General features: G+C 37.3%; 3 protein-coding genes across 4 annotated transcripts; all 3 read left to right on the top strand.

Annotated features, from left to right (window-relative positions):
* Positions 1–12,367: 12,367 nt before the first annotated feature.
* Positions 12,368–14,374, top strand: LOC103435410 (uncharacterized). The gene is made up of 2 exons (XM_008373802.4): positions 12,368–13,018; positions 13,682–14,374. The coding sequence occupies exons 1-2, from the start codon at positions 12,794–12,796 to the stop codon at positions 14,204–14,206; spliced, it is 750 nt and encodes a 249-aa protein (XP_008372024.2). The 5' UTR covers positions 12,368–12,793; the 3' UTR covers positions 14,207–14,374.
* Positions 14,375–27,189: 12,815 nt separating this feature from the next.
* Positions 27,190–41,172, top strand: LOC103419850 (nucleolar complex-associated protein 3). Of its 2 annotated transcripts, none has more exons than XM_029102790.2 (13): positions 27,190–27,469; positions 27,929–28,101; positions 28,214–28,404; positions 29,363–29,571; positions 30,056–30,158; positions 30,450–30,613; positions 31,282–31,420; positions 31,825–31,998; positions 32,092–32,225; positions 39,110–39,427; positions 39,871–40,010; positions 40,091–40,188; positions 40,506–41,172. In XM_029102790.2, the coding sequence occupies exons 1-13, from the start codon at positions 27,303–27,305 to the stop codon at positions 40,998–41,000; spliced, it is 2,505 nt and encodes an 834-aa protein (XP_028958623.1). In that variant the 5' UTR covers positions 27,190–27,302; the 3' UTR covers positions 41,001–41,172. The 2 variants fall into 2 exon arrangements, with proteins under 2 accessions (XP_028958623.1, XP_028958624.1); XM_029102791.2 differs by having other exon boundaries at positions 27,208–27,469; positions 28,217–28,404.
* A 309-nt stretch (positions 41,173–41,481) lies between these two features.
* LOC103435411 (sedoheptulose-1,7-bisphosphatase, chloroplastic-like) lies at positions 41,482–44,533 on the top strand. The gene is made up of 8 exons (XM_008373803.4): positions 41,482–41,937; positions 42,232–42,351; positions 42,540–42,725; positions 42,973–43,054; positions 43,182–43,403; positions 43,614–43,714; positions 43,814–43,885; positions 44,116–44,533. Exons 1-8 carry the CDS (start codon positions 41,818–41,820, stop codon positions 44,395–44,397), a joined length of 1,185 nt encoding a protein of 394 aa, XP_008372025.2. The 5' UTR covers positions 41,482–41,817; the 3' UTR covers positions 44,398–44,533.
* The last annotated feature ends 15,349 nt before the right edge of the window (positions 44,534–59,882 follow it).

Raw genomic sequence — 59,882 nt, 5'->3', positions numbered from 1 at the left:
TCTATATCTTTGCTGCCCAACACAGTTATTTCTCACCCACCATTTTGTGGGCAACCATTTTTTTTATTATGGCTTGATGGAGCCTCCCACGAAGCGCGAATTGTCCCCCTCGTAAAGTTTTCCCTTGATTTGGAGCTAAATTGGCGGGTTGGGTTGGTTTTTTTTCTTGTTGGTGACTCGGATCCACCTCCTATGGCTTCGTTTCTATGGTGGAGTTACTCTTCTTGACCAATTTGTGGTGGCGCCACCTTACCTGGACAGATCTGTGACGACTATGCCGTGCTTGGCTTGTTGTAGCTGTCGATCTCTCTAGAATCGGTTAAGTTGCAGGTGCTTTTGACTAGGAATCCTTTTTAGATGATTTAATCACTGGTTTCGTTCTCTAATTAGTGTAGGTTTAGTGTCTTCATGCTTGTACGACGTCTAGCAGGTGATGTCTCACCTAGCGAATGATAAGGCCTTGTTTACGAGTGATGGCTTTGTGTTGTCTTGCTCATTGGTGACGACATTGCATGGGCCTAGTATAGGTCTGTTATGCATGTCGTATTTGTAGCAGATATGTGTTGGTTTTGCTTGTGCTAGCATCGATAGTTCTTGTCCTTGTAGTAGCCATTTAGAGGATCATCCTTTAATGTTTATTTGTGCAAATTATCTCTAGTTCAACGTACTGATCATTGGAGAAATGTATCAACGTGACAACCTTTGTAACTATTCTTGTTTATCCATGAAATATCTCTGTCGCTTCTTGTAAAAAAATGTAAAAGGGAGTTCTACTCTAATGCATTCGAGTAGTCGCTTGATTATATCTCAATTTCACATTTAGAACAAAACCCTAACTCCTAAAGGCACAAATACATTGATAAAAAAATGCATATTTTTGACGAATAGAGAACATGAAATAGACTGTTTGGAGGTTTCGCATGAGCTTTGTATTCATATTGTTTTCATTTTTCACGAATTTCAACGACGGTTTTATGCTTGATGAAACCCTAAATTCCGATACAAGTTGTTTGTAAATCTATACTAAAAAAGTGAGTATATTTCGACAGGTCTCTAACGAAAAGGTAAAGATATTTTGGTGGATACATGCTGAAAACTTGCACCATTTCATTCAAAAGGTGTCTACTAAAAGAAATGTGGGTGTATAAGGGACATTTTTATTTTATTTTATTGGGTAGGTTAACCTATGCACCTGTATTATTTTTTGCTTATTTTTTTTTATGATGATGTCTTGTTGGAATTTTCTTTCATTTTAGTTGGGTTTCCAGAATCATGACCAAGCAATAGTTTTGAAAAACCATATTCAATCATAACCCTTTTTTTTATTTATAAAAACCACTATATCATTATATTAAAGTGCACTTAACTAAACCTCAACAAGTCATCAAATTGCACAAATCATCACCACTAATTGCTCGTTTAATCAACCAAAGCTGCTCATAGCTCCAATTCCTAGCCTACTTAAGAGTAATTTAACTGTAGAAACTAATATTGCAACTTAGTATTATGATCTAGTGGTATACCTTTTCACTTGTAAGTGAAAGATCTTAGGTTCGATTCTTGCCAAGGCGAATTTGACCAACAATATTGCTAGCTCATTGTAAGGCTAAGTCTACCCCCTCTCCCTTAGTGTAGATAATATCGCTTGTTTTAAAAATTATAAAAAAGAAAAAAAAGAAAAAAAATTTAAAGAAAAACTGTAGAAGCAAATATTTGAAGATGGCCCAATAAAAGCCATAACCTAATCCAAATTTGGGGGTGCAAGTACATTACCTAATCCAACAAAATCTGGAGCCACCGGGTTGCCCAAATTTTCCAGATGGCCCAATAAAAGCCCAAAATTGTAGGCTGGATTAGTTGTCAAACCCAAAGGCCTTCCATTCCTAATTTCGATTCTATAAACAAACTACAATTTGGTCATTCACTTTTCTTTTTTTTTTTTTTTTTGCTTTATTATTTTGTTTTCGTTGAGAAATTGTATTTTTCACAATTTAATTGCAGCATTGAAATTCATATTTAATACTTGTACCTTCCTTCGCCTAAATACATAGACCAAGATAAATGCGCTCCTTTTTATTTATTTTTCTTTTCTTTTAGGTTATAAATATTTTCCTCAAAAATACGAAACTCAAGTATTTAATTCAATCGTCTACCTTCTATCTTTATGCACGCAATGCTCATTACTACAGTATGGTTTCTTTCTTTATTGTCACATTTCATGTCCATTCAAAGTTTGACAATCTATATGAAGAGCTAATAAGTTTAAGTATTTGATTTTGACAAACCATACGATATTTTCGAGGACTTACAGTGTTACAACAAAACTAATCATATATAGGTATCGAACTCACCACAATATATCAATTATCAGTTAACCTAACCTAGTCAGATTTAACCCTTGACAGGTAGAATGCCAAGTCCAATACGCCAAATACTTGCTTCGAATAATGCTTAACTTGTCAAATTAAAAATTAAAATGTTTCTAAAACTACCCAAAACTATCACCTATTTAAAATATATCGTAACTAAATGCAAAATTCATGCAAAATTAACTCCACAAGTGCCTACGTAACAACTAGCTCTCAAGAGTTTTTTAATTCACAAGACCATATATACCTTAGGGAATTGTTATTAGCACTCCAAAAATCTAATTTGACGCTCCAAACTTTCTATAATTAGAAAGAAAAATACACTTGTGATGAGTGTAGAATGAGATTTTTGAAGTGCTAATAACATTTTTCATACCTTAAAGTATCATAATTTAGGTACAACGATTCAAACTTCGATAGGGCAGTCACTCACACTGCACCAATCAGTTGACCTAACTCAAACCGTCAAAATTAAAGTGAAATTAACAATGACAATGTACTAAAATAGGAAATTGTTATTAGCATTTCAAATTTTTTATATTCAAAAATAAAAATACACTTATGAGAAGTGCACAATAAAATTTTTGAAGTGTCAATACCATTTTCCTTTAAATAAATTGAATATTAATTTAAAAAAACTATGTTTTAAATTTAAAAATATTTATTGCAACACATGAAAAATGCTAAGAAGACTCTCAAAATTAAGACTCTCAATAGACTCTCCGCCACCTTATCTTTTTAGCACAATTCTTATACCAACATTATAAAAGATTGTGCCAAAACGATAAAATGATAAAGAGTTCATAAAAATTCTCACTTTAAAGGAGTCTGCTCTTTATTTTATATTTTAGCTGATGCAACTCACGATAATTATTAATTAACGGCATTCAACTTCTCATGTAAAAGGGACAAAAAGGAAGTTATGCTCAATTAAAGAGGCCGATACATATCCACCGGTATTTCGTAGCATTCAATGTTATCATTACTTGCACGCCCTCCCCCGCTCTGTTCTTTGAATTTCTCCCCTAACTCATTAAATTAAAACAAAATGCATTAAATGGAACAGTCAATCTGTAGCTAATCGCACTTAACTCGTAATTAAGTTCCAAGCCTTGAAATTATCAACCAACTAATCTCTACAACTTAATTAACGTCGTCATTAACTACCGCAAAGCCCAAAACTTAGAAGCTTCGTGGCTCGTGCATACGTACGGCATAATAAATTTACTTTTTATTGTGAAAGAAGAAATAAAAGTTTTCTGGGGCAATCTTGTTTAGGGTTTTGGTAATCTCCGTCTTCACTTAAATCACAGTTAATTATCGATGTAGTAAAATAAACATAATCTGTAAACATTAATGAACGATTAAGATCTATATACGTCACTTCCACATTAATAAATAGTTGAGATTTGTCCGCATGCATGATGATTCTAATTAAACTTTCTCAACTTCTTTTTTTCTTTTGTTGATGCACTTCGTCCACCACTTCACATGCCATGCACAGTCAAAACTGATTATGAGGCAAGGATTGTGAGAATATCTCCCGTCACAAAGGGCTAAATGTAGCCCTTGACTAGTTTTAGCCCTCAAAATAATTATTTCAAAAATTACTTTAGGGTTAAATTTTTGGAAGTTTTAACGAAAAACCTACGGTACTGTTCACTTTAACAAAAAACCACATTTTTACACTAAAAAGTCAAATCTAGTACTATTCACTTTACCCTTTATTTTGTCCTTATCATTAAAACTCAAAGTTTTCAAGCTCTTTTCATTAGTTTTCCTTAAATTTTTTCATCTTCAAAAACCATACCAGACTATATTTTATTATCTTTTGGGGTCAAATTTAACCTGATTTCCTTTATCCCTTTACAGACCCACACCCACACAAGACAAGTTTCATTTTCTTTGTTCACAAATGATAGGATACTTACAAAACTACTACAATAAACCGTTAATTCATTCACAACAAACAATAATAGGTCACGATTTAGTATTAAACTCACTACAAATTTATATCGTCATATGAGTGAGTTAAATTTGAGACCATATCACCTCCAACAAACCCTTGAATGATATATTATTTTATTATATTTTATTGTTGTATATCAAGTTTGAAGGAGCTACATATCACCTCCAACAAACCTTTGAATGCGATATTATTTTATTATATTTTATTGTTGCATATCAAGTTTGAATTTTTGGGCTCCTTCACCAACTCAACAATTAAAATTCGGAGACATTGAGTCAAATGGTCATTGGCTCCAAGTGCAGTAATCTATAAATCCACGTAACATTTTAGAAAATATAAAATATGGCGGTTATGGTACGGCAGCTCAATCCAATGAGATAAATCTTCTACCTTTAAAATAAGGTAATGTTAGGAAGATTAAATTTACAACCTAAATAATGTGTCATCAATAGAAATAAACATATTTATCAACGTTTAAGTAATAAACCAATCATCAACTTCCATGTCCTTTAGTTTTCAAAATTTTGTCTAAAAATTTAGTCTCACTAGCATTACCCTTTAAAATAAGTGTGGCATTTTTGTTGCCTCAATAATTGTTTGACACATATTAAGTTTATAACAATGAAGGTAAGAAATGATAAGTTTAAAAACACGCATCAGTCAATAATAGGGGCCATAGAGAGGCCACATTCATTTTGAGTGCAAAAGATTTGATCTTCATCCAATAACCATATCAAAAACTGCTTTTTAAAAAGTTTTGGTTTCCTCGTACCCTTTCTATACCTAAAAAATCTGATTCAAAATTTTTTCCAAACAAACGGTAACCACGGACATCGAATGTCGCCGATAAAATTGTCATCCAGATAGATCATGAATCAAACTTTCAATTGATTAAAGTGAAAATTAAAACAAAGGGGGAGAATGCTGTTTATTGATCAAACTTTCAATTAATTAGTCCTTACTTACATCTTGGATGTGAGAGTCCCTTGGGTCAGGGTTGGAGAGTTAAGGTTTCTGAGTGGACAATCGGACGAACGTGTTTTGTGGTTGTCGGGGTTGTGCCATGGAGAGAGTTCTCAGGCTTTTTCGTTCTAAGTTCCAACTTACCGAGCAAGAGGGGTTGTTGGTGGTGATTAGTGATACGGCTACAGAACGGCTGTGGTGTTCCAAGTTTTTCCTGGTGGGAAAGGTATTATTGAGGAAGACGATTAATCCCAATGTAGTGATGGGGGTGTTCAAGGATTTGTGGATACCGAAGGCAGATGTGGAGGTTATGGCAATCGATGGTAACCGTATCATGTTTTGTTTTGGTAAGAAGGAGGAACTGAAGTGTGTGTTAAGCAACAACCCGTGGTACTTTGGCAAAACCCTTCTAGTTTTGGCTGATGTTAAAGGTTTGGAGGTGCCTGCGGATATTTCGCTACTAAAGCAAGAGTTTTGGGTACGTGTGCATGGGCTTCCACCATCCCTTATGTCTAGGCGAATGAAGGATGAGGGAACTTGGTGTGGCGTTGCAAAGATTTGTGATGGTGGATTGTGACAGAGAGAGTTCCTGTGTTGGACAGTTCATGCGCATAATGGCAAACCTTGATTTCTTTCAACCGCTGCGTATAGGAATGCAGGTGAGGCTACCTGCCTCAGAATGAGGTGATCTAATTGGTGTGCTACTCCAATACGAATGGCTGCTGACGTATTGCTTCTTGTGTGGTCGTATACACCACAATGAGGTGCACTGTTAGCACTACGTGGGAGATTTTCTGATCCCAAGGTACGTTGCATAATGCCTTGCATCAGGTACTAGATGCAGTGTCTCCAAGGGTCACGCATGAAATGAATGCTGACCTATTGAAACTGTACACGAAGGAAGAGATTAAAGTGGCATTGTTTCAAATGCATCCGTCGAAGGCACTGGGACCTAATGGTATGTCCTCACTTTTCTATCAACAATTTTTGCACATTGTTGGTCCATATATGGTGGAAGCATTGCGTTATTTTCTATATTCTGGTAGATTGTGTATGGAAGGCTTGTTGGTTTTAGTGCTAAAGGTAAACGAACCGCATGAAATGTTGCAACTTTGCCCCATAAGTTTGTGTAACGTCATTTACAAGATTGGAGCTAAGGTGCTAGTTAATCAGCTCAAAGAGATTCTGACGACTATCATCTTTCCTCACCAAAGTACTTTTGTGCCAGGTCGGTTGATTTCGGACAATTTGCTAGTGGTTGCCGAGATTGGACATTTCCTTTATAATAAACGCAAAAGGAAATATGGTTTTCTAGCTTTAAAGCTTGATCTCAGTAAAGCTTATGATCGAGTGGAGTGGGCGTTTATGGAGGTTATGATGGTTAAATTGGGGTTTGCCAGGGAATGGGTTAAGGTGATTATGACCTGTGTGACTTCAGTCTCTTATTCGTTTTTGATAAATGGTGAACCGATAGGTTATGTTATTCCATCGAGAGGTATACGGCAAAGGGACCCCATAACTTCATACTTATTTCTCCTATGTGTGGAGGGTCTTTTGGCACTTATTACAAAGCAGGAACGAAATGACAAGTTGAGTGGTATTCAGATTTGTGACGGGGCATCGAACATTCACCACTTACTTTTTGTAGACAATAGTTTTCTGTTTGGCAAGGCTAATATTGAGGAGTGTTATGTGGTTCAATGAAACTTAGATATTTATTCCCAAGCTTCGGGGCAGGTAGTGAATTTCTCTAAGAGCAGCGTGGCTTTTAGCGCCAATGTAGGGTTGTATGAACAACAAATGCTAGCAGGTTTTTTGGGAGTTCAGTTGGTGGAGAGGCATGAAAGGTATTTGGGCCTCCCTACGTTTGTGGGCAAAAATAAGAAGCAAACCTTTTCTTTTATTAAGGTGAGGGTGATTAAACGGCTCAGGGGTTGGAAATGGGAAGATCTTAAGTAGTGCGGGTAGAGAACTCTTCATTAAGGCAGTTGTTCAAATTCTTTTGGCTTATGCAATAAATTGTTTCTTGCTTCCAAAAACTTTTTGTGATAATCTACATCAGTTAATGGCTCGGTTTTGGTGAGGGTGTGATCTGAATGCCCGAAAAATACATTGGTGGTCTTGGGAGAAGTTATGTCAACCTAAAAAGGAGGGTAGTATGGGTTTCAAGGATTTATTTGCATTTAATTTGGCAGTTTTAGCGAAGCAATGGTGGCGTTTGGTCTATCAACCTGATTCTTTGGTTGCACAGTTCTTTAAAGCTTGGTATTATCCTTGGTCATCTTTCTTGGAGGCGTCCATTTCACATCCTGGCCTGGGGTGGACCACTTCTTAGGCCCGCTCCACCACAGTAACACGATATTGTCCGCTTTGGACCCCGATCACGCCCTCACGGTTTTATTTTTAGGAACTCACGAGCAACTTCCCAGTGGGTCACCCATCATGGGATTGCTCTTGCACGCTACTCGCTTAACTTCGGAGTTCCGGTGGAACCCGAAGCCAATGAGCTCCCAAAAAGCCTCGTGCTAGGTAGGGATGAGAATAAACATTTAAGGATCACTATCCTGGGCGATGTGGGATGTTACAATCCACCATTCTTAGGGGCCTGATGTCCTCGTCGGCACACTTTCGACCAGGGATTGGCTCTGATACCATTCTTCACATCCCGGCCCGGGGCGGACCACTTCCCGGGCCTGTTCCACTACTGTAACACGATATTGTCCGCTTTGGGCCTTGACCACGCCCTCACGGTTTTGTTTTTGGGAACTCACGAGCAACTTCCCAGTGGGTCACCCATCATGGGATTGCTCTCGCGCGCTACTCACTTAACTTCGGAGTTTCGATGGAACCCGAAGCCAATGAGCTCCCAAAAGGCCTCGTGCTAGGTAGGGATGAGAATATACATTTAAGGATCACTCCCCTGGGCGATGTGGGATGTTACAGTCCACCTCATCATATAGGTCATTCTGTTGGAGTAATATTATGAAGGCACGCGAGGTGGTGGTGGGAGGGTCCAGGTGGGTAGTTGGCAATGGCGAGTCAATTAACGTCTGGAAGGATAGATGGATCCGAAGATTGAATACTTTTAAGGTCTTATCAGTTGCTCCAAGCTCCCAAGAAAGTATGAAGGTGAAAGAGTTAATTGATCCAGTAACGTTGTCTTGGAGGTTCGATGTGTTGTCGGCTTTATTTTCAGAGGAAGATGTGAGTATGATGTGGTCCATGCCTATTAACTTTCGTTTGCCGGCGAACCGTCTGATTTGGCATTTTCACAACTAGGGTCTCTACACGGTTAAAAGGGGTTATAACGTTGCTCGAAAGTTTATGCAATCTCCCTCTCTTCATCATTCTAACTCAAATTCTGGTGGAAATTCATATACGAAGCTTTGGAAATTTGTTTGGAAGGCAAAAATACCTCTGAAGATGAAAGTCATTGTTTGGAAGGCTAGTCAAAGTATTATCCCTACTAAAGTAAATCTTGCTAAAAAAGGTGTTTCATTAAAGGTGGGGTGTGAGTTGTGTAACAGAGTTCCTGAAATAGAGGGTCATGTGCTCGGGGAGTGTAGCTTTGCACGAGCGATTTGCTTTACATCTTTTATTAGGCTGCGTTTAGTGAGCATACGGGACAATTCAATAAAGGAATGATTGGTCTCGTTGGTAGACCAACAAAAAGTTGACTTTGACATTTTTTGTATGCTTCTTTGGGCGGTGTGGCAGGAAAGAAATGCTAAGGTTTGCGAAGGAAAGTAAGGGCAGCCAATGGAGGTGGTTCAACATGTTCTTAATTGGCACCAGGCTTTCCAGATGGCCAACTCCAAGCCAAGGCTCCCTAAAAAGCCATTGCAAACTATATGGTTGTTACCTCAGGAGGGATGGGTGAAGATTAATGTGGATGGTGCTGTTGGAAATTATATATTATAATATGAAATATTGTAATATATAATTTTAATAATTGAATGAAAAATAGTGTTAACCAATTTCTTAGAAAGGTTATGTTGTTTAGGTGATATTCCCTTGATAAGTGATGTATACTTATAGATGAAAAGTTACATCTCTTTAATAAGTAGAAGTTGGATTCTATATAAACCCATGAAACCATTGGTATTAAATATAGAAAATTAGAGTTAATTTTTACTTTTGAGAAATAGGGTTCCCCACTTTGTTTCTCAAATGATTCGTGTGTCAAATTCCGAGTCGTGTCTTGAGGGTACGGAATATATAAAGTTCGCCAGAGTCCGAAGATTGAAGTGCTTTGACTTCGGATTATAGATTGTTGAATCCTGGGAGATTGACGCCTACCGAACTACAAGCACAAGAGTAGGGGCGAAATTCTATCTTTAGGACATTGCATTTATGCAAGCCTCAATCTCCAAGTTTGTCAGTTATTCTAACTTTCACTCTAGTTGTTTATATTAATCTCATATATAATTGATGTTGTGAATTTCTTTATTATTATTATTATTGGAATTATATTGTTATTTTTCATATTTTCTAATATTGCTCCAACAAGTGCTACATGGTTGGCGAATAATGTGGGTGGTGTGGGCGTGGTAATTCAGGACTAGAATGGGCGGTTTGTTGCGGCAAGGGCTTAGAGGAGAAAGGGGATTGGCTCAGTGCTACATATCAAGTTATTGGTAGTGATGGAGGGCCTTCGGCTTGCACAACACTTAGGGGTACATCAAGTTGTAGTAGAGAGCGATTCTACTGTCACATCCCGGCCCGAGGTCCACCACATCCCAGACCCGCTCCACCACTATAACACGATATTGTCTGCTTTGGGCCCCGACTACGCCCTTATGTTTTTGTTTCTGGGAACTCACACGAGAACTTCCCAGTGGGTCACCCATCATGGGATTGCTCACGCGCGCTATTCGCTTAACTTCGGAGTTCCGATGGAACCCGAAACCAGTGAGCTCCCAAAATGCCTCATGCTAGGTAGGGATGAAAATATACATATAAGAATCACTCCCCTGGGCGATGTGGGATCTTACATCTACTCATGCTCTAGCTAAGATCAATATGTACTCTAGTGATGTTTCGACGTTGGGGATGCTTGCAGAGGACGTTAGGTAGATTGTGGCTACACTCCATCCCACTCTGTTTGTGCATGTCCCTCAAACTTATAATGGGATAGCCTGTAGATTAGCTCAGTTTGCTATTTCAATTGGCAATGAGGTAGTTTGGTTTGAGGATCCTCCTGACCTTATTTAGGACCTCCTTATCCAAAATTTGATGTAACATCTATTGGAATATTAATATATCTTCATTTCTTCAAAAAAGAAGAAGAAAAGAATATAGCAATATATTCTCAGAGGAGGCACCGAATTTGACCATTGAATGTTGCCCTAAAGCAATTATAAAAGCCATTAAGTTTGGACGTTTACCCACACACCAAAAAGATGTTTACTATTTTTTGTTCCCTTATTTTGAGAACATCTTATACGACACAAATACATTGTCATGTGGTATTTTATGTTAATGAAAGAAAGACATACGACAAAAGCTTGCCCATATTTTTATTTTATTAAAACAAAATGTCATTGTAATGGTCTTGCTGAGCCATAGAAGTCATTCCCCTCTTCTTATCTGTATTTGAGTTTATTTTGCCCTTTTTGTATAGGCATATAAATATTGTCATGGTTTGGTCATCTCAAGGGCTTCCCATATTGATGTTGGCATCGAAAACTGCATGCTTCATCTTTAATACTTGTGCGACTTCTCCAACCAGAAGAATAGTAGTAATATAAACTTAAATGTCAGAATATAATAACAATATATATAGGGAATTGTCATTAGCACTTCAAAAATCTTTTTTTGCACTTCAAACTTTTTATAATTAGAAAGAAAAATACAATTGTGAGGAGTGTAGAATAAGATTTTTGAAGTGTTTATAATAATTCCCTATATATAATATGATATAAAAGTTATCAACTGTTATTAGCATTTGAGCGCCCATCAGATTTAATCCAATATGCCATCTTTGAAGTTTTTACCTTTTGTTAACGTTCTAATAAACCGCTATCGTTCCACAGTCGAAAAAAAAAATCAACAATACGTCAAATACATGCACAAACACAAATCTTAACAGGAATACAAAACACAAACTAACTGTTTTTTTTTTGTCAAACGATAAATTTTGTTAGATTAGGAGTTAGATTAACCACCGACGAAGTTTGAACCCACGCTATCATGTAAGGGCTCAGCACATTTCATTCACTGTGGTAAATGACCACTTGCAAACACAAACTAACCTTTGATCTAGTTGTATATTTATGTCTGTCAATATCAATTCATGGTTTCTTTGATTGGAAGTAAGCAAAAGCTCTATTAGATTAAGGCGGTATTAGGCTTGTGTCACATGAATGATGAGGATGACATATAGTTGCAATGAGATCGATATCTTATCGTGCCTAGCCAAATTGTGATCATTCAATTCAATCTTGTACTGTGAGTGCATTCTGAAAGTCTTACAAATATCATACCATTTACTTTGATCTATATAATTTCAACTGTTGCCAATTAATTCACGTGGTCAGAGCCAGACGAAAAGAAAGAACGAGGATCATCTTCAGATTTCTTTATGAGGATCTCGAAGATCCTCCAATTACATCCGTTCATCGTACATCATGCGCCAATTTTCGTCACGTACTATTTATATTTAATTTTAAATAAAAAAATTTACCATAATTTTTGATCCCATGATGTATGATGATCGGATATGATTGGAGGATTCCCGAAATCCTCATAAAGAGGATCCGGAGAGGATCTCATTTGAAAAGAAAGCTAAACACAAAGCAAAATGTAGACTTGTCTCTCGCAAATCACAGTTAACTTACAAAGGTTTTGATCGGATCTTTGTCACCCGATGAATGTCCTGGAAATTGCAAATAGCGTTGGCAACTTTAGGTCATAGAAACGCTTATCGAAGAAGCACCTATTTGATGCTTCATCATGCATCTTCTTTTTCAAAAAGCACTTTGCACGTCAAAGTGGTTTTTTTCAAGAACTTCCAAGGATGCATTAGAATTTCCTATAAAATTTTCAACGTGCTTTTAATAAAAGCAATTCTATCACGAATGCTTACGAAGAGAAATACTTCTTATTGAACCAATCTCAGACAAACCTTCAAAGATTTAGGTTTCCAAAAGCATTTAATGCTACCATAACTTTAGGTGCCTCCTTTTCTTGAATTCTCCTCCCACCCCTCCCACAACCTCATCAATTAATATCGCAAACATTAAATGAAGCAATTAATCAAATTCAATTAGATTTATTAGTACCTTAATTCAAATTCAAACTACTATTAATAATAGCTAATAAAATTAGCAATAAAAAAATAACATAAATGTATTTTCAATTTATTTTTAAATATTACATAACGGGCTATATTTACTACCAGATATAGTTGGGCTGTATATAATCCCAAAGACCCCCTTTCCTTCTCTCCCTCAGTTTAAAAAAAAAAAAAAGGCTCTGTGAATCCCCAGTAATGGCTGCTGAGGTGAGCTCTCTGTTTCGGGTTCTAAGTGGGTACAGTGACGATCAGCATCTGAGCGTTGGGAGTGGTTCTAGTGGTGAGAAATCAACTGCTCTGATTACAAGAGACTTGCTTGGTGGTAGTGGGTCGTCTCCTTCAACTCTTCCCAACGACTCCCAGGAACTGGACCTCGACTTACAGGTCCCCAATGGCTGGGAAAAGCGCTTGGACTTGAAGGTTGGTCGATTTTCTCATCTGGGTCATGTTTGTTTCCCGAGAATTAATCAAACAGTGTGTTCCATAATTTTTCCGGGAAAACTATTTTACATTACTTGGTGGATAAGGCTTGGGAGCTTGATTTTGATGTGGTTTTGTATTGTTGTGTTCTTGTTTTCGATCAGATTGCTTTGAATTCTGGTTTCATGACATTCAATTCTGTTTCTTTCACGAGTTTTAACTGATATTGTCTGTACGCGATAATGTGTTTTCTTTTGCTTAATTCATTGATTTATAAATGTCTGTTTGGTTGCTGAGAAAGTTGTAACTTTCTGCAATTTAACATTTTTTTTTTGTTCTTCCTTATAAAATTCAATACAACAGTATTTTCTCTTTTCATTATTGGCATATAATTTCCTCTGCAGTTGCACAGAGCCTTTTGGTGTTTAGTAAATTTACAATCTTTCCATAGTTTTAATGAATATTAAAGGGTGTAATTAATATCATGTATTTAATCAATTATTTTGATGATGTTCTTCAATGCTCTGCAAGTTCTAATCCCACTGTAAATTCTTTAAAAGCTATATCTTTATGTCAATAAATTGATTAATTGTAAATATTCAACTCACCTTTTTATTATTATTTATTTCTGTACTTAATATATATTATATTGATTGTTTGCAGTCAGGGAAAGTGTATCTTCAAAGGTGCAGTGCCCAAAATTCACATTCAATCTCATATCAAAACAACCAAACCAATCCAACAGTTCCAAAGATGCAAGATTTGAACTTCCCTCCATCGCCATCGTCGAAAATCCCACTAAATCTCTTTGATGATACCAGCTCTAACCTTGATTTGAAACTGGTTTCATCATCACCACCACCCTCATGCAGTAACCAGAGCCTGTGCACTTTGGACAAGGTAAAATCCGCCCTCGAACGAGCAGAGAAGGAACCGATCAAGAGGCGATCTTCGTCCATGTTGAAGTCATCTTCGCCAACTTACTCATCGTCGTCGTCATCCATCAAAGAAACTGAGGAGGCAGACAGTGAGGACAAGCAATACGCATCACCATTTGCAGCAGGGTGTCCTGGTTGCCTATCTTATGTGTTGATAATGAGAAATAACCCTAAATGTCCTAGGTGCAATTCGGTTGTTCCGCTGCCTACGGTGAAGAAACCTCGGATCGATCTCAACAGATCAAATTGAGAGGAAGAGAAGACTTGTTCATCATGCTTCATATGATTTTTGTATATGATATTCTACAACTAGTCTTTTTTCTCTGAAGAATTAGATCTGTTAGTTCCTATAGAAGAGTATATGTACATTCAAAAGGTTGGTTGCTTTTTCTAGCATAATTTTACTAGACTTCTATCAGTTTATGCCTTCATTAGTTTTTCCAAATTTTGATTTGCTTGTATATTTGACACACCTCGACCGGAGTCAAAGCGTGTTGGCCGACGACACCCAAAAAATGGAGGCGAGAGAGAGAGGTGACGGCCAATAATCCTCGACTCCGGTCAGTGTGTGTCAATATCATTGAAATTTTTTTTAGCAGACGATAAATAATTTACATTAAATTCATATAAACCACAAGAAAAAAGATTTGAAGTCGGGTGCAGAGAGTGAAGCAAACCAACCATTGGTCGTGTTTTTTGAATTTCATGTATTAGTTTGCTGAAGTTCCTTGAATCCTGGCCTAATTTTGTAAACAGGGCTAATATTAAATCCGTGATAAGGAACAAAAAGTTTTATGAAATTTGGTTTCTGTATTAATGTTGTTCCTTCTGGGGCAAGTTATTGGCAGCATGCTGCTACTATATATGCATGGCTGTTGGATCACAAAATGAGGAAGAGTTTTATATTTTGCATAAGGGAATTGTTATTGGCATTTCAAAATTCTCATTCTACACTTCAAACTTTCTATATTTAGAAAGAAAAATATATTGTGAGGAGTATAGAATGAGATTTTTGAAGTGACAATATCACTTCCCATTGCAAAATTGGCAGCAATTTTAATAGATTTTAGCATATCTTCTGTTAGCAAAGAAAAGCAAATTTACGTTGTTCATTAATTCGAGCGATATTCTAATATATTTAAATTGAGAGAAAATTTGAATTTCAAAGCAGAGAGTCGGGCACAGTGTTCTAACCAACTTGACTACGACTGCAAACAGATATCCGTTTTCATATGCCATGTTATCTAGGAAATGGATTCTAATTCAAGCATCAACCTAAAAATCTAAAACCTCATTCTGAATCGCCTACATTAGAAGATCAGTGCCATTACATAATGTCATAATCAGCTGCAGTAAATGCACTTTAATTTTAGAAGAATTAAAATCTGATTTAATGAACCTTTAGTGAGGTTGCTTTAACGTTGCCCACTGCCACAAGAAAAATACTAATTACTTCCGCCTACCCTAACTTTACAATTTTCTTTTTTAATTGAAAATGAGGGAGCTGGATCCCCTCTGGATCCATATATACTGAACCTGCTGAGCATGCAATTTAGACTGTTGAAATTTAATCCAACGGCTATAATTATTATAACTTTCAGAGGACCCTCTGTTTGTAGCTATTGAATCAAATTTCAACGGCCCGAATCACCTGCTCAGCAGACTCGGGTTTATTGGATCCGAAGGGAATCCAGTTTCAAAAATGAGTACCATATGGATTGATGAAAAAATGCCCACACGCAGTGCAACTTATATAAAATGGTTCATCAAAATTGTAACTTTACGATCTAGTAATACAATGTTATGTGTAGAAAAATTTCACATAACACTGTACCATTAAATTGGAATGTCATGATGATGATGAATATATTTCATGTTAGTTTTTCTCCCGTATGAAATGATACGGTGTATGTGTCGCCTCGGTAAAACTTTGTGGGGCTTTCAGTATAATCTATGAAAAAGAGTGCCACGCGCTAATATAGATAAATTAAACATTTACACCCATCATCAAGCAAAACATCGGCTATGAAATCTGCTGGTTCTTCATACTAAGTACATATATTCATACTGCAAAATGAGCACGTTGATTATTCTTTGTCAAATACTTGGAGAGTGGAGATTTGAACACAAACCTTCAAATGTAGAGATAAACGCTCATAATTATTTAAACTACAAGCATCTTACAATCAAGCTGATTTATTCATTATCATATTATCTTTGTGGGGGCAACTATGTGTATTTCATCAAAATAAAAGGCATAATTTGTGTTTTGTTTTCTTTTTCTTTCTAAATTGTAAGGAATGTAATGAGTTTTAAGGTTCCTTGTTGAGTTTGACATCATCACAATAAGTTCCCGGGCATTCCAACTAATTAAACACAACACCAAATTCCCAACCAAAATTTGAAGCTAAGGGTTTTGCACCACAATATTGAGAAATGTTTCAGTGTGTCGAGAACACGGTTTGCTACACCAAGTTACAAAGTGTTGTAATCTAATTGGTTGAAAATTTTCTTTCTTCAAGTTTCGAACCAATTGTATTATTACACTTAGTATACCATAATGTGTTCCCGACACTGAAAAATCCCTCCACAATATTAACACATGTTTTTGACCCTTTAATAGGAAGAACACCATCTTTTATTTATGTGAGATCCCATATTTTTATAATATTATTTGGAGATATTAGGGTGTATTGTAGATGTTTTCTACATTTCAACCATGTTAGCCGTTATGCATGTTGCAAGCTAAGTGATTTCATGCTTACAATTACATGACTAAGCTTTATTGCTTAGCCAAGTGGACAAGACAAAGAGGAGATGACTTTAGATTTGCTTACAAAGGACATGTGTGTATGTGACTCATGAAATTTAAGCAGCAGGTGGCCATTTGTGAGAAGACATGAGTGCTTAGTGAGCACTATACATAGTGACTATGTGAAGCTACATACGTGGACGTGTCTTTTGGTTATTCCATGCAATTGACACCTCATTGCCATTAGTATAAGAACTGGTCTTAAGTTTCTATATTTTATTAGTATTTTTACTTGGTTATTAAGTTTACTAACCGTCTCCTACTAGTATAAATAGGACAAGCTCATCGTCATTTCTCTTCAAAACCAAGATAAGCACTTGTATGAGAATAGGATGGCATGCAATGCTTGCATTAGTTTACGTAGAGATTGAAGTCTATATGCATACATAGATATAGTTATATAGAGTTTAGAATCGAAAAGAAATTGGAAGAAGTACATGGTGATCAAGGAGCTTGCTCAAGTACTTGAAGTCAAGCTATTTCAGTAGTGACATGGATTTTCGTTTTAGTTTTGGAATCGAGGTATTGGTGAGGAATATCGCTTCCTTGGTTTGGAGACCAGGTAGGAGGATCCTCACTTACCGTAGTTATGGAATTTTGTGAATGTATGTACATGTAAATATACGAATGCCTGTGAAAGCTACATAGATTTTGTTGTGATAGAACCATGAGGAAAAATGGTTTTGTTTTATATCATGATATGCATGTTGTTTTATGCTGCAAATTAAAGTGATGACTTGAGAGTGAAGGGAGCATAGCGACCATCTTGGGTTTCGATTCCCTAAACCTTCGAATGGGCTACTACAAATGGATTAGTACCACTACCTTTCTAGGAGAGGTACTAGGATATCTAAGGGTAGAGCATTAAAGGACACTCTTGCTACACCTTACCATAAGTATGTTCGTTCGTAGTTGGTCCAGGTAAGGGGTAGTTGGTCATTGGATTGCTCATTAGGCATGTAGCGATTTATTGGGATCCCTTTTTCTTTTAAAAAAGAAATTGTGTGAGCATACAATCTATTTTCAAAACTAAACAAAGCTTTTGTTGTGCATCAATCATCTTCCTATAGTATAAATAGTGTCGTATACTATTTTCAAACCTAGCTAGGGTGGATTCCCTGAGGGGGAGCGATGAGCGTTTGTGATACTCACCCCTATCTACTTTATTACAGGATCGGTGCACCTACGAATAGACGATTTGGACTAAAGTCGGGACAAGCGTTGTTGTTACTTGTCAACTTCTTAGTCACTCATTGACTTTCCACAGGTTTTTGGTTCGAACATATGCCTGATTCCCTTACTGTCTTGAAGGAATCTTGTGTAACCAAACCTAGCGCTTTGTACTTTCCAAATCGTACTAAAGAGTCGGTTTAGTATGATAATTACCTTAAACTCTTTGGTTTTGTTGTAGATTGTGAAGTTTTTTTCCTATGTAAAAATTTTATCCAAATTCAGTTGCCCTTTTACTCTTCGTTTTACCAAAATGATATCCACTTCCATACTGCTTAAAAATAAATTATTTTATTCCCCTCAAATAGCCTTACGTTCTATTAGGAATGTAGTGCTATAGTGTTGGATTTTAACACTATAGTACTGTGTTAATAATAGAGCGTGACACTGTTACGTGCCCATTTTTAAGGCGTGACAATTTATATTTATTTATTTATTTTATTGTTTTGAAAGCAGAGTAGCATTAGTTTCTCACCTACTATGGCGCCCCTTCTTAATTTGATGCTACTGATTTTAATCCAGAAAGGAAATAATGGCAGAGAAAACTATTCCCAAAATAAATTAAGGGAAAGAGACTCAAGATGTACAAATTCAGGTTAGACCTATACTTGCCCATGCTAGCATTCATGCCCTATTAAATACACACCCTCCTCTTCCTGACTGTCCTCTCTAGCTTCTTATATTTATCCAAATAATCCTCATCAATCCTCATCTACCTGTATGTATATGTGTATGTATATCATATATGTATACGAGCACTTCCAGTGTAGTAAGGCCTCTCTGGGCAATAAACAACTCAATTCCCTTAGATGAACCGTAACTGCCCAAATGCATATCTACTCCTAAGCTGAATAACTCAGACAATTCGTATTAAAATATTAGTATTTTCTATTTTAAAATAATAAAAGATGACTTTATTTTTAATTTCGGATAATAATAAAAGGTTGATTAAAAGTATTTGAAAATATTGGAATGTAGTGTAAAGTGGAAGAACATTGTTAGGTATTTATAGAAAAAAATTATAATTTTTTTATATTTTTAATTAGTTTTTTTTATAATTTTTATAATTATTTAAATTATAGCTAACATCAACTTACATCACATAGGCAGGGCGCTGGGCGACTATTGCCTAACTTCTCGATCGAGCTTGCCTTGAGCCCAATTGCCAGAGTGGGCTGAAGTGTTCTAAGAGGGGGGAGTGTATTAGGTTGCCTATCCCCAAGACAATAAGCAAGGGTGGAGTTGCTCTCATGACGTACCATAATTGGGTCAGGCATGTACAATACGAGATACTAACGATTTGGTTTTTGTATACGAGAGTCAAGCAGTCGACCATCAACACAAGAAATTTTTCATTGTGACCAGAACATGAGTAGTACACCACGTGTTTTTATACAAGTTGTGAGCAATTTTATTTTTTAAGTTATTAACTTTTTAACACACATATCCCACAATTGGTGTAGTGACACGTGATGTATTATTACGTGTATTGATGACACTGAAAAATCTTTCTATCAACACACCCCGTGGCGGTTGGTAAAATGTCTGGTCGATTGGTTGCCTACATGTGTATGTGTATATCATGTATGTATTCGTGAATTCCTCAAGATACAAGCACACACATTAAGGAAACTCATTAATCTCTGATTGGGACTAAAAGTGTTTCAATACGTTGGTCATCCTCTGCATTAAATCACATGAATAGGGCATACTAGCTTTTTTCTTTCTTTTCTACGTCATCATATTTAGACAAATAGAAAATTTTCGGTGTGATAGAAGCACAGTTTGGTACACCAAGTATCATAATACAAATGGTTGGAAAATTGAAAAAAAATAAAAATTCTAATAACTTGTATTATGACACTTGGTGCATCAGACCGTTTCCCAACACACGAAAAAATCTCTTAGAGGACACTCGCATCTCGTGTCAATGTTACACGGGCACGTGTTAACTTATCTTGTACTATCGATACAAGACATTACCGTAACGGTCATGACAATATATCCGTGCCATGCAAATTACTTTCCAAATTACTTTCCAGAGAGAGAGAGCAGGGAGATATTTAATGGTGGTGTGTGCGTAATTAAAATAAGGGATAGTGATGTCAAAAAATATGGTTGTATCCTATAAATGTTTGAAAACATCATTCAGCTACAAATTGTCAAAGTGATACCGTTTTAATGGCTTCCTGCGTGGAGCTAATTATGGGCATTTAGTAGACCAATTCATTAATATACCTAACGAACATTCAATGAGAATTTATTTTCATCATACTCCTTCAAGTTTTGCCTACCTACATTCTTAATTATCACAATTTATTTATTTTATTTGTTGATTTTTCTCCTGCTACATATTATTTTTCATGATAATTCCAAAAATAATATCATCCTTATTGGCATTATACATAGTACATATACACACACGGATATATACCACCATTTGAAATGGGTAGTGCTATTTACAACCCCCATTTTACTTCTCGCACATCCTTTTAAATTCCGGTTGTCGGCTCAAATGAATTGAAAATTATCAAACGGGATTAAAATTGAGATCTGTACTTCAAACTGAGATAACTGTTCTTTTGTGGGGTGGAACACTAGCCCATCTTTCTTGGGGGAAGAGGCTAAAACTGTGGCCAACAAGACATCAAAGGAGATTCAAATTTGAGTGCAAAAATTCAGATTTGGTCGGGCTAGGTTAAAATTGAAACATCTTCCCATACAATACGTTTTGTTGGTTGGTTGGTTGGATTACATAAATTGACTATTTATTTATAATAAGTGGGACTCATTTGGGATTCATGTGAGTCCTTGTACTATTGAAGTGTGCTGTGTGCATTCCAATTTTGAGTGATATATATAGCTCTCTTCCTGTACCTAAACCCCACCAACTAATCCTAGTTCTCGCTCTTTTTCAAAGGTAATAAGGGATTTCATTCATAATATACCAAAGAAACCAATACATAGAGAGCCTGACAAAGAACGTGGCTTTGAAAAAACCTCACCCCAGGCAAACCATCTGGGAAAATCCCTAAAGGAAGAAAAAGAGCGACCAATGCTAGGAACAAAACAAATCACGTTCTGATATAATCATCAGACAAACAACTCATTAATCATGGAAGACCGACATTATCCCAAAAAGATACAGCTCAATGATTAAGATTATAGCAAGCCACACAATGTGCCACCGCATTTGCATGAATGACGAGTGTTTATACCATATTTAGGGCCTCGTATTTAGACTTCGTATAAATACTCGAGGGACTTAAATGTAATTATGTGATAAAGGAAGGGGCAAATATGTAATATGTGAGGAGTCCTTATTCTATAAAAGGACCCTTCACCCTCACAATTGGGGAGGCCAATTCCTAAGCCTTCTCACCCCTCTCCAAGCTCACTCTCAGAGCTCTCTCTCCCTCAAATAAATCAGTGTGGACGTAGCCCAAACCTTAGGGTGAACCACAATACATCTTGTGTTATTTACATTACTTGCATATTCACGGTCGGATTTACGTTGTTCCAAGACCTCTGGTTTTGTGCATCAACATTTGGCGCTGTCTGTGGGAAACGACATGCAAAACTATGTCGGTTCTCTCTCATTTTCTCACCTCCGCCGTGGATCTCCAAAATCTGCAAAAAAAAAAAACCCAAGGAAACCAAACACCACACCAATATTCTAATTTGTCCTCCTCATTGCCAATGCTTTTCCACTTACTTTCCGATCCACCTTCTCTTGCTTAGATTGAACTCCATCAGACCGCTATTTGATTTCCCAACTGAATCACAAACGCCCATGCTCTGTGTGAAGTGATCGGATCATATTTATATATATTTTTACTTCAAATTCACTCGTCTTTTCTTGGTTAGTTCTTTATATTTTTGAGCTATTTACGTTATTTTTGTGTTTATAGGATCTTTTATGCAAAGAAAATAAAAATAGCACAAATGAGTTTTAAATAATAAACAGAAAAGTGAAACACGGGTGGACCATTAGAAAAATAATGAAAGTGCACTGACAGAGGAATAAAGAGACTAAAAACAGAAAACAAAGGAAGTGAATGGCAGAAAATAAAGAGGATGGCCTGTCCGTTATCTTTCCTGCTTTCAAGTTCAGTTGGAAAAATTAAATAATGGGGACTTACTTTGACTCATCGATTTTCAGGATAAAAAAGCTAATTGACATCAAGGAAAAGAGGAGGTCAGAGAGGGCAGATAAGAGTAGGTGAGAGAGGTGGAAACAGACGGGAGAGCACTGAGGTAGTGCGAAAAAAAGAATAAAAAGAAAGACAGCGTGTGAAGAAAAGAAAACAGAAAGAATAAAATAGAGAGACGTGCGGAGAGAGAAGAGGGGAGCTGCCCTTGCAGCTTTGAAAAAGACTTGCAGCACGCAGAGGAGAGCAGGCTGCTTTGAGTGCAGGAAATGGGCAGACTGGCACTGCGCAGAAAGGGGGGAGCGCAGGAAGCGCATGTCAGGACGTGGGGACAGTGAGAAGTGAGAAGGAGAGAAACCGAGAGGCTGTTGGGCGCGGGAGAGAGGAAAGAAGGCTGCCTTTTGGGCAGCGTGTGAGACCAGTGAGGAGAGGGAGACTGACAGAAACTGGCGCATGAGAAGGCACGGGCAGACTGGCGAGGAACGAAGAGGACTGCGCAGAGCACAAAGCAGAGGCTTCACTCCATTCTTCTCGGTTAAATCTTTCCAAACTTATGTTTTACTTTTGATTTAATTTGATAAAAATGTGTAACTAAATTTATTTTGGCTAGAGGTTAATTCAAAGCCATGAATATATTTGTAATATGAATTGATTACCTTCAGTTGTGATTTCTGAGTTGTGATTTAATTTGCTTAACTGCTTGATTTATAACTTATTTTTGTATGTCGATTAAGGATGCATACTTAATTTACATGCATGAATTTGATGCTAGAATATAAGTGAATTTCACGTAATCGTTATGAACTTATATTCACAAGTAGTGAAGGTTGCTAGTCACAATCACGTTAAGTAAATTCTTGGCATAAGTTTCATGCAAATCATAGTAACGAGTGCCTCGTCAATGCTTATGTTTTTCATAGAACTTAATGATTCTTGCTTGTATCTCTATTATGCAATTCATGTAGGGAACTTGTAGGGAATGTTTTGGGTTGTCGTATGCAATCATCCAACCCAATAACATTGTGGAAAAACTGAGGGTTAATTAGTGCAATTCACGGTTAATTTGGGGCGTTGAGATTTACAATTTATTGAAAGAACAACTGAAAATCAATTTAGGTTGCATATGTGTCATGTGTGGAGAAGAACCCTCTAGCTAATCCGTCACTTATCATTTCACCTTAATTTCATGTTTTTGTCAATTCTGTAATTTATTTAAGTTTAATTTACTTTTCATCAAAACCAAACCCCCCCATTATTAAATTATATTATTTAGTTAGTTTTCATTGTTGTTAGTCTTTTAATTCAATTTCTGTCCATTTCAGTTCCTAGTGTTTAATTTGATTGTTTCCATTATTTTGAGTCATTCTACGTGTGTTTCGAGTTATTAGAGTTTTTAGCCTAGTTTTGTGTCCTTGAGTCTTGTTTAATATTTTTAAATTAATTTAGAATAGATTAGCAATCCCTCCTAATCCCCGGCCTAGAACGATACCCTACTTACATCTATACTACAATTGTCAAAAAGAGGGTTTAATTTGTGTGTCAAGTAATTCTCGCATCAAATTTTGGCGCCGTTGCCGGGGATTAGCAACTTTGCTAATCCCTTTATTTTTGTTGATTATATAGCGAGCTGACAAACATTGTGAGCTGACAAACATTGTGAGTTGATTATATAGCGAGCTGACAAACATTGTGAGTGTAGAAAATATGTAGTAATTAATGAAAGAAGTTTAAACACAACATAATAATTTATATATAATGAATTAGTACAATATTTTACACTTTATACATTGCATGGTAAGATACATGAGTGACTTAGTACCACATAGAGTTCCTATGAGGTTCAAAATTTTCATTATCTTCGTCATCTCTATGTGTAGAGTAAGTGTATTTTAGCATATTTTCACAAAAACATAAGTGATATGATGGTCAAGGTGTTGAAGGAGTAAAATGGGAGGGGTTCGAATCCCCTTGGTGTTTTTTTAAATATAGAATTTTTTCCTAGATAATAAATATTAGCTTGCAAGCCTTGCAGACATCTTAACAACCATATAAATATTACAGGCTGAATATGTAATTACAAACATATCTATAGCGAGTTGGATAAGGTCTAGGTGTGTGGTTGACAAAGGGAGGGGTTTAAATCCCCTTGGTGTTTTTTTTTTCTTTCTTATTTTCTTTTGTTTTCTCCTGCCTTTCAACTAAATAATTCATAATTTAAATTTATATAACCTTTTTATATATTTAAAATATATCTCAAACTTTTAAAATTATAAGACACCCGCGTAGTGTGGGTGGATCTCAAACTTGGACAACTTTTTGAAATATAAAGAACCCACTACGTGGGTTTTCATAATTAAAACATGACCACAACTTTTTAAAATACAAAGAACCCACTACGTGGGTCTCTCCCCTACCCCGAGACCCCATTTCCTTCTCACTCACTTCGACTCTCTCTCTCGAAACCCTCTTACCTCTCTCCCTTTCTTGCCGTGACCACACACACACACGCAGCAGCACCATCTGCTCGACTCGAGCAGATCGAGGACACCACCATCATCACACACACATCATCAGTCTTCTCTCTCCCGCCTCTGCAAGAATGGCGGAGCCCATAACTTTCCGGCGAGTCTTCTTTGATTTTCCGGTTAGGTAAGTCTCGGATCTCTCTCTCCGTGTTAGTGTGAAGCTCAAATTAGTTCGATCTGTTGCACTGCCCTTCGTTCACCACCGCAGAAAGAACAGACAGGGAGCGAGCGAGCGGAGGGGAGACACACCACACCCACCCCACCATGACCTCCACCACAGTGGCGCACACTCCGGCGAGCACCATCACCACCTGTGAGAGGTGCAGATCTTGGCAGAGAGAGGCGCAGATCTTGGCAGCTGTGACAACGAAACTCGGCTGCCGTTCCGACGACGGAGAGAGAGCGATATTATCGATAATATTGATAATATCACGATATTTTGACAAAAACTAATTAGATACCTATTAAAATATCAGTAACGCAAAAAACCGATAATATCGGCGATATTTCGCCGATATTATCGGCATTTAAGACCTTGGTTAGAATGTTTATCCATATTCAACTTCATGTTTGAGTCTTGTAATTTAATCTAACTTAAAATTTTTTACTTACAAGTGAAAAATAATATAACTAAAAGTGGTGCAGAGATTTTTCATTGTGTCTGAAACACAGGTGGTATGCCATCTATTATTGTACAAGTGGAGGAAATTTTTTTTTTTCAAGTGTCCCTCAATTTGTATAACGACATATGTCATATGTGCTCATGTTCAGGGCACACTGAAAAATCTCTCCAAATGGTGGTATTGATCACCCTACTTATTAACATTGAGTGAGTTGACACTTTGATATTTGTGTTCATCACTTGAGGGTGATGAGCAAAAATATTCTCTTTAAAATTTGGTTAGTGAACATTACAAAAAATATTAAATTAAAAGAAAGCTCACGTATGCATACGAAGTAAAAAATTATTAATATAAAACCGTCAAAACCCTCATATAGTTTTTTTTCTTCTTTTCTTTCTTTTCTTTCTAGTAATTTAGAAGCGACGTATGAGTTTTATGTTGTAGTTTGTATATAGGCAAGTTCTATAATCTTGTTATGGTATAAATTTGTTGTGTTTTATCGATTTGAGATCAATATGTGTTGGTGGACATGACAAGTGTTTAATTTAAGGGAACTTTAACGAAAAGCACCCGGTACTGTTCACTTTAACGAAAAACCACATTTTTATACTAAAAAGTCAATCATGGTACTATTCACTTTACCCTTTATTTTGTCCTTATCATTAAAACTCAAAGTTTTCAAGCCCTTTTCATTAGTTTTCCTTTAATTTAATGGTTGAATCTTTTCCTAGTTCGATATCTTTTGCCTGAAGTAGGTTACAATCCGAATCAACAACGAACTAGAAAACTAGTGAATTGGTGGTGACTTGGGCGTTAGGGTTAGAGGATTAGGAGAGTGAGGCTACACATCAGAACTCCATAACCAACTTTTATCGCACCATTGATGTATCAGGTTCACTATTATTTTTTTTTTATCACATTATTTTGAATTGAAAAAAAGTAAGAAAGACTTTTTCAAAGTGAGATTTTCATTGAACTCTCTGACCCCTCACAGTTTAACGTCAATTTTCATGCTAACATTGTAAAATATTGTGTTAAAAACATGTAATGACAGATAATTCATAAATAGTCCCGTTTTGAGGCATTTCTCGGATTGAATAATACGCTTTTGCTGTGTCACCATCATAATTATTGGATTAGCTCAACTAAATAAATCTTCCACATTAATGAAACTTTGGAATTTATGGTTATAACCTATAAAAAAAGGGGGAGGAGGGGGGGAAGGAGTTGAAAGGTCAAAACACAACATTAAATAAAAATGAATGAAGAAATGGACCACAACACAAACCTTCTTGTGTGGGCAACCCAGAGAAATGGGCAAGTCAAAGGTTCAGTACTAAGTCGCAGAGATGAACAACATGTCTTACTTACATACAAATTGCAAACAACTTTGGAGCCAATGTGTAATTTATAAATTAATTAGTATCAAAATATTTTGTTGTATATACCGACAATATAGTATATGCCGTTAAAGGTTGTACATCGTCTTTACTATGTCATATTAGGTTTTGAATTCGAATCTCATTAATGATGTCTGTTAAACAAACTAAGAAAGTCTTTAGAACATCTTCGCTGGTGGGGTTTGAGGTGGAAGATGACGGTGAGTGCGGAACGACTTTTTGATTTTGCTTTCTGTTTTCCAGTTTTATACCAGAGTGGATTGGGATTTTGGGTGTAGGAAGAGGTTTAAGGAGAAATTTTATTCTCTTTTATCTCTCTATTTCTCACTTAACATAATCACCTAAGATTGTGCTGTTTGTCACATACACTGCAATCTAAAAGCCCATCTTTTCAAATGGACTAGAATTCGTATGGACCATTTTTAGTGGGCTCAAGCTATGACTAGTGGGCCAATAAGTACAAAATTGGGCCCATTAAAAAGTTGAGATTTCATCTTCAACCTTCGCCATCTCTGAGACTGTATCTAAAACCCCACTAACAAACACAAAACCCTAATCCCCAAAATCATTTACCAGAAGCAGGCAGCTAGGGTTTAACGTACAGAATGGGGGCGAAGAGGAAGCAAAAGCAGAAAATCATTCTACCTCCTGACCTCCCACCGGAGGTCTCAGAGGACGAAATTGAAATCTCCGACGAGGACAAGGACTTCGTCGATAAGAACAAAGAATTCGCTGGCTTCCTCTCCACCTTGGACACCCAATCCATTACCAAGTTCGTTCCTTTCATCTTATTTAATGGGTTTATATCTTAATTTTCTTATGATGATGAATTACTTGTTAAATTTAGGGTGTTATATTATATAAAATTTCATTGACTGGGTGTATATTTTTCAAAATTTAAATCCATTTTTGTTCGTAGCCAAAAAATGTGTTCTTTTCGTTGTTAATTTGGTCATTTGAATTAGGAAATAACCAGGTGAATTCGTTTTCTTCTGTTGGTTTTCTGAAGTGGAGCTTTACAATTGTAGCATATTTCAATTCCAAAATGGGTTTTAACTTCAACGTGAATGATTGAAAAAATGGACTTCGTTTTTTTCAGTTGGAGATATGTCAATCTTTTCGTATTTGCAAGTGAAGGCTTTTTGTGGTTTACATTCTGTTGATTCTTCTGTCTTGATTTCAAATTTTGCTTTTGTTATAATATCTAATCAACATTGGTGTTTATACAAAGGCATGTTACCCGGGTTGCCGATGTGAAGGAGGATGCTTTGGAAGCTTTTTATGAAAAGCGCTTAAAAAGGAAATCCTTGCAGAAGGAAAAAGAGGAGGATACTGAGCTTCAAGTTGATCGTGTAGATGCTCTTCCTGTTAAAACCTTAGATGGACAACTCTACTATCGAACAGGTTTGTTATTGTTATCTTCCTTTTCGAGTTTGGGAAATGGGAAGTGGGGGACTTGTCTTTGGACGGTGTTTGGATGTACACTGAGTGTGAATTGTTTAAATTCATGGTGCAGCAGCAAAGACACCAAAAGCATCCGAGAATGATCCCACTGAAGAGGAAACCAGCGGCGCTGCAGATAAGGGGATAGTTAAGCTGACAAAGGCTGAAAGGAGGGCAAAGCTCAAGAAAAGTAAGAAAGAGGCGAAAAAACAAGGAAAGGATGCTGAACCTGAAGTCGAACAAACTCCGCAAGAAGCAGTGCTGGTATCATCTGATTGGACTAGCTATTCTTTTATTATGTTCCTGATGTTTTTTTTAAGGATACTAGCCAATGAGCACACACTTTGTGTGTATGAACAATTTCATTTTATTTTTTGTTTTTTTATTAAGGAGTGTGATTAGTTTTTAAAATTTTAAAAAGAGTATGAAAAAAATGATGGTGGGACAATTTCTCTTAGTAAATGCATATTTTATCTTAAGATTATATAATTACTGTTTTGTCCTCCTCATGTAAATATTGTGTATAAAAAATGAGGGTAAAATAGGAAAAATAGGGATATGATTGTCATTTTCTCAAAAGATACAAAATTACTATTTTGCCCTCATTATTGTAAGTATTGTGTATCAAAAGTCAGGGCAAAATAGGAAAAAGGGGCAAAAAGTTGACAAGGAGGGTTCTCTTAATAATTGTATAGATACGTATGTCATCTACTGTCTTGATAATCTATTGTTAAATGAATAATCTGAAAGAGTAGAACTTATATTTCAAAAGAAAAGAGGAATTACATCCCAGCTCCCAAGAAATGGTGATGCTCTGCAAGTTTATGTTACAATCTGTGACATTAATCCAGATAATCTCGTGTGTGACAAAGTGATGATGTACATCTACCAGGATTGTCCATTTACCAATTTCTATATAGTTTCTACATGATCATCTAATATGTACTCAAATTTCAAGTTTCATTCAATGAATAAATAATGAGGCATGAAAGAAAGAAGTTACAAACTGTTTATATAACATGTGCAATCCTGCAATTTCTAAATTGTCAGCCTTGAAGGACTAGAGTTGGTAATAGTGAGTGCAGTTATTTGTTTATTACTCATATCTGATTATTTTGAATATAAGGTCCAGACTCCATCTTATAATGTGTTATGGAGGACATAATTGATTCTCTTCAGCTTCTTTTATGTGTTCCACTCAAAGTAATTCTTCTTCATTCAGGCTGAGGTTAAACAAGATCTTACAGCTGAAGAAGCATTTGAAAGTAAGAAGAATAAACTTGCAGAGCTGGGAATGGCGCTGCTTTCTGATCCAGAGTCCAATATAAAATCTTTGAAGGAGATTTTACAAATTTGTAAAGATAATAATCATGCAATGGTGAAACTTGGACTCCTATCTTTGTTGGCTGTGTTTAAAGACATTATTCCTGGGTAAGACCACTGCTCTGTTCAATGGTGTACATTTGATCTTATATGATATGAGTTGTTGAAATGTTCTTTTGCATAAAATTTGGTGCCTATCAATTTCTAACACTCCCTTGTCCTTGGGGGAAAACTGCCTCTCAAAGGAAAGCAACTGTTATTTTATTGATTTCTCTTGAGAAACTTATATAGGGTTGATATTTTTGTTTACTATGTTGATTTTTATTGTTTTCTTTCCTTTTCATATTTTTCTTCACTGGAACATTATTGTTTTATTGAATGTACATAAATATGTACTAATATTTGAAATTAAAAATACATATTTGTACTCTATGTCTGGTTGTTGATGTTTTGGACACTCCATGTCTGTGTTGAAGCATGGAAACTCGAGTTGTTACCCACAAACAAGTGTGCTTGTCTTACTCATGATCAATATCTTTTCTATCTGTATTCCAATTTTGGATTGGAACTTAATTTTTTTAATATATTGCAGATACCGGATTAGGCTTCCTACTGAGAAGGAGCTGGAAATGAAGGTTTCAAAGGATGTTAAGAAAATGCGGCTTTATGAATCAACACTGCTATCTGTGTACAAGGTTGGCAATATTTTCTATGGAGTCTTAATGGAAAATTAGCATTTGATTATTGTTATGGTTTCATTTCTTAGTTCTGATTTTCTCGTGGATATGCTACACCTTGATCAAAATACAATACTGATTAGTTTAAGCTAGTGAAACTTGATTGTATGCTTAAGTGTACTGGTTTAATATTCTGTGATGTTAGCATATGGTAGCAACTATTACTTGTTTGGTTATCCTTATGAATAACTTGTTTGGTTGTACTTATGAATAATGTTAATTTTTTTCTCCTTTGATGCACTTTCTCAGGCATACCTGCAGAAGTTGGCAGCATTAGAAAAACAGCCCTCTTTTCAGCATGTAGCGTTTCGCTGTATCTGTACGTTGCTTGAGGCAGCACCTCACTTCAACTTCCGGGAGAGCTTGTTAGGTGTTGTTATCAGAAACATAGGCTCCCCAGATGACGTTGTAAGGTTATGCTCTATCTTTACTTTGGATCTTTGGGTAATTAAACTTACAAGGTGCCTTTGATGGTTGACACAAGAATTTAGAAAAAGAGTGTTGTAAAGTTGGAATCCACAAATGAGCTCTAAAATTGAGCATCAGAAGCATTTATTATACTTTAGGATTAAGAAAAGGATTTGAGTGGAAACGAGTTCTTTGTTTAGATTTTCAATTTTACTTTCATCTGAAAAATCATAAAGGTTTGTAGACTTGGTTAAGGACTTCTGATATTTCTGGCTGTAGAGTGCATGGGTGCTGAAACACCTTCATTCACTTAATAATAAGAGTTCATTGTAAAGGTATTAATCATTTTTGTCAATATATATATATATATATATATAAAGATATAATTCTTATTTCATAATTATAATGACTATGGTATGTTTCTCATGTAAAGATACATTTAAATGCAAAAATATACATATGTACGTATAAATAAGATTCAGATATATGGATGTGTTGTGGTTTTCATAACGAAGTTGAGATACCTCGTCGCTGATTCCAGTCTACACATGTTGTGCTCATGTCTGGGTCGATGCATGTCTCTTATTTACTCATATGCTAAGTGTGTCAACAATCATACCCAAATTTCTTTTTCACCCTTACATCTGTCTAATCTTGAACTACTTGTTAACAGAAAACTATGTTGTTCAACTGTAAAGTCACTTTTTACAAACGAGGGAAAACATAATGGTGAAGCTACTGTGGAGGCTGTTCGTTTAATTGCAAATCATGTGAAAGCTCAGAATTGCCAACTGCACCCTGATTCATTGGAGGCATGCGATTACTTTTCTACTTGTTATTTATGTTTATGTTTTAGCCAATTTTTTTGGCTGATTGACTCAATTCTGGATTGTTTTGCCTTACCTAAACGGAAATATGATCAATGCTGTTGTTTCATAACAATAAGCCTTGAACTTAGCCATGAAAATGTTTAAAAAATTGGCGATTATATGGATTCAAGATATGGTTCTTAGTTCCATAGTTCCATAGTTATGGCTGTCATCTACTCTTGGACTCCATGTTCAGACAGCTAGATGACAGATTTATTGAGTTTTGTTTAATAAGTGCTTTACTTTTTTACGTTTGCAACTGTAGATAGCATTTCCCAGGTTATTTTTCTCCTGTACATGATGCATATTGTCAATCTCCATGCTTATTGTTTTGAATACCTGTGCAGGTTTTCTTGTCTCTGTCATTTGATGAGGATCTTGGGAGGGCTGCAAGAGATGAGAAATTTAAACCCCAAAGCAAGAAAAGTAAGAAAAAGAAGCATTATGAGGAGGCTCGTCAACGGAAGGAAAATGAAAAGAAACGGAGCAGGCAAGAATTATTGGCGAAGACTAGAGAGGAGGTGTTTTATTTGTTTGAAAAATCCATTGACTTCTTGATTGTGCTTGTTTTTTTTTTCTCCTCAACATGTTGACGTTTGTAATGTTGTACATAGGTTGTTGCCGATTACAAGGCTGTTGCTTTTGCCCCAGATGTTATGGAGCAGAGAGGAATGCAGACAGAGACACTTTCTGCTGTATTTGAAATATATTTTCGTATATTGAAACATACAATGCAATCAGCTGCCAGGTTGGTTAACGCATTGTGATTCTACTAACTTTCATTATGAAATATCCGAGTTTAATTTAGCTTAAAAGACAAACTAGAGCAAGAAATAGCAGATTGCTCATACTGTATGAAGGTGATTTTGAAATGTATCTTAGCATAACCGACAGCATTTCCTTGACAAGAAATAAGTTGCATTTAATATAAAACTCCCAGTCAATGAAGGTGATTTTGAAATGTATACGCCTTAAGTGCTTATCCGACTATTAAGGAGCTAGGTATCCGATTCTGTCCTTCAGAAGATCCATCTCCTCTACCTTTTCAATAGGATTTTGAAAACGAAGAAGATGCCAAATGAGTGGCGAACGAGCACTTTGGTGCCTATCTACAAGAATAAGGGCGACGTACAAAATTGCATGAACTATAGGGGTATTAAGTTAATGAGTCATACAATGAAGCTATGGGAGAGAGTCATTGAGCATAGATTGAGGCAAGAGACACGGGTTTCGGACAACCAATTCGGGTTCATGCCAGGGCGCTCAACCATGGAGGCAATCTATCTCTTACGAAGATTGATGGAAAGATATAGAGATGGGAAAAAGGATTTACACATGGTCTTTATAGATTTGGAAAAAGCGTATGATAGGGTCCCAAGAGATATTCTTTGGAGGATCTTAGAGAAGAAAGGAGTACGAGTAGCATACATCCAAGCTATAAAGGATATGTATGAAGGAGCAAAGACTGCCGTAAGAACTCATGAAGGACAAACCGAAAGCTTTCCCATAACTGTAGGATTACATCAAGGCTCATCCTTAAGTCCTTACCTTTTTGCGTTGGTAATGGATGAGTTAACAGGACATATTCAAGATGATATTCCTTGGTGTATGCTTTTCGCAGACGATATAGTGTTGATAGATGAAACTCAGGAAGGGGTAAATGCAAAGCTTAACCTTTGGAGAGAAGTGTTGGAATCTAAAGGTCTTCGCCTAAGCCGATCAAAGACAGAATATATGGAGTGCAAGTTCAGTGCAGATGGAGGCCAAAACGAGTTAGGGGTGAGGATCGGAGATCAAGAAATACCAAAGAGCGACCGTTTTCGTTACCTAGGATCTATCTTGCAAAAGAACGGAGAATTAGATGGAGATCTCAACCATAGAATACAAGCTGGATGGATGAAGTGGAAGAGTGCATCTGGCGTGTTGTGTGACCGCCGTATGCCACTGAAGCTCAAGGGAAAATTTTATAGGACTGCAATAAGGCCGGCGATGTTGTATGGCACAGAATGTTGGGCGGTGAAGCATCAACACGTACACAAAATGGGTGTAGTGGAGATGAGGATGCTTCGTTGGATGTGTGGGCACACGAGAAAGGATAAGATTAGGAATGAGGATATCCGGGGTAAAGTAGGAGTAGCCGAAATTGAAGGAAAGATGAGAGAAAATCGGTTACGGTGGTTTGGACATGTGCAAAGAAGGCCTACTGACGCTTCGATTAGAAGATGCGACTATGGGACAGAGGCTCAGGGCCGAAGGGGTAGAGGAAGACCTAGGAAAACTTTGGAAGAGACTCTAAGAAAAGACTTAGAGTACTTGGATTTAACGAAGGACATGACACAGGACCGAGCACAATGGCGTTCTAAGATTCATATAGCCGATCCCACTCAGTGACTTGGATTTTCCAAGTCTCCAACCGAGAAGTTTTCTTCACTCGAAAAATTCAGGGAACACTACCCCAACCTACATGCTCCACTCAGAAAGCTTCAACATACAAGCTTCAACAAAAGAAAATTCAAAGAACTTAGTGAAGAAGGCTTTGGTGTATTTAACACAATACGTTGAAATGAAGGAAAACTTATTTATTGATATCCCCGATAAGCTACAAATATGTACATATACATGAGTCAAAATAAACAAACAAGATGGAGCCTTCACAAAGGTTGCTTAGGAGAAGTCTCAGCAGTCGGTAGAGTCCCAGAAAGAGAAGGCATCGGAGGGGGATCATTCGGAGCCTCAGTACTGGACAAAACCCTAGAAGGAGGAGGCATCAGAGGTTGATCATTTGGAGCTTCATTATGCGGTACAGCCCCAGAAGACGAAGGCAATAAATGCCTTTGGAACAAACCCACAAATCTCTGATGATCAAGTAAAACCTGACCATCAGTTTCCTTCATCTGGTCAAGCTTCCTCTTCATGTTTGTAGCATAGTCATGTGCGAGCCGGTGCAACTGTTTATTCTCATGCTTGAGCCCTCTAATCTCCTGTTTGAGACTCATCACTTCGGCCGCCAATGATTCAACTTGGCGGGTTCGAGCAAATAGGCGTTGGGCCATATTAGACACAGAACCTGCACACTGAACACTGAGAGCCAGTGAATCCTTAACAGCTAACTCATCAGACCGTTTGGAAAGTAGTCTGTTATCTTTGGGAGTGAGAAGGTTCCTGGCCACCACCGCAGCGGTCATATCATTCTTCATCACGGAATCCCCAACGGTAAGAGGACCAGTAGGGGAGACGAAGGATGGGCGCCATATGTTGTCTGGAGAAGGCGGGGCTGCCTCCTCAACAAGGTTCAAGTCAAAACGACGGTCGGAGGGGCCAGACATTTTCAAAGGTATTGAAGAGAGAAGAGGTCGGACAAATCAAGATCTTAGAAGTGCAAGAATGGAGCTTCTACTGGTGGAGATTCAAGTGTACTTTGGAACTTAATGCCAGCCCCTATAAAAAAGCTGCACTCGACGGAGCTTCAGACATCGAAGAGGCGCCTGCTCAGAAATCGAAGAGGCGTTTGCTTTCTCAAAAGCTGGGCTGCTTAGAGACCACGAGGGTTGATCTCATAAATCGAAGAGGTGTTTGCTTTCTCAAAAGTTGGGCTGCTCAAAGACCACGAAGGTCGATCTCAGAAATCGAAGAGGCGCTCGCTTCCTCAAATGCTGGGCTCGTCAGAGACCACGAGGGCCGATCTCAGAAATCGAAGAGGCACCTACTTTTCCAGCCTTGTCAGCACCTGTCACACGCACACTCAGCTTTGCGGAAATTATGGGTATTCTGTCGAAGACTTCTGGGGAAGTAGAAAACACATGAATCTTACTGTCCAATCATCCACTTCCCACACGCAGCAATAGCTCATGGGTACCACAGATAACTTTGCCAAAGTTCTCTGCCAAAGTTGAGCACGTGAAGCTTGCAGCTCCCACTACATCGCTCTGACCAAGAAGGGTAAAAGAATAGCAAAGAAACAGCACTAACAAAGTTTAGACCCATAAATTTTGAAGGTCTAGCTACCATATTATTACCCACAAGGGTAAAGGAACAGTACCACTGTTGGATAATTGGAAAGTCCCTGTGTGTCAACCTCTGTGCCTCGTGGCAAGGTAGACTAGCAAACATGCCCAACCTTTACTCACATTCGAGAAAACACTCCCAATAAGATTGCTTGCTCCAAAATCGAAGAGGCACCGTCCTCCGAATCTCGAGAGCCAGACTCCCAACATGACTACTTTCTCAAAAATCGAAGAGAGGGTAAAGGAACAGTACCATTGCTGGATAATTGAAGTCCCTGTGTGTCAACCTCTGTGCTTCGTGGCAAGGTAGACTAGCAAACATGCCCAACCTTTACTCACATTCGAGAAAACACTCCCAACAAGATTGCTTGCTCCAAAATCGAAGAGGCACCGCCCTCCGAATCTCGAGAGCCAGACTCCCAACATGATTACTTTCTCAAAAATCGAAGAGACACTGCTCCCCGAATCTCGAGAGCCAGACCCCAGCATGATTGCTTTCTCAAAAATCGAAGAGGCATCGTTCTCCGAATCAATCGAAGAGGCGCTCGCTTTCTCAAAAGCTGGGCTGCTCAGAGACCACGAGGGCCGATCTCAGAAATCGAAGAGGCACCTTCTTTTCTAGCCTTGTCAGCACCTGTCACACGCACACTCAGCTTTGCGGAAATTATGGGCATTCTGTCGAAGACTTCTGGTGAAGTAGAAAGCACATGAATCTTACTGTTCAATCACCCACTTCCCACACGCAACAATAGCTCATGGGTACCACAGATAACTTTGTCAAAGTCTCTGCCAAAGTTGAGCACGTGAAGCTTGCAGCTCCCACTACATCGCTCTGACCAAGAAAGGTAAAAGAATAGCAAAGAAACAGCACTAACAAAGTTTAGACACATAAATTTTGAAGGTCTAGCTACCATATTATTACGCACAAGGGTAAAGGAACAGTACCACTACTGGATAATTGGAAAGTCCCTGTGTGTCAACCTCCGTGCTTCGTGGCAAGGTAGACTAGCAAACATGCCCAACCTTTACTCACATCCGAGAAAACTCCCAACAAGATTGCTTACTCCAAAATCGAAGAGGCACCGCCTTCCGAATCTCGAGAGCCAGACTCCCAACATGATTACTTTCTCAAAAATCGAAGAGACACTGCTCCCCGAATCTCGAGAGCCAGACCCCCACCATGATTGCTTTCTCAAAAATCGAAGAAGCATCGTTCTCCGAATCTCGAGAGCCAGATACCACATACCACTTTTTCAAAGTGCTCTGACAGAGTTAAAACATGTGAAGCTGGCAGCTCCCACTACCGTGCTATGACCAAGCAGGGTAAAGGAATAGCATTACTACTTGTTGTTAGGGAGACTCCTATATATGTCGACCTCCATCCCCAACGGACAGGCAGACCTGCAAAAATGCTCAACCTTTCCTCATATCTGAGAGGGCACTCCCAACGAAGCCTTTCGAAATATTCAGCTTTCTTTCCCCCCGATAATACCTCTGCAAACAAGCTATACTAGAGCAAGAATATCTCATATCATCAGGGTTAAAAGCAAGAGTATCCCATATCATGCTTTTTCCCTATCTTTTCCTTTGGCCTTGTTTTTACCTGCAAGACAAGGAGAAAGAGAGCAATCAGTCAGCACTTGAAATCAAGCTCCCAGCCAGGAACTGACGGCCTGGAACCCCTTACCTGATTACTTACCTGGCATTGCTCTCGAGTACTCATCTTCAACATCTTATGTTGCCAGGGAAGATACCGCATCTGCTTGAGGAACAGATAGGGCAAGTGCGAAGGATACAAGGAAGCATGTGGAGACAAGCGTATCAGCACACGTGCCGATCCATCCATTACTCTGTCAAAAGCAAAAGTATCCCATATCAGCAGGGTCGAACGTACTCTAGATTTGATGGACTTGTTTTGACCCTCAAATTCTTCAGTCGGCCTTATACTCTGGAGGAAACCAGAAAACCCTCCAGCTCAGTTCAAGAATAAGCCTGTGGAAAGTTACTTCTTCAAAAGCAAAAGTATCCCATATCATCTCTTCTCATTTTTCTTCTCTTTATCCTTCATGCTGCTGCAAGATGGGGAGAAGGTGAACAATCAGCCGGAGCTCTGATTGCTTACCTTGTCTGTCACCTCTTTCAGCAAATCCCCTAGCTCGGCGACTTGGGGGACTCCTACTACATGGTTTGTATCACGCTTGACCAAGCCTGAAACTACAAGTAAGCTTCAAGTGAAATTGATACATTACCTTGTGCATCTCCACCAGTTAAAGATACCACCCCTGGATGGAGGAAGAGTACTTCCAGAGAAGCTGCCACATCTACCTATGAGACAGATAAGGCAAGTCAAGATGATACCACACTCCGATACTTAGAAGTTTCGTGATTACGAGATCATTCTCCCACAATATTTCCTAATGTCATTTGTACTCTAATGTCATTTGCACTAAATCATTCACTTGTACTCACTAAAGGAGAGCTTGAACCTATGTACTTGTGTAAACCCTTCACAATTAATGAGAACTCTTCTATTCCGTGGACGTAGCCAATCTGGGTGAACCACGTACATCTTGTGTTTGCTTTCCTATCTCTATCCATTTATATACTTATCCACACTAATGACCGGAGCAATTTAGCGAAGATCACAAAAACCGACCGTTTTCGCTACCTAGGATCTATTTTACAAGAGAACGGAGAATTAGATGGAGATCTCAACCATAGAATACGAGCTGGATGGATGAAGTGTAAGAGTGCATCCAGCATGTTATGTGACCGTCGTAGGCCACTGAAGCTCAAGGGAAAATTTTATAAGACGGCAATAAGGCCAGCGATGTTGTATGGCACAGAATGTTGGGCGGTGAAACATCAACACGTACACAAAATGGGTGTAGCAGAGATGAGGATGCTTCGTGGGATGTGTGGGCACACGAGAAAGGATAAGATTGAGAATGAGGATATCCGAGGTAAAGTAGGAGTAGCCGAAATTGAAGGAAAGATGAGAGAAAATCGGTTCCGGTGATTTGGACATGTGCAAAGAAGGCCGACTGACGCTCCGGTTCGAAGATGTGACTACGGGACAGAGGTTCAGGGCCGAAGAGGTAGAGGAAGACCTAGGAAAACTTTGGAAGAGACTCTAAGAAAAGGCTTAGAGTACTTGGATCTAACGGAGGACATGACACAAAACCGAGCGCAATGGCGTTCTAGGATTCATATAGCCGACCCCACTTAGTGGGAAAAGGCTTTGTTGTTGTTGTTGTTGTTGTATTTATTGTTAAAGAAATTTAGTTATTGTTGATCCGTATATTGTTTTTACCTTTTGGTAAACATGAATGTTCTTCCATGTTAATTTGTAGATGGCATAATCTCGAGTGAGCTTCTTTATGAATACTCTGAAATCTGAATGCCTGTGCTTTATTTTGACGAACTAGATATTCACAAGCAGTAATGGTTGCTTTGAGAGTGATGTTTGAAATTGGAGGCATATTCAGTTTTTGAGTCTATTATAGATATGGCTTGATTGAAGGTGGCAAGCATTTATAATTTGCTTTTGGGTAGTTGATGAATTTTTTCTTCCTCTATATTTCGAATTTCAAATGAATTGATCAATTTCCCTTTCGTATCCACTCAGATCTGAAGCAAATGCTGGTTCATCAACTGGTGCAGCTGAGCCCCACCCTTTACTTGCTCCATGTCTGAAAGGACTAGGAAAGTTCTCGCACCTAATTGACTTGGATTTCATGGGGGATCTTATAAACTATCTGAAAAAGCTAGCTTCTGCTTGTAGTGATTCTGAGAATACTTCAAAATGTTTGACTGTATCTGAACGCCTCCATTGCTGCATTGTTGCATTTAAAGTGATGAGGAGCAATCTCGATGCCTTAAATGTTGATCTTCAAGACTTCTTTGTCCAGCTTTACAATATTATACTTGAATATAGGCCTGGAAGGTATGTACCAAATTAAAATCCCAGAATTTGCTATGGTAAAACATTTCTCTACCTGCTGTGGCATCTAATTGGTATCTTTGCACATTTTAGATGAAGTACATAAACATCCCCAGATTCCTACACCCATATATGCTGGAGTTCTGGAACTTAGTTTGCATCTTTCTACTGAAAATATGTGTTGTGATAAGCTTGTTTCCCATGATAGTTTATTGATTTTCATCTTAGACACTAGTATAAGTGCATGCTTTCTAGGTCAAATTTACACACACTCACTGTCTCTCTCTCTCTCTCTCTCTCTCTCTCTCTCTCTCTCTCTCTCTCTCTCTCTCTCTCACACACACACACACACACACACACACCCCTTTTCTGGGTTTCTGTGTGGTTTATGTTTTATCGTTGTAATGACTAAACATCTTATCTACTGTATGTATTTATGGAAACAGAGATCAGGGCGAAGTATTAGCTGAAGCTCTGAAGATGATGCTGTGTGATGATAGACAACATGACATGCAGAAGGCAGCTGCATTTGTGAAGCGTTTGGCTACATTCTCATTATGTTCGGGATCTGCAGAGTCCATGGCTGGTATGTTATTGTTAAGCAACGAAGCTATCAATGCCTTGTTATGGATTGCTTATCCATGTTGCCATCTGAATCTTTTGCAGCTTTGGTTACTTTAAAACATCTTCTTCTGAAGAATGTCAAGTGCCGGAATCTCTTAGAAAATGATGCTGGAGGTGGCTCAGTGTCCGGTTCCATCGCAGTAAGCAATCATGCTACTCTTGTTTGTCTGTTAATCATGTTTCATGCTATTTAATAAATTGGAGCCAAGATTTGTCTGTTATTCAACATAGCTTTTATCTAAATTCTAATCCACGGTATAGAGGCCAAAACTTTCATTCAAATGATTAATTTGAAAAGCAGTCTTCATTAAAGTGATTCATATCATGATTTCTTTTTATTTATAAATGATTTTTATTATATGTGCTTTTGGTTTGGTACATATAGAATTATTACGCTAACAATCTCGTTATATTGATTGATCTAACACTTCTGCAATCTCTCCCTCCCGATGCACAGAAATATCACCCAGATGTTTCAGACCCCAACTTAAGTGGCGCTCTTGCTTCAGTTCTTTGGGAGCTCAATCTTCTCTCCCAGCATTATCATCCAGCAATCTCAAATATGGCTTCAAGTATATCAACCATGAACACTGCTCATAACCAGGTTTATCTCTCTACCATCTCTCCTCAACAAGCTTTCATGGACTATTCCTTGGAGAGGCCGGAGTCATTCAACCCACCGAACGACATAAAAAAATCAACTAACAAGAGAAAAAGAGGAAGTGGGTCTTCTTTATTAGCGGGGATAGAACCGTCTGCAGACACGAGTCCAATTGATGAAGATGATGTGAGAAAGAAACTTTCTGCTCATTTTGCGCTTCTTCGTGACATTAAGGAGAATCAGAGTTTGAGGGCTAAGCTAGATAGTACTACTACGTCCATACAGCTATATGAGGAGTATAAGCAGCAAAAGAAGGCTAAAAAACCGAAAACCGAAAACCAAGAAAAGTAAAACTTCGTTAACTGTCAAGTGACATTGTCGGTCTTGAAAATTTTGTATTCGGGCAAATATACGAGCTTATTCACTATATGTTCTTTCCATTTAGGATTCATGTGTAATAAATTCTTCTGTTTCTAATTAACAAAGTTGCTGTGAAAGCTCCTAAAATTTTGAAGTTCTATAATTTATCCATCTCACTATTTTTCATTAACTCTTGCTGAAAAATGATGTAGAAGGTTGAAATGTTATTGGAATATCATATCTAATGTGAATTTAGACTAACTTATTATCCTAGCTTTTAGATCTTAATTAATGTTCCAATGATTCATTCATTCACTATCTAGAGCCAATGATTCAATGAGGATATGTCTAAACTATTTTGTTTTCTTCTTTGATCTGAGCGATAGTAGGGAAGTGAAAATTAAACTTGAGATCTCGAGTACAAAAGTGAATGCTCTTAACTAACTAAGTCATCGTACTCCTATGTAATTATTCCATCAACTAGGAAGCACACAAACAAAATGAATGGTGAAGCTTCCATGCAGTTGTACATTTCTTGTAAGCGGGATCTCAAGTCTCAACCATATCCCTTCATGGGGACCATAGCATAGCCACAGATATTTGAGTGATGCTAATTAACTTCACCCCATGCCACTTTCTCAGCTTATAAAACCTAGCATGTGCCACGTGGCTAAACCTCATTAGCTGGTTGTATATCTACAACCCCAACTCATTCTTCCAAGTTTCCAATCCCAAAGGAAGAACCTTTGAACAAAGAAAGCATACTGGTAGCGGTAGACTTGCTTGATTTGAAGCTCAATATTCAAATATGGAGACCAGTGTTGCATACTATGCCGGGGGAGCCTTCCCAGTGCGGAATAATGTTTCATCTCAGCATTCAAGCTCTCTTTTCTCTCCTGCTTCCATCTCTCCATCCTTCAATTCCAAGGTATTAATAGTTTGGAGTTTTCAGCCATTAATTAATTTAATAGACATACATAAATGCATGCACATATTTTGGCATGTTCATACAAGTAACTTTTATCCAGACGTGAGTTAAGCCAGTTGGTCAGGATATTATATCCATCGCCTTTCACTCAAGTTTGAATCTCTCATTAGAATATCGTCTTGTCAAAAAACAGATGCATACAACTTCTATATCATAGATTCATTCTTTTGACGTACCGCTCAAATGAAAATGGTAAGTGAAGTTAATTGAAGGGTTTGTGTGTATGCATGGCAGGTGTTGAGAACAAGCTCTCTATTTGGGGAATCATTGCGGTTGGTGCCAAAGTCATCCCTAAAAGTTTTGAAGACAAAGAACAACTCAATTGTTCCTAAATGTGCAATTGGTGATAGCTTGGTAAGACAAAGCACTTTGTGATTTGTTATTGTTATTTCCTAAAAGTTAAAAAGCGGCTCTAGAGAGAAGAGCTTAAAACCAGTTTAGGCAGCAAGGTTTTCTTTCTTTTTTTTAGCTTTAAGAGGAGTTATTTTTTAATTGGAGCTTTAAGAGGAATTATTTTTTAATTTACTTATTTGTGATTGTAGGAAGAATTTTTAACAAAGGCAACCCCAGATAAGAAATTGATCACGTTGTTGATATCAATGGGGGAAGCATTGAGGACCATTGGATTTAAAGTGAGGACAGCATCTTGTGGGGGAACAGCATGTGTGAATTCTTTTGGAGATGAGCAGCTTGCTGTGGATATGCTTGCTGATAAGCTTCTTTTTGAGGTCACACTCGATCTATATGATTGATGCCCCAATCAATTCACATGTTAAATATTGAAGAATGTAAACATTGCAAAGCCCCGCGTCGAAAACCTAACAAAATTAAATAAAACTTAAATTGCAGGGCTCCTATACTAATTGCTTCGAGGCTTTTTGATAAAACCCCAACCCCTCTGAAATCTTGACATGATATCAGGGCAGCCGAACTTGAGAATACTGTGAAAATCAATTTTCGTGTTTCAACATGCAGGCCTTAACTTACTCACATGTCTGCAAATATGCTTGTTCTGAAGAAGTTCCTGAGCTCCAAGACATGGGAGGCCCAGCTGAAGGTCAGCTACTCTTATTTCGAATTACATATATTCATATTGAGCACACAATATCTGAACTTCGTAGACATTAAAAGGGATGACTGAGAGTCTGAGAAGGTTACTTACAAGTTAAAAATAACGTAAACAGGTGGATTCAGCGTTGCTTTTGATCCATTGGATGGATCCAGCATCGTTGACACGAACTTCACAGTGGGGACAATTTTCGGGGTGTGGCCAGGAGATAAGTTAACTGGGATAACAGGAAGAGATCAAGTTGCTGCAGCAATGGGAATTTACGGGCCTCGAACGACATATGTTCTCGCTATTAAAGGCTTCCCCGGCACCCACGAGTTCCTTCTTCTCGACGAAGGTTAGTTTTCGGTCATAGAATTAAATTCCGGACAAAGTTGTTCTCAAACAGTAATTTGATCAGCTCACTTCTATTTTAAACTTTGAACTTACTGTATGGTTTTTCCTACAAAATTTTCCTCTACCTATAATACAAAAATGAAAATCTAATACGACATAGTTATCAAACGGGCCTCAATTTTTTATAGTTCTCTATAAATGCTTTGGTCAGGAAAATGGCAACATGTGAAGGAGACCACAGAAATTGGTGAAGGAAAGCTCTTCTCCCCTGGAAACCTGAGAGCTACGTTTGACAACCCTGACTACAGCAAGGTCATTTCCTATTTCCTTTAACTTTATTTTACTGATGTTTTAGAGGACTGTAAAAAATATTTTGCTGATTGGGATGTTTCTTGAATTTTCATCTACCAGTTGATTGACTACTATGTGAAAGAGAAGTACACATTGAGATATACTGGAGGAATGGTTCCGGATGTAAACCAGGTCTTCACTTATCTCGATTAACATCAGCTTCCATGTTTGAGTTTAGTTTATTTTTTCTTTTCATACAATATGCGATATTCTATTTTACACTAATCTAGATTGTGGAGGAGGATTTGGACTCTGGTGCATAGACAGCACAATCACCCTAGTCAATGTGACACATCCACTATTAATTTGTGGTAATTAAGCAAATATTGCTTCTAAAAAACTAACAAAATTTTGGTTTGCAGATTATTGTAAAGGAGAAGGGTATCTTCACTAATGTGATATCCCCAACTACCAAGGCTAAGCTAAGACTGTTGTTTGAGGTTGCTCCATTAGGGTTGTTGGTTGAGAATGCTGGAGGGTTCAGCAGTGACGGGCACCGGTCTGTGCTCGATAAGTTAATCGTTAATCTTGATGATCGGACTCAAGTTGCTTATGGATCAAAGAACGAGATTATCCGTTTTGAAGAAACTCTGTATGGATCCTCCAGGCTCAAGGGAGCAGTGCCTGTTGGAGTTGCTGCTTAGTGACAAACTTTCACATTGTTCATTATTTCAACTTTTATTTTTGGGTAAATTTTTAAAAACTACCTCAACTATTGGTCTGATGACACTTTCATACCTCATCTTTTAAAAATGACAATGTCATACCTCATCTTACGAATTTGTGCCAATGTCAGACCTCCGTCAGTTTTTCTGTTACTTTTTCTGTTAAATGCTAACGTGGCCAGAGACGGGACTCACTCACTGATCCAACTAGATTAAAAAATAGTAAAATATATTTTTAATAATTAAATATTCAAAATTTAAAAAAATAAAAAAAAATAAAAAATGGCCTAAGGGATCCGGCCTTCCCTTCCACCCGCACCAACCCTTTTTCTTCTTCTCTTCGACAGCCACCAAACCCTTCCCTGTCCCCCCAACCTTCCTCCACCACCCTCTCTCTCTCTCTTCTCTCTCTCTTCTCTTTGGGATGTGGTCTCCCTCCTTCGTCCCTCTCCCCACTTGCACTTATCCTTCCTTCACCACCACCTCCTAACCCGACCCATCCCTCCCTTAGCCTCCATACCCAACCTTCCTTCACCACCCCGCCGCCGCCTCTCTTCCTCCATCTTCACCACCCCACTGAAGAAACCAAAAAATCCAAGCTCACACCCAGATCCCACACCAAAAAAATTAAAAAAAATAAACCAAACCCACACCCATATCCCCTTCCCCTAATACACACCCATCACCCTCCTACCTTTTCTCCACCTAGTCCCTCCTCCAACCTCGCTCCTTCGTCTGATTCACCGTCGACCCCACACCTCCTCCGACCTCTCTTTTCCTCTCGACCTCTCGATTTCCTCCTCCTCTCGGCCGTCAAAATCCTCATCTCCTTCCCACCTCCGCTCTCTTCGCCTTCAGACCCTTCTTCTCCTCCCTTTCTCCGTTGCTCTCCTCCTCGACGCCGGTGGTTGCAGAGAGAAGAGGGAGTTAGAGTGGGAGAGAGATGCCGGAGAAGATAAAGAGAAGAGAGAGAGAGAAGGGTTGGTGCGGGTGGAAGAATGGAAGGCCCGCATCCCTAGGCCTTTTTTATTTGTTTAGTTTTTTAATTTTTGAATATTTAATTATTAAAAATATATTTTATTATTTTTTAATCCAGTTAGATTAGTGAGTGGGTTCTATCTCTGGCCACGTTAGCATTTAGCAGAAATACTGACGGAGGTCTGATATTGTCACAAATTTGTAAGATGAGGTATGACATTGTCATTTTTAAAAGATGAGGTATGAAAGTGTCATCAGACCAATAGTTGATGTAGTTTTTTGTCATTTACCCTTTATTTTTTGTTATGTTCCTTTTTGTTGAAAAAAAAGAAGCTATATATTTCTCAACTAGTAATTGTAAAATTAGAGACACCAGGTTGAATTTGTATTGAGAAGTAAGATGATATATTTACCTTCACCCTTTGAGTGAATGGTAAAATAAATACAACTCTAAAGAAAAACAAAACTGTCTGTACTATATTCTGCTGTCATAGAAAAACAAAAGCAGTGCACTTTCAATGCAAAATAACAGGATACCAAAAGAGGATTTGCTTGATGGAGAAAAACAGATACGTTGAACCAAATGTTGGGTTTTTCTAACTGGGCTTGGGCCAACTTTTAGGCCCAATGAGAATGTAATGCCCTAATCCATAATTTTGGTTTTCCAACCATAAATATATCATGATTCATGACATCAAACTAACCGTGCTAACTACAAATTTGGAAATAGTGAAGAATAAAGAGAGAGACATGATGGTAGCTCATGTTGGAGGATTCAAGGTATTAAACTTCGGCAATATAGAAGTTTGTATATTAGTATAAGCATTAAGAGTTATTTGCAAGATTTGTACGGCTCTTCGCACAAGTTGCAAAATTATTAGCATGAAATTGCAATATCAAGATTAGCAACTAAACACCATCTGCTTAAATTGAGCTTGGACCTGGTTAGAAGGAACCTTAAGCTGCAGTAAAGTGATACTTCATGTATAGCAGTTCAATCTCGTCGTGTGCCACCTCCTACTTTAACATAAGCTGAGTCTTTTTATTTCCAACTCCTAACAAAACTTAGAGGTGAGTTTGTAAGAGAAGGATCTAAGATAAGTAATTCAAGAGTTACTTGAAAATTATAGTTGGAAATTCGTAGTTTTAGTCTTTTCGTTCAAGTATATGAGAGATTTTTCAATGTGGCCGGAACAAGGATGCAAACGCCATATGTCTTTATACAAGTGGATGGACATTTGAAAAAAAAAAAACTTTCCTCCACTTATATAATAACCATTGTTCTAAAAATCCCCGTCTAGCGCTGCCTAGGTGCTAGGCAGTTGGTCACCGCCCCGATTAATGCCTAAGCGTTTGAAAATTAAGAAGGAGCGCCTAGACCTGCTGAGACGCCCGCCTAGACTGTCTAGGCACTCGCCTAGCATGCCCAGACCCGCATAAGCACTCGCCTAGATTGCGACTCACTTAGACAGAAAATAGATAACTTGCATGTGCATTTTTTTTTTTTTAATAAATTGTAAGAAACTTGTTGAATACTTAAATGAACACACATTATAGGCTTGTTATCCATATTTTCATTATGTTCCAATACTTCATAATATATATATATATATATATATATGTCATTCTATTTGTAGGTTATGATAAAATTATATATATTTTAAGTATATACAAGCACTTATTTACACAAAATATAATAGATTTACTTAAATCCGCCTAGGCACTAGGCCCCAGCCCACCGCCCGACTAGCGCCTAACATCTTTTAAAACCTTGATAATAACATATAACGTACCGCTCGTGTTTCAGGCACACTGAAAATCTCTCCAAGTAAAGTTCTTACTATTATATTTGATTTGTTATGCTTCAATCCTTCTAAACCTTCGAAATCTTTATTATATTAAGCTACTATACTCATGTGTTTATTGTTTCCTATTAGATATGTTTGCCTCCATATCATTGTTTAAATGAAACTCATGTGAATAGGAATTATAGTGTATAAAACTATAGTTGATTCGGTTAATATAACAGTGTGCGTTATCTTCGGTAACCTGAAAGCTAGCCATGTAATTTATTGAACTATTTTAAGGTGCTCTTTCAATTCGAGTCGTAATAATGTACGTTATCTTTTTTTTATTCAAGCAATGTTCAGGGAGAGAAAATCAAATACATGATATCAGATATATAAATAATACTCCAACCATTTTAAGCCAAAAACCCTTAGCAGTTATACATGTGATCATATATTCATTCCCCAAAAATCTGGATCCAATAGATTAATGGTGGCATTGTTAGTTCGGCTTTTCCAATCTATATATGGAAAACCAACACCCTTAATTAGTACCATGTGCCAAAACCTCTTGTTATTTAGCTAGACGAAATAAAAAGTATCGACATAAATAGCAAATTCAATTGATTTCTTTTCTTCTTCTGTTGAGATATTGAAAATCGTAGTCTTTAAGGATTATAGAGATGCCATCTCTTAATTAATTAAACAAATGTCAGTTAAGTATACAAAAATTGTACTATATCTAAATCTCAGCTTGCATGTGATGAGCAAGTGATCGTTTCCAGAAAAAAATTGTTCACTCATGTTCCATTAATAGAGATTCTGAATCCCACAGCAGAAATACCTTGGCTTAACTCGAAAAATAAAAACATTATTAACAATAATCATATACAATTACAAATAATTAGATTCACATTAAACATGCATGTGCTTCTTCTTCTCGAGCATAGTATACGTACCACTTGACGGTGACATATGATCTTGAACATGACTGCGGCTGCTACAATTCAAACCCTATGTATTGTACTTAATTATAATTAATCGTCAAGGTTCCATGTGCAGCAACTTCCAAAAGCAATCGTTATTATTAAGACGCCATGCAGTTCATGCAGTTTCCGAGTTTAATTAATTAAGTTTTGCAAGTATTATTTGTGTTATCATATATTTGATTAATATTGTAGAAGGCCTGCAGGTGCTGCAGACTAATCAGAAGCTGCAAGGCCGGCATTTATTTACATATATATATTACCTGCAGGAGCAGCAGCATTTTATATAACTCAAATAATACTATATATTTGTGATGAATGGCCAATTCAAGAACCGAACTGTTTGACTAAAAGTTTTTGTTAATTCTATATTTGGTGTGTGAATTAAACAAGGTATGAACGCATTGGACTGCGAATCAATGAATCAAATATTATCATAAACTCCAAGTCGATCGAATGGTGGGTTTTGCCAACTTTCTTGGAAGTTAACTTATGATTAATCATAAAATTGAGAGTATGACTTCCATGTATAAAATCCTTTCATTTTAATTCATTTTTCCCTCTTGTTTTAATATGTAATTACAATAGTTCATTACTTTAAATGAGAACAACTTTTAAGTGTGTGTGTGTGTGTGTGTGTGTGTGTGTGTGTGTATTCGTATATATGATTGGATAGCGTATTATCCATTTGCTAATTATTGGCTTGGTGATCGGCTAATTGAGTTTTTCTTCTTCTAATTATTTAAAACATGTCTAAGGCCTAAGGAAAGGTGTAGGATTAGAGAATCAAACACTTGTTTAACGTATGGAGACTAACTTAGGTTAGTGACATACTACCAACTTTTCTAAGACTTGGAGAAAGAGACTTAATTAAGTACATGTAGAGGGAAACGCGCTCTACCATATTAAACCAGAGCTACAATCTCCGCCATTGGCCAGTTGAGTTTATACTGTTAACTCAACATGATATGGTTCAACCAACAGAATTTGATATCATATTTTACATAGATAATCAAAACACAAAACCATATTTCACAAAATCATATTCGTACTAATACGTAAGGCTCGTTTGTAATGATTCTAAAAAGACAAAATTTGACACATCCCGACCCAGAATGTCCACTAGGACTCCGAATCGAGCTGTGCTGGCCAATACCTGAAAGATGACGAAGCCATAAAGTGTAGTGATGTGGAAAATGTGAATAAATTGAAACCTAAAAGTGCCTATGTAGAAAACCAATATGGTTTTAAATAATTGTTTTGTATTGAATCATCGAGAAAATGAATATAGCTCAACCTATATACACAAGCTAGGTGCTAAACTAGGTAATTACAAGTTGACTTATAAAACAAGAAACTAATTTAATACAAAGATACTTTCCTATAGAACCGAAGCCTCATCCCTGATTGTCGCAATCTTCAACATTCCCCCTCAAGTTGGAGTATATGTTAATTATACTCAACTTGCTAAGAAGATTTTCAAACTGAGAGGTACTTAGTGCTTTGGTAAACAAATCTGCCAGTTGTTGTAGAGTTCGGACATGGGCAGTTTTGATAAGACCTTCTTGTATCTTTTCTCGAACCAAATGACAATCAATTTCGATATGTTTCGTTTTCTCATGGAATACGGGATTGGATGCAATATGGAGGGCATCTTGATTATCATAGAACAAAGTAACAGGTTTCAGATGATGAACATGTAGATCATTAAGCACATATCTCAGCCAAGTTATCTCACAACATGTGGATGCCATGGCTCTATATTCTGCCTTCGCTGTAGATCTTGCCACTGTGGTTTGCTTCTTTGTTTTCCAAGATATAAGTGAGTCTCCAAGCATGATACAATAGCCCGAGACTGACCTTCTTGTATGCTGGAGGAAGAGGTTGGAAAGTCCAAGTGTGGTTGGCCTCAAGAGTAGAAACTTCATCTCTCATGGCTTGGCACCATTTAGGATCTTGAATAGCCTGCAAATAACTTTGAGGTTTTTTGACAAGGGAAAGTGAGGTGGTAAAGGCACGATGAGTGTGGGACAAATGAGCATAAGATAGGAAGTGAGAGAGAGTGCGATTCATGATTGCACCCAAGGAACAATAACTGTGAGTTCTTATTTCACCAAACTCAAAGCATTATGGGACGAAAGAGATGTTGCGATCAGCCTACCAGATTGCGACTATAACACCTTGCAACATGTGTTGGCATTTCAGCAAAATCAAAAGGCCATTAAGTTTCTCATGGGACTTAATAAAACCTTCAGTGCAGTAAAGGATCAAATCCTCTTAATGGATCCACTTCCACCCGTCAATAAGGTATACTCTCTTGTGCTACGACATGAGAAGCAACATGACACTACTGCAGGAAAATCATCAATACATGAGGTGTCGATGGGAGGTGAGGCGGATGAAGTCACAACTTCGGTGACATTGTTTCCGTGAAGAGGAGAAGTGGTAAGATGGTTAGGTAAGGAGTCAATGTTGGTAGTTGTGAGTGGAACATGTGATGGATCGTAAGAACATCATCATGTAAGACAAAATCTGTGGAAAATTGCATGGTCTCTATGTGTGTTACTGCAACATAGGTACCATCGGGCTATTTCACGGTCTTATTCCTAACAGGCACAAAAAAGGTTAACAAAGTATGTGAGGTAATTATGTGATCTGTGGCACCGCTATCCAAGATCCATGATGATTTCTGACCATGAGAAGTGAAGGAAAAAGCTTTACCTGAGAGATCATTTAGAGAGGAATTTTTACCAACATTGTGTGCCTTGGCTTTGTTGTTATTGAGCATGGTCATTATTTGCTTGCACTGATTTGGTGTGAATAGGAAGGAAGTTGACAATTCCTGTCTGTCAAGATTACTTAAAACATTGTTACCCCTGGATTTCTCCTGCTTAGGATGGCTTATTTGTTGCTCTGGATCTGCCCTTTTCAGTTTCCAACAATAATTTATCGTATGGCCTTTCCAGCCACAATATTCACATTTCAAATGGGCACGGCAAGCTTCAATGGTGTGATTGTTTTTGTTGCAGCGAGTACACTTCACATCAGCATATTTCTTGTTGGAGTCGGGTCCCTTGGCCGCAAACACAGCAGCCTCTTGTACTGATGATTTTCCTGCAGTAGCGTCATGTTGCTTCTCATGTTGTAGCACAAGGGAGTATACCTTATTGACGGGTGGAAGTGGATCCATTAAGAGGATTTGATCCTTTACTGCACTGAAGGTTTCATTAAGTCCCATAAGAAACTTAATGGCCTTTTGATTTTGCTGAAATGCCAACACATGTTACAAGGTGTTATAGTCGCAATCTGGTAGGCTGATCGCAACATCTCTTTTGTCCCATAATGCTTTGAGTTTGGTGAAATAAGAACTCATAGTTATTGTTCCTTAGGTGGAATCATGAATCGCACTCTCAATGTGATACAATTGCATATTGTTCGTTTGAGAGAAACGTTCTTTCAAGTCCTCCCAAACTTGATACGCAAGATCACAGTAAATAATACTTGATTGAATTTCCGGTGATATGGAGTTTACTAACCATGTTTTAACTAAACTGTTGCATCGATCCCATTGATGCAAGTCTGCTGCAGCGACCTTCTTTTCTGGTTTCTTGAAAGTTCCATCAACGAAACTCAACTTGTTTTTGGCTTTCAATGCTCCAATCATCGCCCTGCTTCATGTGTTGTAGTTGTTTGGAGTGAGCGGCTGAGAAACGAGCATCATTCTCGACTGGTCAGAATGATGCAGGTAATAAGCATGATTGACATCATAAGTGGTTGCCTCCGTCGAACCAGATGGGTTCAGTTTATCGTTGTGCTCTGCCATGGTGGGCAGCTAGGGTTTGATATTTTCTTCGGTCCCAAGATTATCTCTCTGGTACCATGTAGAAAACCAATATGGTTTTAAATAATTGTTTTGTATTGAATCATTGAGAAAAGGAATACAGCTCAACCTATATACACAAGCTAGGTGCTAAACTAGGTAATTACAAGTTGACTTATAAAACAAGAAACTAATTTAATACAAAGATACTTTCCTATAGAATCGAAGCCTCATCCCTGATTGTCACAATCTTCAACAGCCTAAAAACAAGAGTGTGCTTGTGAGCAAGAATGAACCGATTTCACACGTGATGGCAAAGCATAAGTAAAGTATGGTAAAATAGGATGAGAATTATACATTGAAGGTAATCTCCAATACCAATATTTGCCAAGAATCATCGTCGATACGAAAACTCAACTACTAAAACCTGGAGGGGCGAAAAACAATGGTGAGTGAGCTTGAAAATAAAGTTTTAATAAAAGCATTTGAAAACGTTATAACCACTTGCCGTAAAATTTGTATAGTTTCCAAGATATACATACTACATATAGTATGAAAATACTCACCGTAACCTGCAAAATATCAAGATATCAATATGGCACAATAGTTCATATATAAGTGCATGACGTCAGTAATCGTATACTTTCGCATAAGCAAACATATCAAACCAAATGCTCATCGATCTATGCTAGCACACAAGTCGGAGTCGCCTAATGTAACCTGTACGACTGGACTGATGCTCATCAATCTATGCTAACACACAAGTAGGAGTTGCCTAATGTAACCTGTATAAGAGGACTGGGTGTAATCATAATATACGCTCTAGTGCTATAATCACGTGAAGACTGGCGCTCTTCGTGGTCACATACGAGTTGGAGTTGCCTATTGCAACCTGTACGACAAGATGTCGGAGTTGCCTATTGCAACATGTATGACATGACTGGCACCTCCTTGGATCCAAGGTAACCGTGTGGTGCAGATGTGAACATACATGTGAAAGACTGGCCTTGGTCCTAGGCAAGTACTAACACCGGGGTGTAGCAATGAGAACACTACATAAATAAAATCATGCCATAACGATTCAATAATTCTAACCAACATAATATCATTCATAGTCGTAGGTATAATCATGGCATCAATAAACATATGCATACATGTGCATCATGTAGGATTTATGATCATTTCGTAATTTTTCGTTATTTCGCTAATTATTATAAGCATTAGTCTAAGTTAGGCATACGTAGTAAATTCTTTTTCAATGTATAAATGGAAACTAACGAATATGTATACACTATATAAAAGATAGACCCACTCACCTGAAGTTATTACTACAACTCCCTAGCACGAATATCGAGGCATCACGAACGATCGACGCCTAGAACAAATATCAAATCATGTCTCAAATTCTTATTGATAGAACATGTAACTTACATAAAAGACATCCCAAGAATGTTCTGGAATGATTTGAAACCCATTGATCAAAAGTCAATCGTTGGTCAAAGGTCGACGGTAGGGTCCACAACGCTACGTAACTCGATCCGGAAGATCCACATCTCGGATTTCTGAACCGAAATTCCAAAGATGCATATTATTCTTCTAGAACAACATACTAAAATTTCATTACGATCCAACAGTTGGATCTCCGCCAATTGCAAATTTAAGTGGCGATCAACATTTGATTTTACGAACTTACAAATCCAATTCGCGAAGATCCGTACGTCAGATTCCCGATCCATAAGTACCTAATGTCCTCAAATATTATGTACTATCACATATTAAATTTTAGTGTTGATCCAATAGTTAGATTGTCCATTCATATAATAACCAAGTGGCGGCCACCTAGGCGATCCACTACGAAATTATATTAAAACATCGGGACTTTACTAAATGGATGTCAAATATGGAATTGGGGTATCGAATTAGCCTAGGATGGTCAAGTGGGGACTCGGCTCACGCGCCGCTGCATGTGACGGTCGGCCGCCTCGACTCGTCGGAAAAAAAAATTAACTATTTCCAAAAATTACCAAATTTCACAAAAATGAAGATCTCAATGAGTATAACAAGTTTTATACCTGTGGCCAAGTCCAATTTAGCAGGGGAAAGCTCCAATTTCCCTCGAACCTTTTGGAAACCCTAGAAGTGGTGGGATTTGATTCGACTCCATTAATGTTCCGACTCCCCTGCTAGTGTTTGGGTCTTTCTCTTGGGTTCAAGGGGAGTCAACTGGAGGTGGTGGTGGTGGGTGGTGAAACTCACCGCAACGGCGGACCGTCGATATCACCGTCACCAAACGCCACGAATTTGGCTCAATTTCCATCAAATCTTGGGTGAAAAATGAAGGAGAAGAAGTATGGTGGTGATTGCAGATGAAGGTGGGGTGAAAATCGCCTAAAAACGGCTAAGAGCCACTGGAATTTCACCGGGTTGTCACAGGTGTACGGCTTGACAGGAAAGGGGTTTCGGTTCCCTCTTTTATTTTCTCTCCTTTCTCCTCCCTTCTCTTCCTTCCCCATTGGTCCATCTCTCTCCCTCCCCCTTTTCGATTGGGTCTCACTCTTCTCCTTTCTCTTATCTGATTGGGTAGCCGCCCTTTCTTTTCTTCTTTCCTCCATCCACCATTCCCATTTCCTTCATTTCCCTTAACCAAAAAAATAAAATAATAATAAAAAAAAACTATGAGAGATATATAAAATAAATAGCAATTTTTACAAAAGTACTTTTTGGATTTATAGTTCCGTAAAACCCCTATCGTAACTCTGGTTTCGATTTTGCTTGCACTCACGTGTTCGTATTGTCGAGTACTACAGGGATACGCTAAAAGAACATTTTGTAAGTCTCACTATAAGCTGGTCAACGAAAGTCAATACCCTCACCTCTAGGGCATTTTCATCAATTCACTCATTTAAAATTAATAAAATTGTTAAAGTATGGACTAGTTGTCACAAAATTGCTTCTGAAGTGAAGCATATAAGATGTGTTTTTCTACAAAATCACTTTAGATGAGTGACTTATTGAGAGACACCTCACATGTACTTCTTCGTACACTTAAAGTGATTTTCTGAAAAAGCACATCTCATAAACTTTTTCCTACAAGTGATTCTAGCCCCTTAGAATCACTTCAAAATTATAGGATGATTCAAGTCTCTCTATTTGTTTACTCTAATATTTTTTTACTAGAGACCTTAGGCATTAAAAGCTACATATCAAAACTGTAACCATATATCAACCCTATTTCGTTCTTTCCACAATCACAGTAATTAAAAATTGAATGTAAGTAGCTAGAGTACATGAAATTTATATTGTTGCGGCTCTTTGTGACACTTCTTTTAATATGTCTGTGATTTAGAATATCATTGAAGACACGAAGACGTTAATGGCAACGCTCATTGGAGTTTCTTATATCCATGTCTATCTTCAAGTCAATGACATTGATGCGCGTACCGCTCTTCTCTCGGGAAACAATTGTAAGTGGGATGAGGTCCCTCCGGATCTCATTACAAATTTATTAGTTAAGGAAACTGTAATGTAATTGTTATCCCTTTGTAATTTCTTGAAACTTTTAATGAAATCTATCGTCTTTTATCAAAAATAATATATATATATATATATATATATATATATATATATATATATATATCATCAGACAGAGTAATTTCACCGGGCAAAAAAGTCCAACGTATGATTTGCCTTCACGACTACTTTTAACTTTTGCGCCATATATCTTGTTTCCACAAAGGAATTTTCTAACTACACTAATTATTTAATTCTCCTATAGAATTAAACATATATAGTAAGATAATGTTAGGGAGACTAAATTTATAAATAAAATTTACAAACCAAATGGTGTGTCATCCATAGAAAATGAGCATGTTTGTCAACGCTTAAGCAATAATCCAATCGTCTACTTTCATATCATTTAATTTACAAAATTTTGTCTATAAATTTAGTCTTCCTCACATTATAACTTTTTTGTATTAGCTATTTAGAAGAATTTACATACTAATGATTTGATACGGTGGGTTCTAAACAAGATTGAAAGGTAAAAATACAGTGTTAATGGTTTCATCACTTCCCTATACAACATGTGAACTTCTCCATTTCTTAAAATAGAGATGCGAGACAAGGCATGCGTCGCATCCATACAATATGGTTCGCCAAGCAGCCTAGGAAGCATGTGTAGGAACGTGGTAGAGATATGATCAGTTAGTAGGAAAGGTAACGTCAATGGACAAATAGAAGAAGACATAAGTAATATTATAGGTTGCCCTACATATATATAGTATAAATATCGAGAAGAAGAGATCTCATGCTGATGAATAATGTAAATATGCAGTCATGCATACCATCCATATGAAATATCAAATTTAGCTTAAACTTAGCCATCAAACTATAGGCTTTGGGCCATATATAACCCATATATATATATATATATATATATCATATCACTAGTAGCTTTCGTCATATTTGACATTTCACTCATGATTTGCCTTTTCCTCTTATCTTTTTTCAAAGAAATGAATTCTACACCTTTTTTTTTCTTTTACTACACAATCCTGTTTATTTTCTTTTGAAAATACTTATGCTCGATCACCACCTTATTAATTATTGTTAGATGAATTTAAATTTTAACATGTGTGCAGTATATAAATTAAATCAAACTCATTACTAGTAATTAATAGAGTGGTAAGCATCACTATGTACCACTTAAGGTGGTTGAGCAAAAATGCACTCTTTATCTCCTTTTTGTTGCATGTGATCCAAAGGCTAAAAATGAACAAATGTGCATGTATAGAAAAAAAAATGTGTAGAAATTATTTCTCATTTCCATAAAAATTTCAAAATTAATCAATGAATACTCCACGGAATGGAACTCAGAGAGATACCTTATTGGCATCTCGAAAACAATTTGTGAATACATGTTCAATGATTAAAGGGTTATGCAGAGAAGAACGTGCACTGAAATTACTCGAAATAAGTAGCCAAATCAATGTACATGCCATGTGCCTTTGGGCCTAAATCAAGGGCATGCACTTTCAATATTTCATATACTTTCACTCGGTCTCCAACTCGATTATTTCTAGGAATATCATGCATATATAAATTTGAGTTTATGCATCGAATGTCACACAGTTCACACCGATTTCGAATATTGGCTCATAGTTTCATCGAACAAGTCACAAGTTCTTTCGAACTGGCACGCGTAGTATCTTTGATCTAAAATGATTCTTTTAGATATAATATATTTTGATATAATGGGAAGTAGTGAAGATTGAAGAAAGATGTATATTTATATATACACCCATTAACTGTCATCAAATTCCCTTGTATCCAATCATGAAGTCCACGTCGAACCTGTGTTATATCTATCTATATATATCAAACCCATGCAGCTGTCAACATATGTCAAGTACGTAGCCTGTCATAAAATGGGGTTAATTATGCCATATAATATATATTAAGCTGTAAAACCCTCGTCGATCCACCACCTCCAATGCTCCAGCTGCTTAATTATTCCCTCAGAAATGGCAGCTGGTAGCCTCGTACGGTTCGGTTCCTTTTGGATTAGCATACAATTAGCCTTAATGAGCGGCTGCAATCCGACTGCACTCTGATTAACAACTCTATAAATCCAAGTTAGCTAGAGATGATGCCAAAACTGCACTAGTGTACCTACGTTCGAGCATTGATCGTTTATATATATATATATATATATATATAGAATTAAACAATAATGTCATACTCTCTAATTAAACATAATTATTCTTTTCACGTGTTAGTAGACTTGTTAGCATCGTATTCAGATATGGAGTGATATTCTTTTATTAAATTTATGTTGTTCGACTGTGAATTTGCATCACACAAATTAATAGAAACCAACATGATTAATGTAGGTATAGGGCAAGGACATTGCTAGAAATTTTTTTGATTGGGGGCATCTTAAAACAACCAAGTAAAATAATGGGTTTTAGGTTATTGAGGATCAGATACAGTAAAAAATCTCTAAATTGGAAAGTTAAATTCTAAATTGTAATGCCACAAACAAATGAATGAAGTAAATTCATATAAAATACTTTGGAGTAAAATTATTGTATTAAATTATGATACTTCATCAGTTGAATCCAATGTATTTATGAAACCCCCAATTCAATTGAGTTTGATTTAGGTTAGAAAACGTGGAATATTTGGAACCAAAATCAAAATTTTAATTGTTGTTTTAATTATCATGACATTTTTGCTTTTCTCACCAAAAAATTTAAGTGGGGGCAGATGCCCTCCTTGGGCCTTATGTAGCTCCGTCCATGGTATAGGGGTTTATTATCTAGTATGAAAATATTTCTCTACCCTCATTCGTATACACAAAAGCAGGAATTGTTTTCCCTAATTACCGGATTAATATACTGATCGGGGTAAGGGTCGGAGGTAGCATAGCCTAGTTGGTAAAGATATGAATCTCTCTTCCAAAACAGAATATTCGTACCAAAGTAAATATAACAGAATCGTTCGAGCTTATTCTCTAATATTCTACTTCAGTATAGTAATCTTGGATTCTAAAATGATAAGGATTTGCAGAGAAACAGGTAAGCAGAAAATCCTCAATGATATTATTCTTCACTTTTGTGTCTATATTTTACAAATTTCAAACTTAATTACGTGTAAACACTGCACGTCTCTTGATCATCATATTATTTTGAACAACGTATATATATAAATATTAAAATATATATGATCTGGTAAAGTATTAGAAAGTGGGTTGGTCACACATTTCGGCCAATAAAACTTATGATCAGATCGTTGAGCTTAATTTTGGACAAGCTTAAAGTTGATTATTTCAAATTAAGAAAGCTAATTAACAATAATTAATCAAGTGAATGGTGTAAAAAATACGCCTTTGTGACGCGACGCCTCCATTGCACTTGAGCTAGCCAGCATGCAGGCCCCGTCCTTCACTTCATGATCAGTTCTGCCTTTGTCACCATATGTATTTGGTACCTCATCTTTTTCAATTAATTGTCCATTTCTGCTTGTTTTGTTTTAAGCCGGATCCTATTCGGGTCCACAATTAATCCACATTTCACTTGATTGACTCCGTAATCAAATCAAATCAAATTAATTTTCTTAATTTTTCTTCTTCTTCTTCACACTCCACGTATATATATAGAAATTCTTTTTATTTTTAATTTTGATAAAGTAAAGTTAAAAATTGAAATACTTTTATCGTGGGGTCTTGAACCAATATATTCTGCCACCACTCATTTTCCATGATTTCTTGTTTGAGACCACCTTAGCCTGCTCATATGTCATTACAAATTACATATTCGTCAGAATATCAGATTTGTATATATCATATTCATGGGCAAATGCCAAATGGGCTCCCCAAAAATAATCCCATCTTTTTATTTTTAATTTTTGGTCGGGGAATTAATGCCATATATGCACCATTCAAAGTAAGATCATGTTTGTTAATTGCAAAAATATATCATGGATTATAAAGGCAGATTGACTAATTAAATCAGTCCTTCATTTTTAGGTATTAATTAGGAATACCTAACACACACATATACGAGTACATCAGTACGTAGTACTGATCGCTTTCTACATGTGATAATTAAAAATAGAAAATAAGAAAGTTTAATTTGGCCCGGCATAATGCATTTAGATTTGAGGTTAGGATACACAAACTACGTCATTTTAGTAATGCCCCTAGGATTTGGTGTAATCCTTGCCAAAGGGAGTAACGAGCTCATCCCCCAAAGTATTATCCAACCGTAACACACTATACAAAAGTCAGAAAACTTACACCAAATAAAACTTACATTGAACGGATTTGAATTCTTAACCTATTATAATTCTAACTCGTTGTCCCGTCATTCCTAAGGATGTTGGTGTTACTAG

This window comes from Malus domestica, chromosome 05 (genome assembly GCF_042453785.1).
Source record: "Malus domestica chromosome 05, GDT2T_hap1".
Taxonomy (NCBI): Eukaryota; Viridiplantae; Streptophyta; class Magnoliopsida; order Rosales; family Rosaceae; genus Malus; species Malus domestica.
The sequence above is the reverse complement of the archived record's forward strand: the minus strand, read 5'-3'. Positions and strand labels throughout refer to the sequence as shown.

Coding starts and splice junctions, on each gene's coding strand:
- LOC103419850 (XM_029102790.2), top strand. CDS start 27,303: ATGGGGGCGAAGAGGAAGCAAAAGCAGAAAATCATTCTACCTCCTGAC. Junction 27,470..27,928: donor GACACCCAATCCATTACCAA/GTTCGTTCCTTT, acceptor GTTTATACAAAG/GCATGTTACCCGGGTTGCCG. Junction 30,159..30,449: donor CACTGCTATCTGTGTACAAG/GTTGGCAATATT, acceptor GCACTTTCTCAG/GCATACCTGCAGAAGTTGGC.
- LOC103435410 (XM_008373802.4), top strand. CDS start 12,794: ATGGCTGCTGAGGTGAGCTCTCTGTTTCGGGTTCTAAGTGGGTACAGT. Junction 13,019..13,681: donor AAAAGCGCTTGGACTTGAAG/GTTGGTCGATTT, acceptor GATTGTTTGCAG/TCAGGGAAAGTGTATCTTCA.
- LOC103435411 (XM_008373803.4), top strand. CDS start 41,818: ATGGAGACCAGTGTTGCATACTATGCCGGGGGAGCCTTCCCAGTGCGG. Junction 41,938..42,231: donor CTCCATCCTTCAATTCCAAG/GTATTAATAGTT, acceptor TATGCATGGCAG/GTGTTGAGAACAAGCTCTCT. Junction 43,715..43,813: donor ACAACCCTGACTACAGCAAG/GTCATTTCCTAT, acceptor TTCATCTACCAG/TTGATTGACTACTATGTGAA.